The sequence below is a fragment of the Megalops cyprinoides genome, chromosome 12 (genome assembly GCF_013368585.1).
Source record: "Megalops cyprinoides isolate fMegCyp1 chromosome 12, fMegCyp1.pri, whole genome shotgun sequence".
Lineage (NCBI taxonomy): Eukaryota > Metazoa > Chordata > Actinopteri > Elopiformes > Megalopidae > Megalops > Megalops cyprinoides.
Window position 1 is genome coordinate 13107298 of NC_050594.1, and position 55173 is coordinate 13162470.

General features: G+C 43.0%; 2 protein-coding genes across 2 annotated transcripts in view; one reads left to right on the plus strand and one right to left on the minus strand.

Moving 5' to 3' along the window:
* Positions 1-19890: 19890 nt before the first annotated feature.
* LOC118787194 (protein L-Myc-1b-like) lies at positions 19891-25704 on the minus strand. Its single transcript, XM_036542659.1, has 3 exons — positions 25669-25704; positions 24454-25082; positions 19891-21378 (listed from the first exon to the last, which is right to left on the minus strand). The coding sequence occupies exons 2-3, from the start codon at positions 25046-25048 to the stop codon at positions 20768-20770; spliced, it is 1206 nt and encodes a 401-aa protein (XP_036398552.1). The 5' UTR covers positions 25049-25082; positions 25669-25704; the 3' UTR covers positions 19891-20767.
* Positions 25705-43752: 18048 nt separating this feature from the next.
* Positions 43753-55173, plus strand: part of LOC118786731 (sodium-dependent lysophosphatidylcholine symporter 1-B-like) — an 18976-nt gene continuing 7555 nt past the window's right edge. Inside the window, exons 1-5 of the mRNA XM_036542020.1 lie at positions 43753-43984; positions 46999-47124; positions 48203-48327; positions 54163-54286; positions 54738-54816. Coding sequence (XP_036397913.1) covers positions 43892-43984; positions 46999-47124; positions 48203-48327; positions 54163-54286; positions 54738-54816 — 547 coding nt within the window. The 5' untranslated portion in view covers positions 43753-43891. The remainder of the gene's footprint in view (positions 43985-46998; positions 47125-48202; positions 48328-54162; positions 54287-54737; positions 54817-55173) is intronic.

Genomic DNA, 55173 nt, shown 5'->3' on the forward strand with positions numbered 1-55173 from the left:
GGTGACAGTTTTTGTAAGTTCAGGTGTGTTCAACAAAGACTTGAGGGGAATCCATCGTACCAGAAGGTATTCTTTCCCTCGTGGTGAGATTGTGTGAGTCTCACAATCACTTTTTTCTGGGGGACCACAGTGCTAGCATGTCCGTGGCAAGGGTCTGTCGGGGGTAGCATGTCCAATATTAGACACACACATGTACGTGTCGACACAGAGCCGTGGCAAGCATAACTGGGTAAGATGATATCATGATGAGTGTGATTGGTTACGATGATATCATAGTGAATGTGACTGGTTAAGATGTGACCTAACAGGAAATTGTTAGGTCCTGTGTGACTGGAAAATTGAAAATTGTCCAGAGCCTCAAGTACTCAATGTCTCCAAACATTAATTAAAAAAATACATCCTCATAACTAACAGGATGATACTGACAGCCTACAGGCACACTGCTATAACACCTGAGAGAGCCTCTTACTTGAGGTACACCCTATGTGACAAACATTTATTGTGTCACCCATTGTGGTAGTTCTAGTCCAGCAGTTCCTAACCTGGAGTCTGAGATGACACTGCAGGGAATTTGTGGTGGTAATCCCAGAAAATCAAATGAGTCAATGAAGGGTTCAGATTACCAGTTCACATGTCAAAACCTGAGTGGTTGACTCAAATTTTCAGTATCCCACATGTTGTTTTAGATTAATTATTTAACACACTACCATCAGCAGAGATACCAGTAAGTTATATAATCAAGTTATGTTAAAAACTAAGCCACCATTTTCTGCTGCCTGCTGTTTTACACCACCAGACAAATAGCATAGGCTCACACAGGGCAAGGTCTATTTTTAATGTAGCAAAAGACGATGAATGCAGCAGAAAAATTGTGGGGCAAAAAAAGGGGTCCACAGATTCCTAAAGCTTCTGGTCTCCCATTCCGCAACATTTTCCTGTGACAGCAACAGAAATACGGCAACAGTTTAATCCCTGCAAAGCAAGCAAAGCAGTGTCATTAGTCAATGTCACCAACTGCTTCTACACACAATGAGGGAAGCAGACAGAAATCAGTGATGCTGACCTTTAACACCCCCTCCTCCCCCCAAATCTGGTCATTCAACAGTGACTGGCAGGGCAGGGTCGGGGGGGGGGGGGGGGTTGCGGGCGTTCAGGGGCAGAGTATATATATATAATCTGAGTCATTCCTGTTATGTAACTGAAGCCTGAGAAAACAGCAGAGTGAGACTGACAGAGGGAGGAAGAAAGGGGGAGAGAGAGAGGATGAGAAAGGGGAGGAAAGAAAACTGAAAAGAAGAGAGAAAAGGACCAAGACAGGAAAACCATTTCACATTTTCCTATTCATTTTTAATTGATTTGGTCTATTCCTTCCTCCTTAGATGTGTGTCCCTTATACTTATTGTTACTGCAAAAATTAAATCACCATCGCCATTACTGCTACATCATGTATGGTATTTCACATTTTACACCCCTGCTTTGGCATTACTGTACATTGTGATGACATAAAGACCCAGACAGCCTGAGAGTCAGGGTGACCCACTTTGGAGAGCACTGTAGCTAAAGTCACAGAGAGGTCACAAAGGAAGGACGGGTGAGGAAGAAAATGAGGCAGAGAGAGGGGAGGGAGAGGAAGAAGGAGTGAGGGAAGACAGGCAGTGGAATATAGAATTTGTAAGTGGGGGGGGGGGGGGGGGGGGGGCAACCATGATAGAAACATTTGCTCTGTAAGGCTGGGAAGTATTTGTATGGGGTACACATCTTAAGGAAACCACATGATATACTTCAAAATGTCCTATCAGTGAGGAGGACAAGCTGAGCAAAATTAATAAAACATCCACTATTAATGAATTTCAGATCAAACAGAGGAAATGACCTCATGTATTACTGATGCGAAAACGCAAACCTATACATGTGATATGCAAAAAACTTTTCTTCAACGTCAAACGTAATCTACCTGCAATGCAGCTTGCATTGCTCTTTAAGTGATGGATTTAATATGCAGTTATGATGCTTTATTTTTACTGAACTTTTTCTCTTAATTTCAGCCATTGCTGATCACAATATACTGTGAATAAAATGAATGAGTCACTCAAAGACCAACTTAGACTGAATCTATCCCTCAGTCCTTTGCAATGCAATTATACCGTACAATTTATGACCACCCTCCACATGCTCCCCCAGCCCAACTTGGGCCTGGATTCAAGTATTATTTGTCCTTCACTTTGATTAATAAATAAAATGCACACCTTTTTCATTAATTTTCATCATCCCTGAACTCATTAAAATGTATAAAGAAAAAGTAACCCTCTCATTTAAACGTGAGTCAGAGTTAAAAGCACATAGTGCTTGAAAGCAGGTCTGGATGACAGATCTCCAATTTACTGCTCTTCCATTCTGAATCAAAGGCACAGTGTGTGCGGTTCATATTACAGTTCTAAACATTTCATAACCTCAGTGACAACAGCAAATCTATTGTGTGTGTATTTGTGTGTGTGTGTGTGTGTGTGTGTGTGTGTAAGCACACTTGTGTCGGGGCAAAAGAAAGTTACAAGTTAAATACCAGAAGCGGTTAAGTTGTGTGTGCGTGCGTGCGTGCGTGCGTGCGTGCGTGCGTGCGTGCATGTGTGTGTATGTGTGTGTGTGTGTGGTTGGAGGGTGGATAGCAAAAGTGTGACAGGGTAATGAGGCCAATCCATTGTGAACGAACACTCAAAACAGGTGCTCCCTTGTTCTGAAATTGCACAATCAGCACTGACATGTCATTCAGGTGTTCCGAAATTACATGTTTGATCTGGAGCGCATGCCACTGAAATGCTTTCACACCAGAGTGAACACAGCACTCGATGAATTTTCACACAGTGCTTGATGTCTAAATCTATGAATGTAACATAGGCCTACAACTACAAAGGCTACCAAAAAGGGAAATCAGACAATTACAAATGAAATGTACTGACACAGCACAAGATTATGCTTATGGGCAAAAAGATTTAAGATGGCTTTGGGAAGCAGCTGTGGCAATAGAAGGTATTCACATGTAGAATACCATGACAGATAACTTTGGTTATGGTTACATTAAGCCTGTTTGTGTAATAACAACCGCATAATTTTGGACATCTCACCCCTGAAAATAAGTCAACTCAACAACTCAACAAATAAGAAATTTAATATTCAAAACTGAATTGAAGGAATAGAACATGATCACCTGAATGGAATGAAAAGAACATGCTCTCTCCCTGAACATACCTGTTTCCCATAGCTGCAACTCATAACAGTCCAGAGTTCAGAATATCATGGACACCCTTCACACCCCCCTCCCCGCACTCAGAGACAGCATCAGTGCGGAAGCTCTGTCACATCCAGGTAACAATGTACCAGAGAATAAAGGCCTTGTTCCAATCCTTTACCTTCAATGCAGTGAAAGTGTAATTTAAAAAAATGTTTGAATTGTGCTCTCAAGTGTCACTGATCTGTTACTGTGGAAACACACTTTGTTTGTGGGAAATCAATGATTAAATAAATACATGCTCTCTGGAACACAGTATAGTGGCCTTGGCAGACAGTTCCTACTGTGTCCTGAATCGGGTCACATTTGGGTCTATTAGTACTACTGAGTATGTGTGTCTGTGTATGTGTAAGGGGAGGAGGGGGGTGGTATGTGTGCCAATTCAAGTAATCATCCAATTAGCCTGGCTTAGCTGTGAATAGCATGGTTTGAAATGCCTGCTTTTCTATCCAGACACTGGTCGATTGAGTGATGTCTATTTGAATATTTATCTTCATTTTTACAACTGTTTTCTCCTTTGTGCTGTAAAAGCACAGACATGAGTGAGGTCAGTTTAATTCAGTTCAATTAAATTCACGTCAAGGTAATTCAATTATATGAATTGCAAAAGGAATTACAGCAATATTTATATGTACTGATGCACAGTAACGTTTTCAACAAAAACACAAAACCGATTTACTAAACATGAAATCCATAGGCAAACATAAAGTCATAGTACAGAGGGAAGAGACACATGACATGAGAAGGTAAAAGCAATGAAAGCAGACAAAAGTATTGTGTCAGATGAATACGGACTTCTTTCTCCAGCTGTAGTGTTAGCTCTCTGTGACTCCCTCAGACAGCTCTCTGTGACTCCTCCAGAGCACAACAGTGCCCATACCTCCTGCTCCCCATTCCCTTCCTATCCCATACCTTTCCCCCTCATGGTAAAAGCTGTCCAGTTAACCACCACTGTCCAAGTCCCTGACCACTCTGAGCTCCTCTCTCTTCATCTCATACATGGACACAATTGCAGTAGAAAAGACCTGCCACTCATGTCACGGTGAAAGTAGAGATTCATTGAAATATAAGAAGTGCACACACCCACAACCCTCTGATCCTAGAGGTTATTCCCGCTTCTCAAACACAGTCCTGAGGGACATACATGCAAGTATAATGAAAAACACACACAAAACAAGCACACACATACACCATTACACACACTACTGCTGCTAATCCACAGACAGGGCCTTTTTCTCTGTCTGGTGGTTGCTCTCACCTATCCCTTCTTAATCAGGGGTCTGATTTTTCTTAAATGGTGCCCAGGAGGTCCTTTTCTGTTTTGACAAATCAACACCTGACCCACCTGAGGAAATCATTCACAGCGTGCTTTGTTGCATCTGACAAGCAGTTAGGGGATCAAAGGTTGGGGGTTACGGGAGGTGTCCCTGAAGGTGAACGGTGAAGGCAATCCCTACATCACCATGCTGATTTCCTCTCACCTACTGGCTGCTGAGGGGAGAGGTGAGGGCAGGCGTGTGGGCATGTCTGAGGTAAACAGAGCGCACCTGTTCTGCCACACCTTACCCCTGCTGGAGTCCATTCCTTCCCCAAATACACAAAAAAAACAGGTAAAAACAAAGTGAAAATCAGCATCCCAGCTGTCCTGGCTGGACACATTCCACATGTCATTTTAAAAGGGAAGTGTGAGTCAGAGGCCACTTCTGTATGTCCCAGTGCTCCCACTCCGCACCTGTCTGTCAGAGTGATCACGTTTCTCCTCCCTCTCACACGCACCCCCTGCAGCCACTCACCGCTCATGCCCGTGTCACCTCACCTGGTCCATTAACACCTCCGGGTGCTTACCTTTTCACCTACAGGTGCTGTTGAAACACTCACCCCAGATGGTCATCAAAGCCAAAATGGATCTCTGAAAAAAAAAACAATAAAAATCTCATGGGATTCAATACTGAGGCTCAACAAAGGGGGTGATATAAGGAACAGAGTAGATGAAAGCCATGTCTGGAGTGAAGATGGAAGCTCAGACAAAGAGCAAAAGTTCATTCTGGATTTGACAGACAGGGGCTCCCTGCTGTGCTAAATTCTAACACCAAATCCCTCTAGCTCTCTCATTCCCAGGGGAAATACAGAGGTGTAATGGCTGCTCTGAGATCAACTCATATATGGCCTTCATAGAGGAAACTAACACATACTCAACTGCCTGTGGCTAAACAGCATGGGGCAGAAGGAGATGGAGGGGTGGGGGTCAAAGGGCACACAACACCAGGGCAGGAACAACACAAACTCCTCAGCAACACACACACACACACATACACACACCATCACATGCCAACATAGACACACATAGACACAAATTCCTCAGCAAAACCTCCATCATATCTGGAAAGTCCTTCACTCAGGAGAGTATTTGATACACTCTCCACACACAGGTGGTAAATGAAGGTTTCCAAGTTTGCAGCCCAGTTACAGGAATATACCATCAAGACTGTGGCTATTACTGCATGGTTACTGCTTCAGTACTGTATGTTCATCTCTGTAAAACCAGCACATCTGGCTGACAGGGGGGCCAGACACCTCATTACCCAGCATGCCATAGACTTGGGCCCCAGGTGATGGCACCAGCCTTCCAGCTAGACATGAATGAGGGGAATGATTGGGAGGAGATGGAGGAATGGGAGGAAGGGGAGAGGGGGATGAAAGCAAAGGAAGAGAAAGTGGGGCAGGAAGAGGAGCCATATGACACAAACGATGGAGGTCTGAGGTATGTTGGGGTGACAGGAAAGCATGGCTCAGCTGATCCATAGACGGGGCCAACGCTGATGGACAGGATGAAAGGTGCAGAAGGAGCAGAATCAGGACAGAGGGATCTTTCAGATGGCAGGTGAGAGGGACAGGGGTGGACAGGGGAGGACAGGGGCAAGGGTCAGGGGGAAGGTGGCAAGGAGCAGGTTGGGTCATGACGTATCTGATCTCCACCGCCTGTTCAATGTACCCATGGAGTCCAGCCGGGGGGAAGAGCCTGCCAGACCATGCCTAGGGGAACAGTTATGGAGACAGGGAAGGAGAAGAGACAGCAAAAAAGAAAGAGTGAGAGTGCAAGCAAGAAACAGAGAGAGAGAGAGAGAAAAAGAGAGAGAGAGGGAGTTACCTTACAAGAAAGGAGATAGCAGAGGAGGAAAAGACTTAGACAATGAAAAGACAATGAAAGAAGAACTGCTGAGTGGTTTGTTAGCTGGTTAGACTGTTTGGGGGGGAGGCAGTTATGGCAGCATTTCCAGACAGCCTGCCACCCACACTTCAGCCCCATCACCTACAGGAGCATCGATTTATCGCTGTTGATTACATCACATACACACATGTGTAGAGCAGTGTTGTTCTGTTTTTCTCTGGGTCTGGAGGGGAGCCATTGGGTTGTTTCAAACCAGAAAAGCAGGTCTGGGGAGGTGAGAACATCTATCTGTCACCCAACACCACAGGCAACTCACAAGATACTGCAACCGTCAACTGCCAAATCACCCCGCCTCAAGGGAAAGCAGTTGAAACAGCCTTAGCCCCTTGCTCTCATCAACGTACACTCACAATCAATGCCCGTGACCACTATGGCATAACTCACTAACCGGTGTTAAATGATCAAGTGAATGTGAATGTTTAGATGGATGAGTATTCTAGGCTCAGAATCAATCTAAACTGTTATTTATGCTTTCTTAGCCTGTGATGGCTGCACAGAAATGGAGATGGAGGAGAAGCACAGTGGCCTGGTATCCTGCCCTCTGCCCTATCGGCTGTGTGGTGCACACACCACATAATTGAATTACTCCTTTCAGGCTTACAGTACAGCTGTGAGAAAGTTGGGAAAAATAAAATCAGCAAAAAACACTAACATCTCATTAAACACTGATGTTTGGCAAAATTTTTGAGATGTAAGTTAAGTTCAGGAGTGATTACACATATCCACAGCATCCTTATCTCATCCTGTAAGGGTTTTGTTTCCCGGCACAAATTAATTATAAATCTTTTCACACTGATTGACGTTGCTTCCTAATTTAATTTTCTTTGTTTTCTTTCCGTTGCATATAATATGCCGCGGCATGTGAGACACTACAGACTGGCTGCAGGTTCTTGTGTATCCTGATGGAATTGCCATGCAACAGTAGTTGACAGGTGACAGATAACAGGCACTTTTGTGGTCAAAATGTGTTTTCAATTTCCACATACCCCCTGGCCATAAGCCAAGCGGTTACTGTTGGGAATTTACCAGTTTCATTCCACAAAGACCCAGGCAAGGACAATGTAACAGATAAAGCAGGTATACGCCATTCCACACACTACTATTTCAGAGTGCCATGGAATTCCAGCTCTCAGTGCAAGCAATAGCTCTCAGTGCAAGCAACAAGGGAGCAATTCCTCAAACCCCTGCACTTAGAAACATCAGTCACGATTAGGGAATAATGAAAGCAGTGATGTTAACTCAGCAGGAGGCATGAAAGAAACCTTTGGTTCAAACCCTGGTATAACTGTGTTATACTGAGCCTCAACCATCTCAGACAGAAAGGGTTGAAGTGAATCGCCGCTATTGAGTACAAACCAATCACACAGTGCCAAAAAGTTCACGGCAACATGTGTGAGAGAGGTCGGAGGCACTGACGGGATTGAGAACTCAGGAATGACAGAATGCAGAAGCACAGACCAAGACTCCAATGGCCCATCCACAAATCTCACACATGTGCAGCAAGTGGAATTACCTACTGCACAAGATGGAAAGGGGTTTGCTTAATTCTCTTTTTTATTACTGCAGCACATATCTGTATGCCTGTGTTTGTGTCTTAGCTTGTGTCAGTGTTTGCACGCATCTCTGGAACTGTCCTGTTGATCGGAATTTCTTGCTGCCCAAAGCTAACTGCAAAAAGGGGTAATTCTATGAACCATGGAACAATGCCACACACATACACATACACTCTCAATAGCACACACGCCCACCCTCCCACATGTGTGTGCACATTTGTGTATGCATGTATCTGTATGTGTACGAATATATGGGTCCATGTGTGTGTATATGTGTGCATATATATGTGTACTTGTACGTGAGTGTATGCGTGTGCATGTATGTGCGTGTGTACATATGTGTGTGCATATGTGCTTGTGTGTGTATATATTTATATATATATATATATATATATATATACACACACGCTCGCTGTTTTCCATCAACCAGTGCATCTCACAAAGGCCGTCTGCCTCATCTATTAATATCTTCTCTGTCCACACCCCCACATCTGCAGGGAACGGTAGGAAACCAGGACATTCAGCCCCCCATTCCAGCTCCTGAAAAAAACCTGTACCATTTACACACCACTCTCTCCCCAGGGGGACTGGTTTTTAAAGACCCCCAGACACACTTCTCCCCAATTCCCCGGGTATCCTCATATTGTGTAAGTGACCTCACCCCCCCCCCCCAAATTCCCTGGTCAATTAGATGAGAGAAAAGACCCTAATCCTGAAAGAGGCATTAAGATGGAGTGTGACAGTTTTTTTACTGTCCTTTTTAGCAAGGGACCTTTATAAACTGTTCTTTAATGTCACAATAACACAACCTGAGCGGGAATGATTTACATCAGGGTGGGGTGGGGATGGGGATGTGAAGGGGGGGGGGGTTCCGTCTCTTTTGCGGTCTCTCTCTCTCTCTCTCTCTCTCTCTCTCTCTGCAGTAAACTTAAAGCTGGTATCTGGTAATGCCAGGCAATTGTGAGATTTGTGACCTGGACACATCAGGGATACGGGCAGAGACCAGGATTATTAACTACTTCTACAAATTTTAACAAACATACTCACACATCTACAGTTTTGTTTGCATTTTTCTGTTATTCATTGTTATTGTGTCATTCAAGGCATGCACAGCAGAAGCACAGACGTACAAAGGCCTGAACCTTCAACCTTTGGGTCAGGAGTCATACCCAGATACCTAACAGCCTAACAGCTAGAGGTGTCCCCAAAGATAGACCAGCGCATGTTGAGGACTGTCACTTTGCCCCACCCCCCCAATGCTCCGTAACCCCCGCTGTGGGATTATCACCCCTGGCATGTAGCGGATGCATGTGAAAATATAGATCTGCGGTCCCTGCTTCTGAAAGCCTGGCCTCTTCCACATGTTTAGTGACCATCTCAGAATTTCAGTCTTCCAAGAAAGGAAGAAAGCTCAGCTACTTCTGGCTTCAAACCATCCCCACCTGCTAACTGTGCGGCCCCTGTCTGCCAACAGTACCCCGCATACCTGCCTGGAGTGCCACACCCACCTGTGCACCTTATCATTCCCCTGCTGCGCCCAGCTCCACACTGAGCCCCACCATCACACCAGTTGCACCAGAACAGCGGCTGTGGAGCCCAGCATGCAATTCAATCCCATAGTGACACACTACACAATAAATCAATTGGCTCTCAATCTGTCAGCCAGGTGCCTGAAAATAAAACAGAAGAAAACCATTGATCAAATCAAACCTAAAGAATAGAGAGTCTCTCTCTCTCTCTCTGTCAGTTCTCAGTCTGACTGTCTAACTCCCCTCCCCTGTGAGAGTGAAATCGATGTGTTTGACATCTGGTTCAATTACACTGTTTCACTGTTTCTCCAAGGTCTTGTTACAGCCCCCCCCCCCCCCCCCCCCCAAGACAACACTGGGGCAAACAGAGCAGTGCGGGTAAATCCTCCTTTTCTCACAATGGTAAATGAGGACAAATCAAAACCCAGCGGCAGAATGTAAGGACAGCTCCACACCTTGGCGGAATGTTCACAGGGAACGCTGTTAATGGGATTCCATGGAGGCTCTCCCCCTCCCTGGTCTTCCCCGGTCAATGGAAGCCTCCCACCTCTCTTCTCCTGAACACTGCCCTGCCCCTCCTCTCCTGACATCCCCACTTTGGTGGAAATGACCCTGTAATACAATTCAAATTAATCATTTATGAAGTCCCCCTTGCATCTCTTTGAGGCTTTTCAAACCCCCCCCCCCCACCTCACCCCCACCCCCCTGCCAAAACTGATGCATCCTGAACCACCATCCCCCACTCTTCTGTACTCTTGAACTCTTACCCATAAAACCTGAAAAGGGGGAGCTGCTGGGAGCTGTGGGTAATGCATAAGCCCAAGTGACCACAGTGGTTACATCAACTTCTTCCGTCCAACTTATATGCCCCCATTAGAACATGACAATGCATTAATGTGTTGTGTGCAATGATGTTCAGATGTGTTACAGAAACAGTGTTAATATTCAGAGTAAATGATGGACCTCTCTTCCCCTAATAAGCAAGCAACGACTGTCTCCTGCCCCACACTTGGCTTCAGCATTTCTTCCCAGTGAAAAAACACAAGTACAAAAGAGAAAGCGCTAATGTGCCATTATCACAAACATGATTTGATTTTAGTTCTCATTAAAACAAAGCAAATGACAGGGATAGGGCACACACACACACACACACACACACACACAAACACACACACATATCTAGACATCGCCTCTTGTACATCTAATTTTTACTGGAGTTACTGTTTGACTGTGGGATTTGTGCTAACTAAAATGTTTCCCTTTCAGTATGCAACAGGGAATGTTGCTTATTTCTTGCTTATTGTAGGTTACTATTTGTGGTCTGGGTTGCAATTTCTCATGCTCTGTGAGCTGCCAATATTTTACAACTCTGCCTCTACAGACAGGTGTGATGCCTGGTGTTCAGGCCACACCTGTGTGAGAATCAGTCTTAACTTCTCAGGTAAGACAGCACCTGAGACATGCAGTGTTGTGGTGTGCTGGTGTGTGAAGATGTCCAGGAAGTGGACTTTCCCATCAGGTATGACTGCTTCATGTTCAAAGGATCAGCAGTAAAGATTTTCCTGTCAGTTTGTAATTCTCACTTTTATTTCACCACACATACAGAGGGCATGAAAAAGAACCCAACACCTCTGAACGTGTAATCAGTCATCTCCCTGACAGGGGGCACAACAAGCCCCTTCAGCCTTCACCCCTTTTTCTCTGGACAACCTTCCCAAGCCCTGGGGCCAGCCTCTGAGGTCCTGAGAAACGCCCTTTCCCCCAAAACTCCATACCCCCACCCACACACACTCACAGGCACACACACACACAAACACAGACACACATGCAAATACACACACACACACACACACACACAAAACGCACTTACTTTTATACACACACACATACCACACTCACTCTTACACACACACAGTTAAGATGCAGATCCACTGCTTCTTAAGGCCACTACAGTACACAACACTAAAGTGATCCTGAGTTCCAATACAGACATACAGCGAGCTATCAATAGTTACCCAGTGATGCCGATGTGGAAAATGGTTGCCGTGCATCACCCAGATGAGTGCAACATACTGGTGGTGGTTAAGATGAGCCGAATTGCAATAATTCATGCATTCAACACACTCATCCTCCCTCTTTTTCTGTTTTTCTGTCTCACACACATATACACACACACACAAGCACATGTGCACACACATGCATACACACACACACACACACACACACACACACACACACACATGCACACGTGCATACACACACACACACGCGCGCACATGCACACAAATTAACACAAACACACATACACACACACACACACTTCAGCACCCAACGCCATTGCTCCAGAATGGAGTTAAAGGAGGCAAGGCAAGGGGCCTAACGTGACTCCAGGGAGTGAGCCACAGCGACCAGGCGCTGGAATTCGATTAGCGTAACCTAGTTAACTGCAGCAGATGACAGGCGCTGTGCAGCCAGCGCGGTGTGAAAAGCCTCGGTGGAATCAGGCATTCTCAAGGACAACCTACAGCCCAGACAAGGATATACACGCCATGCGCAGCGGGGGAGTTAGCCTACATATCTCACCATACCGGAGCAACTGCGAAAGAAACACTCACAGATTAGCAGACAAAGTCTGTTCTTTACATTTTCATGAATGATAAAAGCAGTGATAAGTTCATTAATAAAAGGAGGACTGATGTGGTGGGAAAGGGCATCCTTCTTTTGAAGCATACAGGAGATTTCTCAGGACATCCCAAATTACCTCCACCAAGTCAATTATGCTGCGTGAGAAAAACACGTTTCCCCCATTTTAACACTGTGAGTGTGTGGATAATAAATAATATACAAGGTCAACAGTTTGTTTGAAGGAGGAGACTTTCATGGAACCATTTAATTTCTAGAGTCTAGACACTTTGATCAGGATTTGGTCTTAATTTTTTATTCAAATAAATGCATGTCTTATTTAAAAATTCCTCACAAAGTTTGAAGATCCATTTGATCAATTTAGAGATCATCAACAGATGTTTTTAATGAAAAAAATTTTGCATTTACTTGTTGGTTAAATTTCAGGACAAATGCTGATTGAATCTGTTTTTCCCCCAATGAACATTTCCACTCCACATCCCTCTCCCTCCACCCCCAGGGTTCCCAGGCTTTGTCCCAGAGAAGGCTGGAGCACCAAAGGCCCCCGACCCCCCAGGGATGGCCCTGCACACAGGCCCTGGACAATGCACCAAGGAGGGGGCTTTGATCCCTTCCCCCCCACCCGGACCAAGGGTCAGCATCGGCGGGGGGAGGTAAATTCACACAGGAGGGAGTGATCCTCTCTGTGTGTCCTACACACACACACACACACACACACACACACATACATGCACACACAGTATCTGCTCCCAAATGCAAAAGCATGCACAATACTCATGCAACGAAAAGTGTGCATATGTTCAAAACATATGAGCACAGTACACACAGAGCAAGAGGATATTGGAGGAAATTGGTTACAAGTTAAATATCACACCAGCACAAGCAATTATTTCTTTCACTTTCACACAGATGGTCATTAAAGCGAGGAATTGCTTTCAAGTACTTGTCATAGAAGTCGCGACCCTTGGAGAGTTCAACATCAGGCTTGACACAGTAATAAATACACTCAAGACTACAGGCAAACATAAAATAACATGCTGGTCTGAATAGCTTATTTTCATCATTTAATGTTGTTATGTTCTCATGTTCTCAAGTTCAGGCCTGACCTGTGAACATGGAGACTGTGTGTCTTTTCACAGTTCAGCATCATTAAACTGCTGGTTGATATCAGCTCAAAACACAACATATACATCCAAACATCAGGCAGAAATGTATTTCAGAATTACTCCCCAGGGCTGCACAAATGAAGGACCAGGAAAGAAGAAAACTCACGTTAAATTCAGTGCCAAAGTGAATTTCCAAAATCAGATAAATATGTAAGAGGAGCTTTTTACTGAAGCTCCAAACAAAGACTTGGGAGAATTTTCAGACGATCCCAATGCAATACACCAAACCCAGATAAACCAGTCCCTTCCACAGCTATAAAAATCCCATTTACTACTTCCTTTCCATGCGAGCTGTTCAGAGCATTCCTCTTCCACCCCACCTCCTCCTTTCTTTCCCCTGTTTACGATGTCCAAACATGGGGCCAGTAACCCCAGTCCCTGGCCAGGTGCGATCCCTTTGCTGATCTCAAAGGCGAATAAAAATACCGCTATACCCACATCAAACACAACCTTCACACTTTGATTGTATGGATATTCATGTCTGAATGACTTATTAATGCTGGAGTCCACGTTTCAGCCCCTGAATGATTCACACACCATCAATGTGATGCATAGTGGGGCAGTGGAAGTGGTTTGAGGAATCGGGCAGTAACCTCAGGGGTGCAGGTTTGAATCCTACATGAGACAAAGTGTTGAATGGATTCTTGATTAATAAATCCCACCAACAGTGAAGTTATTCCCGATCTCCAAATAAGACTTCAAAACAAATAATGTTGGTGCACATTTTTAAGCCAACTGCTTTGAATAAAAATGCTGTAGAGCTCTTTACAATATAATTGTTAAAGGGTGCTTTACAGTGAGCCTTTTGAAGAGGGGAAAAAACATGAACATTTAAGACTAAATGAGCGACAGTGTAACATAGTAGTTAAGGAGCAGGACTCGTAACTGAAAGGTTGACCGTTCAATTCCCTGCTGGGGCACTACTGCTGTACACTTGGGCAAGGTACTTAACCCACAATTGCCTCAGTAAATATCAAGCTGTACAAATGGAAAACATTGTAAAAAAGCTGTAACCAATGTAAGATGCTCTAGGTAAGAGCATCTGCTAAATGCCAACAATAATAATAATAAATGAAAAGGACTGAAATGCATTCCCTACAAAAGATGTTAATGCATATATCCTGGAATTAAATAAGTTCATACATTTCTCCTGTTTCAATCTAAAGTCTTAAACCTGCTCACCTTGCTTTACAAAACCAGCCAAATGCCAGTGACAGGAAAACAAGCTCATCCTGTTCCTAAGCTCATACTGAAAATACAATGAACCTTTCCTGTAAGAACCTGGAACACAAGGTCACTGTTTGAATTATGCAACATCAATGTTCTCACTTCAGCCGACATAAGGGCAGACACTCACTCTCTTATGTGATGGTTAAGGGACTCTTAAGGGACTTTCAACCACAGATTTGGACAATTATATCCATTGTTATTATTAACAGCAGAAACTGAAGCAGCAGTAGTAGTGGTGGTGGAAGTAGTGGTACTAGGAGTAGTTGACTCTAGCTGTGTCATGCTTTCGCTGTTTGCTATGACTTGTTGATAATGAAACCAATAACCAATGAGTTGGATTGAAAAGACACTGACAGGTTTCCCAGTAACTCAGTCAGTCCTCCTCTGTAATGTAGGCTGAGCTCTATGGCCCAAGTTAAAAACCAGCTGTGTCATTTCCTGGTGACCAACTTGGCTTTATTCTGCCAGGGACAGAGGTGGGAAGACTGGCTTCAATGCTTTCTCGGGCACCCTGAAATTTGCCACACACCTGTGAATTGCTGGGATGACATCAGTGAAGGGCACCTATTCTCCAGTTCACTGTGGTGCACCGTGGGACATGTAGTGTGGAAAAATAGCTGTTGGCTAGGATTGCACCTATTCCTGCAGAGTAGAAAAGGCATTTAAAAAGGCATTGAATTCACATATGGCATGAGGAATTGCATGGCAGCATCCACTGCAGGGACCTCAGGTCATGGGGAGGGCCCCTAAACCAAGGTTTCTCTCTTCTTGGAAGGAACCTGCTTAGGTTTAGCAACAGCCCCCCAATCTTCCCTGGATTCAGCCAACTGCATCCATAGCTGACAAGCTGAAAGTGGGGAATAGTCAAGTAGCAAGCTCACTTAAACTGGGCTACTTAAACTGTACTACTTTGAACAGGTAACATGGTATGAATTGAGCTGTGTATGATTTCATGCATAAAAATGCATCCATTTCAATTATGACTGGATCTATGTATCTTATTTGCGCTCAGTGATAGAGTGCCAACAGAAAAATGATAGTTGTTAAAATATTGAATTGTAAACATATGAGTGTAGTTGCAGACATTGCAAACATAAACTGGTTGGTAGCATTCACTTTTCAATGTTATAACTTACCTTATGCTGCATTGTATTTATGCAGGTTTATACAATACAGGCAATCAAAGGCAACATTTACCTTCAATATTGACTCACGATTAAATGCAAGCCTTGCATTTATTCCATAAAAAACACATTTCAGCGGTTACCAAAAAGAATGAAATGAGAATGCACTTCTATTGAAAAACAGCAACATGAGAAATTCCTCGTCAAAGTCAAGGACAATTGTTGGTTGACTCCAGAGTGAATCCTGTGGAGACTAACAATTCTAGTTAGTCTTGCCATGACCTTGAAAGATAAATAAAACATATCCTGAAATCAGCCATACATCACAAAATATTGAACTAAAAAGTGCTGCCTGCATAGCAGTTGTTTGGCTTGGTAGTCCTAAAATCAGCACCTTTCAATCCATCAACTTCCTGCTGTAATCATATTTCATACTTTCATCATGATACTGCACATGGGGTAAGCTGGAGGGGCAAGGTCTCATAGAATGAAATGAAAAAACATTAATGTAACTATATTAGCAACGGCAATGACGAAAAGCTGGCTTTGGTTCAAGAGGTACAATTACCCTGTTGCATCGATGAGGTTGTGCTGACCTGTTTCTTTATTTTGAGTCACAAGCTCCATTGGCCTTTTAAAGGTCTGTTTCCAGACATCCACATTCTCCAATACAGCCTGCTTACCTGGATTGAATCTGCTCTGATAATATCACCTTGGAGATCATCTTTTTATCATTTGGGTAAGGTGTATACAAATACAGCATGCCATGCTAACAGACCCATGCTACTTGGCTCAGCGTTTCACGCATATGTAACTAGCATATCTGTGAATGGAGCGTTACGAACGAGAAGCTGTTACCATAGGAACATGGAGCCTTTGGATTGAATTTACGCATCACATTACATTTATTAATTTCACAGACACTCCTATCCCGAGTGACAATTTAGTGAACATTCAGTGCAGAAGAGAACATTCGGGTTATTAGAAATGCACTCGCTTTAACGCTCAGAAAATGTGAAAAAAGGAAGGAAGGGAAATCTTAAGTCATAAAGGCCTGACACAAAAGTTGTGTCAGAAAGACACAGGCATTGTGTGTGGCTGACACAACTGTAAATGCGGTGACTGGGAAACCAGGCCAGTGTGGAAGGTAAGCAGCATGTTTGCACCACTCATCTTTTCAATAAACCATTTCCAAAGAAATAAATCAGTTGCAGACGCTACCCCCTGCACAAAAAAAAGGAATCTTTTCAATGCAATTGTGACATGCGAGTTGCTCTTGAAAAAATTCAGCAATGAAATTAAGTCAATTTCAGATGTATTTCCTCCTTTCTGTAATCTGAGCCCGCGTGTTGATGAGAATAATCTGCATTGTGACATTTAGAAACCACAGGGAAGGCTTTACACCTCCTTAAAAGCAGGGGTATGAATAGCTCCATTCTGGTTGCCATAGAAACTGAAGGATCAGAGCCTTGGAAATGGAAGATGCTTGTTGCCATGGAATAGAGGCCACGACGTGTCACTGTGGAAACGGTGGAGCTGGTATGAAATGCTTGCCACCAAGAGTTCCCACACTCACTCACTCGCACAGGTGCTCTCATAATGGAACATTTTTCATCCTGTTAATAACATGCTCCTGTCCCTTGGAAGTGGGCCAGTACTACGGCAGTCTAAATATAACTCACCGCTGTGAGTTTGCTATATTGGCCACACATTTATGTTTCTCATACTTTCTCATTATGAATTGTATTTTCTCCCATTGTGCCTCCACGGCAATGCACTCTCCCCTGTCTCTGATTTCAGAAGTGAGAGGCTGAGAGTAATTGCATCATTAACAGCAACATTTCTCAGGAATTATTTTTAAAAACAAGATTTAATCCCACGACACGTCTCTCAGGGCAGAGCTTAACTGCAGCAAAGAAGCACTTTGATCAGTTTAATAAGGCTTTCCCTGTTTTAACAAGAGATAATTAACTAAACCTCCCATCTTCAAACATGCTGCCAGCTGCCCTGGATGATTAAATAATAATAATAATAATAATAATAATAATAATAATAATAATAATAATAATGTCCCTCTGGTTCAGTGAAGGGTAATAAAGTATACAGGGTAGACTGTTCGTAAGTTCTTAATATATTTTTGTGCCCCTTACAAGGCACAGAAGAGTCACAACAAAAAAGAAAATGAATAAAAAGATCTTGATGTCTTTTTTAAAATGCAGTTTATTCAGATGTCCCCGGTTATAGTTCATGGGCTAATAATGAGGTAATCAACACAAAGAGCTGAAGAGGAGACTGCATCCAAACTGCACTTTTTGCATACTGGAGAATGCAGTCACATGACAAACCACATCCTGGCCATCAGCTGAACCTAAAGCTTTTTTTCTCAGTAGGAGGGCAGAGGTGATGATTTGTGCTAGGCCACACAGAACAAGGAAACCCCCCCCAACCTCCCCCCTCCCAATGAGCACGCTACTGGTGGCTGAGAAAACTAGGGCAGATTGGGATGGGGATGTGTGGGATGCCATTGAGTGGCCAGCCTAAAAAGAGAATGACCTTTGACCCTTAAGCTAAACCTGATGAGTGAATGAGGCAGGGAGCTGAAGTGGAAAAGTCCCTCTGCACATGACCTTTTCCAGGGCTGACCGGTTCTTCAGTTTCCTGAATCCTTTCTATAGCTTTGTAGTGCTGTTTTAGGGCCTGTGGGCAGGTTTCAAACACTGTTCCCCTTCAACAGGCCAGGGATATTGAAAAAAAAAATTAACCAATGACATCAAAATATTTCTGAGTTTTATTCCTGAGGCCACTCTCTGGGCAAAAGTATATTAAGTGTGTGGTTATTGCCATTGGCTAGTAGGCAAACATATGAGCTTTACTACAGCACAGATGTGCAAGACTATCAGCAAAACATCACTTGCAGCATTGCAGGGACAGCCACTTTGAGCAAATGGGATTATTGCAATCGGGTGAACAACAAGCCTCCAGGGACAGTGCCTCTCTCGCAGGCATCCAAAGCCAAAGAATTGCTAAGTCATCACCACCACTGTCAGCATCATCGACCACTGAGGTGCCGTGCCCCCCTGACAGAGGAATGCAGAGTATTTCCTCTGTAATGCAGTGGCAGCACAACAACAGCTCTCAACAACCCCCCCCCTTCACCTCCACCACAGAATATGATCTACATATGATCACTGAATACACTGAATATGATATACAAGGAAAATATTACAGAAATTCGTGTTTGTTTTTAAGACAATTGTATATTCATCAGTGATGACAAACAAAACTAGAATACAAGCAATGAAAACAGCATTACAAAGTGACAAGTGTGATTAAAGTACAGTACTGTTGTTTTATTTTTTATTTTTTTCCTTTTTTTTAACAAAAAATAGAAACTCTGAGATGAAGAGGCTGAAATCATGTCAAGAGAAACCACACAGTCATTCATTAATTCAGATTCTGGCTCTTAAACCCAAAGTATTACTATTTACAGTAGAATTTTGTACATCAGGACTATTCACAATAATGTATAAACAAAAAAAAACACCGTCTACCAACTGCAAAGCTGTACTAGGTGCAGTGATGAATTAACTTCCAATTTCCCAAATTAAAAAATGAACTAAAAAAATACCATAGGAGACACACATAAAGAGTACTGTTTAACCATGGCATAAACTATAGCATGAAAATCGGTTACATCACCACATTGTATCTTAACCATATTATAAGGGTTATAGCCATATAAATTACAAGTGGTGGGGCAATGGGAATTAGGAGGGGGTCAATGATCTGGAATTTGGTAAGAATCATCAGTGGAAGTCAGAGACACACTTCCTTAAATCACCACAATACAGGGTGGCAGCAACCTGTGAAAAAGACATAGGGGGAGCAGAGACCTAACCTTTGACCTGATAACCATCCGGAACCTGAATACTGAACCTGCCAATTGGTAAGCATCACCTGTCTGCAGCAGATTACTCGCTCAGTTGCATCTAATACTGCAGCATTACTTTATGCACTTCATAGTACACCAGTTAAATTATAACAAAGAAATTGGGTTGCATTAAATAATTTGGATCCCAACCGAAATATTCAACAGAATTGTGTAATTCCTTACAACAGAAAGTGCGCGAAGCTTGCAGCATCACAGAGGCAATCAAGTAGAAATGAATTAGCTGCTAATGGGTGATCATCGTTATTTAAATTTGAAGGACTGCATGTCATGCAGAAAGAAGTTCAGGACACTTGCTGAATAAAGGGAAGTTCTCTGCCTCGCCTATGTGTAGGTCACCAGCAGGAGTGCCATTTGAAAACTTTGGGTTAGCTAACAAACTGGCTAATGAGCCATTTTAGAAAAAGGAATCACCCGTTTGTGAATGTACCCCTGGTGCTAATACCATTCCCTTCTGGAACATGAGGTTTTACTTAGATGGTCTTGAATTACATTTCAGTGAAATTAAATGCTATCAATAAGGTAACAACAGCCATGGTGGGGTTTACAGTATGGTAGAACCCTTACCATACTTGCAATTACTTTCACGACTCCCTTTTTACAGAAGATTAAAAGAAAAGAACTGATAGAAATAGAAATGAGCAATGTACTGTGGAGGCATTTCATGTTCATGTTTTGCATGTTTTGGTGTACGTGCATTCACATGACCTTTTTAACCAATGTTTACACTGCAATGTCTATGCCAGGGACACAGAAAAAGTAACATGTTAAATAAAATGATCTATTTTTGGCATTACCATCTTACATGGACCACCGGGTTTGGGATGTTTCCAGAAGAACACTGAGACACCGTCTAATATATTCTCCCCTCAGATTACAGCCTAGCGATCATTTTGAACCTTATGTAAAAGAAAACAGGAAAGAATGACACCTGCACCCCCCACAGAAAGTTCTCCATGCCCCCATCCATGTTGGGTTTGAAGGCAGACTGAGATATACCCCTGTTTTAGAGAAGTTCATAGTTTGCTTTGTGCACAGCAGTTTTTAAGTTCTTGTTTTGATTACTTTTCAGAGTGCCTCAGTTCTGCCAGCCTTTTCAGCAACTGCTGCTGCCGGGCCTTGAGCTGCCTCCTCTCCTGGGCTTTGTGCCTGTCGCTGGTGTGCAGCTGTTCCAGGTACTCTGCGGCCTGGGTCAGGATCACCACCTTGGGCGTTTTGGTGCTGTTGGCCAGGCCCGGGATCTGGTCCCGCAGCGCCAGGAAGCGGGAGCGCAGGTCGTTGCGCCTCTTCCGCTCCAGGAAGTTGTGGGTCTTGCGCTTGTCCGTGTCCTCGCTGTCGGAACTATGAGGGCTGTCCGTCTGAGATGGGGGGGCAGGGGCAGGGGTCGGGGCAGAGGCGGGGGGCTTCTTCTCCGCATGCGAAGGGGCGGGGCCCGGGTGGTGGCAGCATGGCTCCCGCTTGGCTTTCTTGCCAGGCGGCTCGTCTTCGGGGTCGCTGTCGGGCGACGGGGCGGCGTAGTTGTGCTGCTGCTGGTGGATGGAGATGTGGAAGCGCTTCATGCAGGGGTCGTGGGGGTCGGCGCGAACCGTGATGGTCACCGGCTTGCGCCCGCTCATCAGCCGGCTTTTGTTCTGCTTGTTCTCCACCGTCACCACATCGATCTCCTCGTCGTCTGCAGACAAAGCACAACCCCTCGCATTGTTAGCGTCACCCTGCACCGCGTCAAGATGGCAGCACACTTACACAGAGCAACACTACGGCACCTCGGTGCCCAATGCTTCCAATCCATCAGTCACTCTGGATTAGGTATAGCAGCATTTACAACAGATTCTCACACAGCAATTCACAGAGAGAATTGTCCAAAAACAATAATTAAAAAACAGTACTGCAATGTGGGGGCAAAAAGTAAAAAATAATCAAATCAACTTTTATCTGCTCAATTTTTCAGAAGGTAATTGAAAAATCAGAAAACCCAGGGGCAGCTGGAAAAAAACTGGGAATACCATGGAGAACGCAGTTGTGAGGCTCCCGGATAACAGAGAAAACACTGGAACAGGAAACAAACAGTAGAATACAAACCCAAAAGCTAGCAACGACAGACGAAAAACAGGAGCCATGCAAAATTCTTACTCCCACACACTTTCAGGAAGCCAAACAAACACACATGTACACATATACACGCATGAAACATGCACGCGGGATCACTCAAGCAGCAGACAAAAAGCAAATCATCACATTGATGTATTCTGACTGCAATAAAACTGAGCCTTCAGTGCAGAGGGAACACAGTGTACATGCCACTCTAACATGTACTCGGAACATGAGGGCACCGAGTTCCGGAAGCTGCTGCTCAGTCAAAGGAGAGAGGACGGGGATGCTTGACGTGTCCTTCTGTACCTTTCTGTACAGGAGAGTGTTTGACAGGCATGGCCGTTAGCTAAGGCCCTTCTAAAGGTATGGATGTGTTTGTGTGTGACTGTATCAAAAGCTTCATTGTTATTATTACAAAGTTGGCTTGGATTACACGAAAGGAGCTTAACAGAGATAGCCTCCAAGTTTCTACTGCGTGCATATCAAACGCACTCCAAAGGCCTACATGACAGAGAACAACAGACTTCAGATGAAAGTTGAATGCCTTTCAGTAAATGCATATTTGCTTCTGGAATGTATGAGCAGACACCGGACAAGAGACCTAGGTTTCTAGACTAGACCTGGCAATTCCAGGACCCCTGTTGTTGACATCAATGACGTGGTGCTTTGTGGTTTGGGGGACGAGCCCCTTGGCCGAAATGGGTGGAGGTAGATTTGACCAGGTCATTAACATTCTGCCGTCCCCCAGGAAACACGCCGCGGAATGCAGCCTTTTGTTAGTCAGAGCTGATTGGGTTAGGCTGAATTTGAAATGAGGTGAACAACCGGAGGGTGGAGTTTGCATCTCTTTGTCAGGGCTGAATAGCTTTCCCCCATCCACTGATGCAACACTTTCATGGGCTATAAATCAAACAAGATCCACTTGGGGGTTGGGTCGCTAGGGAAACCCTTGCGCTGCATTTTTAACTGGTTTTTTTGTAATAGCATAAACCTAATCACCCGAGGTGACCGGCATTATGCACCCATTATGCATCCAGTTGCGGGTCCTTCACTGCTGTGTTAACATCTCTTGCAATCCATCTTTTGCTGATCTGTTATGGACAACTGGCAGACAATGGTAGTATTCTTATGAACCGCTCACTCTCAATACTGGAACTCCAAAACATTTATAGTAGCTTCCTAGTTTTGTTTTGTTTGTCAAATACTTTATTCAATAGTGTAATAAATATCATCGTACATAAAAAGGGTGCACTTGTTGCTTACTGGAATTTTATTTGTATTTAGACTGAAGAGTAAGAGAACTAAAACCTTCAGCCAAGTGGGTGGTTGGTGACTCTGGTCTGTAGGACATCAAGAGACAACGTGTCAGATATATGACAAAGATGAGATGTAAACGCTGAGTATTGGCAGAGATTACGGATGTTCGGGAATCGTATTGAACACACCCTCAGATATGGACCAACGAAAAATCGACCCTGAACAGTAAATACTAAATCTGAGCCTTGCAGACAATATATCGTCATAGTGGGCGTGGCCAGGAACCACATTTTACATATCTAGACGCTATAAGCAAGAAGAAAAAAAACACACGTGGTGTCCATATTTCGCATAGCCTTGGGGCTAATGCAACAGCACTTAACGCATACGGAGGTATAACGATAGTATAACGGTATAACGGAGGTGCTGTTATGTTATGACTTGTAATGACCGAGGTCAGATCCACGCTGCATCACTGCAGTCCCACGGGATACACGCCATTTCAGCATGACTAGCCCCCCGCTGTGATTGGCCCGGCTAACAACATCAAAGCCTACAACCCTGCTCTTAGTGACTGGATGGAATCCGCCCACCAGTAAAATAAATAAATAGTCGTGCGAATGTCAGCAGTGCTATTTAAATTCCGGCAGTGCAACAAGCTCCTCACATGTTAAAACAATCTGAATCAAATAAAAAAGACAATGAATGACACGGGGCATCCAAGTACGTTATATGGCGTGAAAATGTACAGACCGTAACGTTTTAATGTGCTGGGCAGCAGACCCAACGCATCTACAGTCAAAAAACATGTAACACGGGAAACAGTTCTATGACCGTGTCAATATCGTACATAGTAAACAGAATTACATTGCCAAATGTACAAAGGGGAATATATCATGTTGCATACATTATCAGACCATTCAATCTCTGCATCTTCTCACTGAATGTATTCAATGCTTTACTAAGACATTATTTTAAATGACGCGCCACCGTCAGTGCCATTCATGTGGTGCGTCTCTGCACAAAATTAACATCCGCAGAACAGGCACCAAGGGAAGTTGTCTCCAGTTAATTACCATCTAAACTGTGACGAGCAGATGCTAACAATTGGAAATCATATTCAAACAAATGTGCAGTTCAGCATACATTAACCCACACTGAGAACGTCGGGTAGTGATTCCCTTTTGCAAACTGCACTTCAGGGCATGAGAGACCGCGTTCTTTCGGATGCCCGTAAAGTATGCCCGATACCATCAGTCTAACGCACGCTAAGTGTTTACACAGCAGCTTTCCTCAGAAGCGTATCCGGTACCACACAACGCAGAAGTTTCTGAGCACTACTGAATGAGGTGCCGCCGAAACACGCCCAAACCCATGTGCTGTGTGTGCGACGTCTTACCAGAGGAATCTGTGCGGGACTCTGACCCCGACGACGCCTGCTTCTTACAGCCGCTGGCGAAGGGGTAGGTGAAGACAGCTGCTGGATCCACGCAATCTGTCGTCAAGTTGCCGACAACCTGCAAATCCTGTGTAGCGCATTGTGATCTGCTGACAGTAGTTATACCCGTTTGGACGCCAAGGTGCGTCTTCGTTTGCCCCGAGCCGGATAGACGCTCACTAACAACTTTGTCCAGGCGCTGGCTCGCGGAAAAGCCGCTCCACATGCAGTCCTGGTTGATAATGGAGCTTAGGTTCCCGAATATCTCCTTGGTGTCAAATTTGTATTGTGCCTCCTGCTCCTCGTCCTGTCCTAAGAACTGGGACACCCACTCAAGCTTGTCTCCCGGCGAGGGACACATCGTGGCACCATCCAGGGTCCGAATGGGTGACATGGGCGGGGTGGGCACCAGTTCGAATTTTTTCCAGATGTCCTCGCTCGGTGCCGTTGATTTGTAGAAATCCTCCTCGGAGTCGTGGTCATCGTAGAAATAGTGCTGATAACGATCATATTCCATCTCCCAGCTCTCATACCGCGTTGAACTGAGCCCCGGCATTTGCGTCTAGACTTTGAATCGAACACGAACCGATCTAAAAAGTGGGGCAAGACACGTGGAATAAGCAAAGAGAGTAGGCTACTATCACAATCCATGTATTCGTGCAAACATCATGTCCTGAAACACAATGGCGATGATCGTATATAAAATTAGGAAAAGACCCTGAGGCAACTTACTATCCACTCTGCCCAAAGTTGTCAGTAGGTGATGTCGAAACTAGCTGACTGCACCAAGATTACATTTCAGAAACTGTTGTTTGAATCAAGTTAATCTTGAAATGTAAGCCGTAATATATATGGTTAGCTCTAAATTTATCATTCAAGTTGCTCTTGGTAAGTAATTTTGTACATCATCGATGGCACTATTTTGTTGGAAGTCGCAGAGTAAACCTCGGGTCGTCGTAATAGCGGTGCACTAATCTAGACCGGAGAGCGGTAAACTTAAGGTTTCACGCACCGTAGCCCTATTACATAAGACCACATTGTAATGCACAGCGTCAGCTTCGTCTGAATGTAAACCGCACCGCAGGTTACAATGCCGTTCCCCCTTAAGCTAACAGCTCTGAAAGAAAAGCCTTTTCAAACAATTATCACACACTTACTGTAATCAAAAATACTCACCGGTTTATGTCAGTAAAAATGCATTGCATTGCACACACACACAGGAAATAGAAGGTAACCAAAAAATAAATAAATAAAAAGCGTTTTGTGGCGGTGGTCGAAAGACCATAAACAATTTCACATCCAAAAGAAAGGAGAAATTTCTGTTTCTATCAGCCCAGATAATCAGAGCATCGCATCCCACAGGTAAAACTTCGAAATGTTTGATTCCACCGCCCTCGGAGAAGATTCTTGACCGCTGCCAATTTACGCGATACTCTTGCTCAGTAAGGTAATTATCCTTAGACTAAACACGTAACCCTTGGCTGTGCTGCTTTCGGGTGGTTGACGCGGGTTTGTGGCTCATACGGCAGCTCCGAAAAGCTGTGAGCATTTAAAAGGACTGCAGCGCTATAATAGCCGGGTAAGTGGAAATAGTATAGCTCATTAGCATGATAGGCGGGTCGTTGAGTGTCGACCACACCCATTACTTAAAGCTACAGGGTCTTTGTCAGTAAGGCAGTGAGTCACTGAAGCGTACTGAACAAAACTCAGCTGCTACGGCAGATGCAATTTCCGATAAATATTTTATGAATTGAGCAATATGTGAATAGCTTAAATTTGGAAAACATTAGTCATTCCTTTAAGACTCATTTATCAGGTCCTGTAAATGCAAAGATTAACTCTTAGACTGGACAGCTGAGGGCTTTTTCCCAACAGCCTTTGTGTGTTACTGACACAGTAGCACATTGGTTATAGGATATGCTATAGGTGTGCTCATAGAGGAGCTATACACCAAAACCTCACAGATGGGGGTGCTGTGTAAATGGATAACATTGTAAAGAGCTGTAACCTATGTAAGTCGCTTTGGATAAAAGCTTCTGCCAAATGAATAAATGTAAATAAATGGGTGGGGGGGGGGGCTTAATATTATGCAGTTTTTGTGCCACATCTAATCCTCCCAATCAATAATTCATATTTAAGATCCCAAACGTCAGCCCGTCAATAATCAAGCCAAGCCTCTGATTCCTGCCCTCTCTGACCCCTCCCAGCTGCCTGTCACTCATCTGCATATGTAGAGGTGGCTATTGGTCTTCCTTCACAGTGGGTCTCCCCTGCAGAATGAGGCACAGAGATTCGTCTGTTTGTTTGCCTCGCACACATCCCTGCACGTACTGTACATGCATAAGTCTGTGCTCCATATTATGCCACATAGCTGTAATATAAATTTGTGCATGACTGCCATGGCAACACCGCTTTGTTTCGTCATGCCAAAAGACACCATTCAAGCTTGTGTGCACGCAGGAGAATTAGAGAGAGAGCGGGGGGGAGAGAGAAAAAGTGTGAGGGCCCTAAAAGAGACTGAGATTCATTCAGTGAGCAGTGGTGCAACGAAATCTGATCCAGGGCGCAGTATTGAGGTCGTCTGAGTGGCATCAACTGGGGGTGATTAGTGTATGACTGTCTCAGTGAAATCACGCAGCAGTGACCTATGACCCATGAGCACTCCCACTCAGGACATCAGCATCAAGCTATGCTTCCTGTGTGTGTGTGTGTTTGTGTGTGAGAGATGTGAAATGAATATTAGATGCAACAGCAGATTTTATATAATGAGTGAGCAGAGGATCTTTTTTATTATCAAAAATTCACTCACATTTTTTAACAAAACTGTTCATTTGACCTTAACAACTTCCCCTGTTGGGTTTACAAATTTCTTGCTCAGACAGAAGAACCGACTTGTGAGCATCAGTGTATGGGCACAGTGAGTTGTAAAGTGTGCTGTCTTGCCTGTCCAATTCAGGGTACTTCAGCTGACAGTGTTTCAGATTCAGGAACTTGACACTCTGCCATCCCTTAGGCTGAGAATGTAGAATTGGGTGACAATTTCACCCTTTGCATTTGAAAAAGGGGTAATATTGGGAGACATTTTAGTTCCCTCAGCACCATTTAGATCAATCAGAATGATATGTGAGCCACAGGGAGAAGCAGGGGACAAAAAAAAACTATTTACACATCAATTGTGGCCCTCCCTCTACCCTGAGGCTGTGTGCTGTTTGTATTGGAGATTCCTTTGAATGACAAACTATAACACAAAGACAAAATTAAATAAAGAAAAAATTAAATCTAGACAAACACAAGGTTCCACTTCTAACTCCTGTCTTTCACATACTGAATATTAGAGGTGTGTAAAAAAATAGAACCAGCCCATACAAGTCATTTCAAAATGTATGGGTCATGATGTTTAAAATCTCTAGTGGCATTTCTTTCACAATGAAGTGGTGGTGGAGAGGAGAGAATTAAATGGCATTTTAATTTAAGTTGAGGAGAAAGAGTGTGCTTTCCAATCAGGGAGTGTTTTCTGGACTGTGTAATGAGGACCTGAGCATAAGAAGTAACAAATGGTTAGTTAACCCTCATTGTCATTTTATTCCCTGTCACACTCCAACCAAATCTACCAAACATTACCCTCCATCTAGCCACCACCTGAACAGCCTTTGCTCCACCTGTATGGACTTTGGTGTGTTAAGTATTAGGTCATGTGTGTTCTACACTAGCGGATAATTTTCACAGTACCATTCCTTCCTTACGAAAAGTAAATACATTGTCAATAACACCAAAACATTCCTCAACGTGTCACCATGGTTAGAGGCTTGAAGCTTTTTGTGCTTTCCTGTGTAACCCAGGGTTTTCCCATTCAGGCCCTCCAGCTCCTCTTTCTTGTCAGCTGTTTGCATGGACATCCTTTTCTCAACAAACAGACACGGAGTCAAACTTGTTGAAGCTGAATGCCGAACTACAGCACTCTTCTGTGTTCAACTTCTCTTTGCCTCTACACATCACCGGTGCCCGACTTCTCCCTTGCCTCTCTGTTTGACTCAGGGATACCTGAGTGTTCAAGAGTCTACATAGATAATGTTAGCAACATGGATCCTGTAACTTCTGACCACCCCCATTACCCCATTAAACTGACCAGTGAGTTATCAACAACCCCCCAATCTGCACATCATGCCAGTCTGATGCACCAGGGGCTTTAAAGACAATGGACAAAGTGAAGGCTCAGGGGGAGAGTAATGTCAAGCCAAGGTCAAACCCCCCCCCCCCCCCACTGCCCAGCCCCACTGTTTAGTAACCGTCAGATCGATCAATGAGGATCTAGGATTACACCCCCCACCCTCCACTTGCGTGTCGCATTTTCCTTAATTGAAAGCCTCAGACAAGCCACAGTGCACCCCCTACACACACATGAACATACATTCATGCACACAAGACACACACTCCTAGATGATGGCATTAGTGTAGGACTCTGCTTTCATGAACAGGCTTGGGGAATTCCTCACAATCAGTCAACTGTGTCAGTTGAGGCACTGTGACTTCTCCACACTGAAACAGGTCTATACAGCATCACCATACCTGCTCATGGTTACGGTCCAGACAAATGTCACACCCCATCTCTCCCTGAGCAGCACGTGCTCAGTTTTGTCCAGGTGTATAGCACAGGAGTCTGCCTCTGTGGCAATGTGTTAAAGTTCTGGAGATATGTGTGGTTGATTAAGACTTTATATGTATCTATGTGAGATTTCAACTACAGAGAACTTCCTTAAATAGACAGGGAGGTCAGTCAGAGTTTAACCTACAGTGTTAATCCTCCTTATACACTATAGTTTTACATTTAGTCACATCAGATGCTCTTATTCAGAGTGACTGAAAAAGCATGGGTACATATATTTATACAATAAGGCCACATGAACAGCAGTGCACACAGAAAGAGTATCAGACCACATCTGTGTCATACTGCTTCAACAACTGATGCCAACAACTATGTTTAACAATTGTCAAGTGTCGAAGTAGTAGTATACAAAAAAGGCATAATTTAAGTGTTATAACTAAGTAGGGAACGTAAGATCCAGTTTGAAGAGGTTATTCTACAGCAAAGGATGACCAGAAACTCTACTGTCGTGGAACTCCAGGAACTGTTAGAAACAGTTAGCCTTGCTCTCACCCAGTGCTGTTGAAACACAATGCCTGCTGGCCCAAATGCTGTGCCTTTGTAGTCTCCAGTATAACGGAATTAGCCATTTCATTCATCAAGCCTTTGGACACACTGTGGGGAATGCTTGGTCTGGCCCCTCCCAGTCACACCCCTCTTCTTGCCCATCATTGGCTGGAGTTTGAACACACCCCAGCCAATTATGGCCAGTGCATCCTCACTGGTAGCCATTTGTAAATGAGGAGCACTCACACACAGGCCCTCCCCCGCTCTCTTTTGTGTATGGAGTGGGGTTTGACCTGCTGTTGACATTGCCATTGGTCACTGCATTCACTTGAGATTCACGCTGTGGACAACTGTTCCCCTCTACAGAGCATTCACAGGCTTACAGGAGAGCAAACTTATGGCTTATAGGAGAGTAACTTTGTCTAAGGGTAGTTCAGAACACGATTTTCAGTTGTCCTAAAGAGAATGAGCTGGCTCTCTAGCCTACATGCACACACTGAACATCCACCCAGGACACCCACTCTCACCATAATGACCAATGCTTAAGTGTTTGTAGTTAAGTAACTATTTGCTAGATTATGTTTAACATCCATCTTATTACACTGAGGGGGCAAACTCCTTCATGGTTCTCAAGGCTGTGTTTCATTCATTTCAGATATCAAAATGTCTTTCTGATGAAAAAGTAAAACCTGCGTTTAACTGTGAATCAAAGTTTCGGATAAAGAAAAACAAATGTAACCTTTTACACCCACTATGGTGAACCAAACTAGCAAAACATTCTTTATGCCAAACCCAATACACAGAGGGTGTAATTTTAATCTTTCACACCAAGCTAGATAAACATCCATTTATACACTATCCCAATGCAAAATTTAGCTGCTATGCCTTCATTCCCCAGCCTTATGTGTTACATTTCCTCTGTTTCCGTATGAACTCAACGGTCGTCATATGGCACCAAGATGGCAGGGGACCATTTCCCTTCTGTACTTTTACCCTAAAGACATGCAGAATCTTTAAGTCAGGCATCCTGTCTCCACTTGTGAATGATGGGATAGAACCAATACAGGGCGAACATGCGAGCCAGTCGAACAGTTAGCTGACTGGAATGATAAATAGAGAAATTGTTCTCAGATACATATTGTAAGCTATGAACAATGTTGCGAACTAGCTGATCTTGGCTTGAAACAATTAGATTTTAAATGGCTGTGATGGGAAATGGTTAGCGAAAGCTAATTGTGCGTTGTGTGAGTGTAAGCAAACAAAATAAATAAGTCCAATGGTGGCACTTTCCAGGCTTCACAGTGCAGGATTTCCTCCCACTAGAACCCCAACAGTGGGTTGTTACATTTAGTTTATTTTATTTTTTATTAAAAACAATGACACAAAGGTGACAGTCCAATTGCCAGCTTCAGGGGACTGACAAGGAACATATAACTTCAAAATGCAGGCTAGCGAGTCCCAAATAAAACAAACAGCGTAATACAAAATGAGCCAGCGCTAAGGTTGTTGTAGGCCCAATCAAACACTATCAAAATAAATTGTGCAAATTAAATTGTTTCAAAAAATTGCTTGCGATGTAAGTGGTAGGATTTTCTACAGTGGCGCAAGACCTGTTGCGCTCACAGTCACTCACATTCTGCCTACAAAGAGGCTTTCAATGCAGTGACACCCTGTGGTTAGATCTGGGTATTACACTAGAAATCATGCTAAGAGATACAGCGTGTTGTTACTCCATCTCTAGATCTCTTGACAGGTAAGAGATATGGGAGAACTGTGGGTCCAAGCTGCTACTGTTGACAGGGAGGATGTCCAAAAGCCCCTATCCTGTCACCTATAGATACATGAAAGCTCACCTGTGGGCCATCTGACATCTTCAGAATCACCTCTGCAGTCATACACAAGCACACATACTTGGACACACACACAGTCACACAATCACATGATGTGTTTACCATGTGGACTGAACAGCATTACCTAACAGCATTGTGATCATTTGACTCAATTCATAAAACCAATACAGAAGCCAGTTCTTGGCCCTCCTTAAGTGCTGCCAAACACTGCATTTCAGCCTGGCTGTATTATCACTTTGAATCTTTTGACCAAATATGGCAGGTGAAAAAGGATGGAGAGAGAGAGAGAGAGAGAGAGAGAGAGAGAGACAGAATGAGACATTAAAATCTTAGATTTTGATGGAAGAAAAGGTTTTAGGGAGCAATCAGGTCATGTTTAATCCACAAAGAGGAAGACTTCTCATCATTACTTCCTCTTAAACCATGCTAGGCTTGGAGAGAGTGTTTGGTGTGAGTGTGTGTGTGTGCATGTGTGAGAGAGAGACAGAGAAAGAGACAGAGTCTGTGTCTCTGTGTTTTTTCCAGCCATTACTAATGCAAAGAAATCCACCAGTGTCCTCAGAGTCGCTGCATTAGCAGCATTTTGTGGTTTCAGTATATGGTGTCTGTCTTATGGGCCACCCCCCAATCTGCTGTTGTCATAGATATTCATTACCACCAAAGAAAATCAAAGCCTTTGGCCCGTAAAATTCCAATAGGAGCCCCCTCCTTTGCCGCCTCTTGTTGCTCCCGCAGAGAAAAACTGTGGCTCTGCTATTGTTATTGTGTTGTGACTGCAACAATGCTTAACACACACAAAAACCATTGCTGCTCTGAGGGTCAACCCATGCTTAACTTCAAGTGGCTCCAACTGTCCCCTGTTGTCAGGAGGGCATATGTCTGTGAATGTTTTAAGAGCGGGGGTGGTAGGAGGTGGCACTTTTAGAGTGAAGTCAAGCAGCACACATTAGCACCCTCTTAGGGGGGGTGGGTGGGAGGTGAAGGAATTCAAGTCTTTTGGGGAACATTTTAGGCTGAAGGTTCCATCTCAGATGCTCCTCCCCCTGCCATGCCCCACCCCCCGCCCCATCCCCAAAGATACAATCTGAAACAGATTGACATGTCTCCTGTGGAGATTCATTAAAATGGAAAAGAGAGTGGTAGAGTCAGTTAAGTTCCTTTTTCATCCCTGGGATGGATCATTTGTGCTGCAGATTTGAGACAATGGTCACAGCCAAAGTAAAACAATGTAGACTGTAAAACAGCAAGTGTTTCTTAGCAAATTGAGTATACTCTGCATCCATCAAGAATACATTCAACATTCATTCTATCGCTTGCCTGTGTGTCTCTGTGCCTCTGGCTTTTACCACACAAAGGGGAATTTTCAATCACACTGCAAGATGCTGAAACAGCTGGGAGGGGGGAGGGTAAGAGTGAAGACAGAGACAGACAGACAGAAGATGGAGGGACAGGGAGAGTGAGAAAGTGAGGCATTATGTGATGTGTTCAATTCTTCAATTTCTCAATTCTAATAATCTGCATTTCTGTATCTGTATGCACTCATTTTTTTCCTTGTTACAACTGTCAGAAGTTGAATCGTTTTCTCTGTCTGTAGTATATTCTTCAACATTATGTAACATAAAACACTGAAAATATAAGAAAAAAAACAATCAATAATAACAGTCCTGAGGGGCTGTCCATATCATGGCTTTTCTGAGCTTCAGGGATGGCAATTAGCATGATTGATCAACACCCCCACCCCCAATCGTTTGTCACTCTATCAGACAGACAGGGAGTGTTCAATCACAAAGGGGTCGACCCCACGGGTGTTCAATCACTCCCCTGAGGACAGAGGGAGGAGACGCCTTCTGTTCTGGAGGAAATTGCAGTTTGATTTTTTTGGGGGGTGAGCTCATGAATGACGCTCCACATGGCGCTGACAGTGCACTTTCTGGGGAGGCAAGATTCTTGGAAGGGCTGGACTCAGCCTACTGTCCAATTCGTTCTGTGATGTGGTCGGTGCTGTTCGGCTGCACTCACAATGCTTAAAAGGTGGTCACTGTACAGAAGGTGGGTATGGATGAGCTGGGTCCCCCTCAAAATCAGCTGCTGGAAAATGTGGTGGGTGACTGTGTGTGTATGTATGTGCGCAGGTGTGTGTGTGTATGAGAGAGAGAGAGACTGGTAGAGACTATATAAAAAGTGGAAAATTCTTGACCAGTTAAATCAATCACCTGATATGAATCTATCTGACCATGTATATTACGCACTGAAGCCAAAATTTAAGACCAAAAAAAAAAAAACTCCAATACAAGTAGAGACCAAATCTGGCTACAGTACAGGCCAGGCAGAGCATCATCAGGAAAGATACCCAGTGTCTGGTGATGTCTATGGGTGGCAGCCTTCATATGCAATCAGGTACAAAACATGACCACTTTATTGTATGTAATGTAAATATGTCCTAATACTCTTCCAATGTCCTAAAATGGGGATGACGACGACAATGTTTATCTAAGCAAGAGTCTTATCATGTTAAAAAATCAGAAAGACCTCACCTGGAGCCTCGGGGTAATGCGCAGGAGTACTAATGGTGATTACAGGGTGTATGTCAGCAGTAATTCAATCGTGTGCTATCACAGTAGAGGTGCTCCGAGGGGTAATGTGAACCCCATAAATTGTCGGTTTGACTTACATTTTTTTTTCCCGGTGCGTGATTAAGTAGACTGACAGATGTGTGCATATGCGTGATCCGGGTCCGGGAGTGCAGCTTTGAAGAAAAGTGGTACTCCCCTAGATCCCATTGAACGATATGTCGACAGCGGGCTCCGTTATAGTGCATCTGTTATCTGGAACACACTCTATTGCCTTATTGTATTCATGTCTCGATACTACTGCATCACGATGCTACATTACTATATCACAGTTTTTAGAGTTTCGCATGTCGCAGGTTAACGTAAGCGCCGTCATCGTTCACCACTTCAAGAGTGCCTAACTGGTTTCGAAAGAGTGATGAATAAGAAACTGCTTTTATTGGACGATATAACGCCTGTTTATGTGCAGATGCATTGCAACACAATACCGCTACGTTTACTTAAAGAAATATAATGAAATCACGAATCAAAACAACGAATATGCCAAATTAAAGCCTGGGCTTTATGTATATAAGACTTCATAATGCAGTCTACATTTTGCCACGCTAGCTGTATCATAATGATCCACTAATGTTAAGGTTAGCTTGCTAGCCAACCAAGTTTACTTTCTGCAGTTAGCTAGCTCCAAACCGTAGCAACTTCCAAGCCACCTCAGCTCTTGGGTGGGTGAGGGTTTTTGAATTCCATTTGTAACCGTATTGGCTTCAGACTGATATATAGAATTCTAGTCAGCATACAGCGATGTTGCTCCATGAGCAACCTCAGTGCACCCCCCACTGGACAAAAAATGCACTACAGGACACTTTGAGAAGAAGCATTGCTGTGACCGCGTGTGTAGCACTTGACAGCAATTTACAGTAAGAAAAGAAATGCAAAGGAGTTTGAATAGAAGATGTTAGAAAACAGAAAACTAAAAGGCAATGTCGGGATCAACTGTCAAAATCTCTGGAGTTCCCTTTTAAGTAAATAGACCATATACTATATTCTCCGAGGCCTGTCTGTGTTTGATATCCACAAAGATGAACGGAAGTGCACAAACTAAAAACATGCCCAAGCAAATATTTTAGATGGAAAATTTCAGCACCTTCCTCTGATAGCATCCTCCCTGTTGGTTAGAACTAAGTATAGATCTCATGATTAAAAAGAGGTGGAAATTCATTAGCAGCTGTAAACCCCTGTGCTTTACCTGTGGGGCCCCAGAGCTTTTACTAACAGTTCCTACATTTGTTCTTATTAACCTCTTTGTAGGTACTCACAACATGTCCTGGAAATTTTAAATGCTGTATTTGTCTGATCGACGGTCATTTTTTATGGGTTTATTTGTCCAAACAGCTTTGCCTAAGAGAACTACTTTTTTCACCAGATGGGCAATATTTTCTAAACACTGTGCGTGGAATTAGACATCTATATTTTTAAAAGATGAAAAACTACAGATTCCCATGAGCCTTTGCACAGTCATGTTGCATGCTTCTGTGTTCTTGGGGGTGGGAATGAACTATTGGTGTCGAACCCTCAGCTAACTGTGATGTCTTTTGTGTGTCCATATCTTCCCATCCTCTGAATGCAAATGGGGCTACAGTGTGGTATAGTGATTTGAGAACATAGACCTGCAATGGCAGGTACATAAACCTGAGCCAGACATATACCAGACAAGCAAAAAAGTGAAATAAAAAGAAACAAGTGTCTATCTGTGTTCACCCATCTCTTGCTTTCCCCTATTCTCTGTCCAGAAAATGAACTAAATAGTATAGATGAGTTCTGGGAGGCATCCTATAAATTAAAGGATCAATTTAAACAAGACTTTAGTTTACATCACACATACAGGTACTGGAGTATGTAATTAGTTGACTAACTGATTGATTTCTGTATGAAGAAAGTATGGTGCAGCGACATGTTTTTCTAATACAAATAAAATTTGTGATTTTCTAGTCTATATTGATATCCTTATCACAAGGTTCCAGTAGATGGCGACGCAACTTCACAACATTGGTACTCGTAAACCCACGCTGTGGATAATGACTTTGGCAAAATATTATAGACTTCAGTCTAGTATTATTTAATTGGTTGGCAGCTGTAATATAACTCATTTCATTAAAACATATATATTATATTACAATACAATTTTATAAGTAATACATCTACAACCTTGTTGTTAGGTACGCCACAGGAAGGATACTAAATTGTGTTTTTTCTCCTAACTGACTAAAAATAAAAAGTACTTTAAGAATCACCTCTTCTTATAGATTTGACTTCAATTAAATGGCATAATTCTGATTAATTGTATTCTATGATCATGTGTATCAACGGAACTGCTGTTAAGGTATTCTCTTAGAGAACCTTAGGAAAAAAGAACATACGATAAAATTGGCAGAGATGGTACTGTGGCTCAATGGTGTCATCTTAGAAACATGCATATGTAGTTTAAGCACTGAGCAAATTAAGCTCAGTGTGTCTGAACAGCCCAGTTTGCATGGACAACAGATTACAATTGGTATCTCAGTTTTAACTTGTTTGTCTTGTTGGCTGTTTGGCAGGAAGTGAACACTGTTAACTTTTAAAAAAGAATTGAAATGCAACACGATAATCTGAATTAATACACTTTCTGCATATTATTTTCTCTCATGAGAGCTCTTGTGACATCAGCATCACCACCTGAGCTAAAGATTTTAAAATGTTAAAGACTAGTAGCACTTCATATCAGTTGTGCATATAAACTAACATCAAAATGGATTTTACAGAGGGTTACAGAGGGTTATGCTGGTTTTTATATATGATTTTTTACTTTGAATTACATTATTGTTATTTAGAAGATGCTCTTATCTAGAGCAACTTCCATAAATTACAGTGTTTACATGTTATCCATTTATACAGCTGGATATTTACTGAGGCAATTCAGGGTTAAGTACCTTACCCACGGGTACAGCAGCAGTGATCCTGCTGAATTGAACCACCTACCTTCCAGTTATGAGGCTTGCTCCTTACCACTATGCTGCACTGATGCCTAGTATTAAAACCTTTTTACCAAATCCTTTTTTAGTATGGTTAATCATAACAGGTAAAAATATGAATCTTTAAAAACTGACAATACAGAATAACCTGGATTGTCTTTGACCACATCCTTCAGGTGAAGATTCTTGATTCATAGCTAACTCTTGAGTTGCCATTTGATGCCAGTCATTTGAAGGCTTCGTTCAGCCACAATCCCTACAGTGAAACAAACTGTCAGTTTTCAAACCCTGGATGGTATTCCAGTTAGCACAACCACAAACTCAAGGTCAGAGCAGGTGCCCAAGGCCTGCTACAGACACTTAAACAATCCAAGTTTGGTTTATTTGTTTCCATTCTCTTTCTTTCAAGAACAGAATAGGGGCTGTTACTGATCTCCTTCTCTCTTTGTCTCTCTCTTTCTCTCTCTCTCTCTCTCTCTCTCGCTCTCTTGCTCTCTGTCTCTCACACACACACACACAAACAAACAAACTAGTCAGGAGGTTCTTAAACAAGTGGAGCCACGAGGGTATCTATTACAATGACTGAAACAGGACGGTTTTACATTTGTAAGATCTGAGCATACTGAGGTCTCATCGTAACATCATTACAATCATAACAACCCTGCAAAAGGACCAGGAGGGAGGGCTCCTGAAGGTGGAAGTTATATCACAGAGGTAAACTTGAAAATCCCAACTCAAAGTTTATACTTGACTCAGATCATGTTGCACATGCCCCATGTATGTAATTGCATAGTTGTTACAATTCAAAACACTGTCATGGGAGACCATAAATAGGTCACTTGTTGTCCTCTGTCCAGAGCTTGTGAGTATCTTTGTAGTAACACATACACTTGGGAGGGTTGTTTATACATAAAACAGACATTTCTGACAACTATCTCTGAAACACTCCAGTGACCAGTGCCACACACACATTGATGTGTGTGCATCATGAGGGGCATTTTCAGAAGATGGAAGCCATAGCTATATATATAAATTTGTAGTACAGTCTCTGAGGCTAAGATAAGAAAAATATGAACTAATATAAATATAAATTAATTAATATAAATTAAGTAATGGACATGCAATCACCACTGGAAAACTGATGCTCTTTTTTGAATTACATATATGTGTTCAGAACGTTTAGGTAAGCATTAGCATTAGCTACCACTCTGTGGTGATGTTCCGAATGGGTTGAATTTCAGGGCACAGGGGCTGGGAAGCGTCCTAAGGAGCTGATGTGGCTGTAACGTGTGATTCCGTTTGACACACTCACAACCTGCTCAAATCAAAAATTGAAAAGAAATTCACACACAGGCATCAACTTCACCATTTATATTTGTCTAAGAAACAAATTTAGACCAAAGTATTTAGAAAAAAAAGTCTTTGAATGCATGTTTCCCATTATCTTGATCAGGTGTGTCCAAACTTTTGACTGGTACTGTATGAGTTAAGCAATGCAGTGGTCAGGTGGCAGTTTTCCATGCAGTCAGCTGATTTCACAGAAAAAGATCTAGAGGGGCGTTGGAGGGTAGCCAAGCCCTCCAATCACCAGAGGCCCTTTTTTGACTGTACTGCTTGGAGCAAACACCCAGATTACGGACTTGTGATGTCCTGTCACAAAGACGGAGTGATGTCTTAGCCAGTGGGATTCCCACTTTGCTAATCCCCCCTATGAATGGAATGTTGAGTTCCTTCCTGTTGAAAAGCAATTAAATAAAAAATTAGTCAGGTATACCTGCATATGAAACATCATGTCAGCATGTGGTGGCCTGCCATTGCAGACATAAAACTTACTGAGGATGGTGATGGTGATGCTCTTATCCAGAACAGCTTACATATCTTACAATTTTTTTTACCTGTTAATACAGCCAGCTATGTTCTCAAATAATTCATTTTAACTACCTTGCCCAAGTGTACAAAAGTAGTGCCACCTGGGAACCTTTGAGTTATGAGCCCTGCTCCTTATAGGCACACCATACCGGGACTGATGATCACACCGGTGAGAGATATTAACCAGACCGCTATATTAAGTACTGGCTATTTAGATAAACAGGCCATGACACCGTTGAATACAAGAGGAGAGATGCAGAATTGTTTGCAGATAAGGAAATGCACAGTCATGCACAGAGGGTTTTATGTTTTAAAATCTTGCACTGTAGTGTCTGAAACCATAACAACTCATTTAAAAGGAAGCAATTAGGATATGCCCATTTTCTGTATTTTTTCCCTGGATGATTTTTTTCAATCATCCTATCAGAGCTTTTCATAATGATAAAGATGGCATGGTCTTATTCAATTTTCAGTTTTCACCTATGAATGGGGAATAGAATGGTCACAGCAGAACAGAACAGTACAGACTGTGAGACCTCACTAAGCTGGCTGGCAGCAGGACCCCCTCCTCATTGGCCTGAGTCACTTTGTTCCATATTGTTGAAATTGAATTTACCTGTGTTTTACCTACACCGTCCTTGTTCTCATTAAATACACCTCCCTCGTGTGGAACAGCATGTGACATAAAGCACAATTTCGACCTTAAAGTGCTTCTGTTTTCCCATCATGCTTTCTGTTTCAGCAATCTCATCTCCCATCACCCAGCTTTTCAACATGAGAAGTGTGTGCATACAATCTGTAATCCACCGGAACTTCCTTTCTCCTCAGGAAATTCCTGTCTTTCTGTCTGTCTCTCCCTCTGCTATGCATGACTGCCTGTCTGTTTCTGATTATTTATCATAATGTCACAGAAATTGAAAAGCTAGGACATTAGCATAGGGGTATCTGGGTTGACCTATGCTGGTGTCCAGTGGCTTTACACCTCCAGAAGTGGAGAGAGATGCCAGGGTCAGAAATAGATGGTAAATTAAATCCTACTATGTAACCCTGTGACATGCTAGAGACTATTCCTCAGATATAAATGAGATAATCTGGCTCACCACACTCAACACAGGAAGACCAAATAGAGGGTGTGAAGACACACACTTTGATATAGCTCCTCTGAGTATCTTCGTTGGGTAAAGCCCTGTGAGGGTTCACTGAGAAGTCATTTTTAAAGTAGCATGATCTAAACTGTAAAGAGATAGCTTTGGCCTTTGAAAGGCAATGCTAAATCAATTTATCATGCAGTCCTAATGATCACATCAATGCAACTCCTTATCTGTGGGCTTCTCTCAGTCACTAAATTGATGTACTTGCTTAATTCACTATGAGAGCACTGATAATGTGCAAATAAATACATCATATTCAAATAATATTTATCTACTGTATATGCCTGAACACGTATGTGATACATATCTCCTGACTGGCTTCATTAACCAGTTTATTAGTGAATAATCAAGTAGTAAATAAAATATATGAATACCAAACCTGATAGTGTATAATTATTACTGTTTGTATTTTAGCTTCCCAAAAGGAAGTGGGCCAAGATGGCACATTGCATGCCTCCAGGAAAGCATGAATAGCTCAGAGCTGGGTTCTGAAGACATTTTGATCTCAGTTGGGTCTATTTTTTTTACTTTGTCCTTATCTTATTCATTACAGCCACTGCCACCTGTATCTTGCTGTAGGACACCTTCACTGTTACCTCCCATATCCCTGCTCATTGCCCGGCGCTACACACTGTTTGGCAACAAGTGGCATCTGCTCATAAATTAGAGTAACGGAGACGGGGACGTACGTCACCACTGAGTGCAGCTCTCAATCTAATCGGAGCGTTAATGCAGCTGGGAAACCATGGCATGGTGCTGCAGCCCTTTAAAGGTCATACCTCTGAGAGGTACTAAAGAACATCTTTATCACCGTGCGAAACACTACCCAGGCAGAACAAAAACTGAGAGGCACATACAATGGGCACAGTGTTTTTTTTTTTTTCAAATGAATTTTAAAAATGCAGCACTTGTATTTCAGGGTCACGTTTATGTGTAAATGTAACATCCAGTGTGACAGGGTTTTTTGTTTCATCGCTGGTGGGAATCGTTAACTTCTCCCAGCAGGGTACGAGTGTGGGCCCACTTCTGAATTTATTCCGGGTGAAATGCCAGCTGGCACACGGCTACTGTGCCACTAAACTTGACTCACTCCAGTCTGTCAGGTCTGGCACAGGGATGGGAAAATGTTTCTGTCTTTGACCCACAGCAATGGTCGCAAATGCAAAAAAAAATCTAGCATCGGTACATTTGTGCTGTAGAGCGTTGCGTATGTGTGTTTGTGTTGTTTAGGGGGGTAGGACATCTGGTGTCAGGCCAACATTCAGTTGCCCTGGAGGAAACTGAGTGTCTGGCAAATGGGTGTATCGATGGTGGGAAATGACAGGAAATGGGAGGAAGAGCTAGCCAACAATCACACACACACACACACACACACACACACACAGTTACACTGTGCATTTAGCACTATTAGTAGAAGGCAGACCTTAGGATTGTACTCTTGAGGCAGGAGGACAGGAAAGCGGCACCAAAGTGACTCACAGAGCCTGACCCCCACCTAGGCCAGTCCAAGTCCAAGACACACAGCTATGACTGAATTCCCGTATTTTTGACACATGCAGCATTATAAGGTGATGCATATCCTCTGCATGCTTTCCCAATCATATCATGTGAAACCCTCGACGCCCCACAAAGTAAATGTACCCATTATCCATCAGAGGTTAGGTTTAAGCTTAAGTTACTGTTGAACCACAGGGCCTGTGCAGTTCTGTTGTGACTTGGCACAGCACACTCACATAACATTGAAATCAAAACGTGTGCTTCCGACAGGTAATGCTGGATTTCCGCACAGCATGCTGAAGTGTAAACAAGACTATGAGTGGCAATCCGGCAAAGGTGAAAATAAACAATTTCATCACTTTGAAGGATAAACCGTGACACAAACCTGAAAACAGCCCATCAGAGATGAAAGCACACAGGTCCATTAAATTATGAAGCAGTTCATCCTTCTTTGATTAACTGTTAAATTTGCCAGCTCACTGCATTGTATATGGCTAACATCATAAAATAGGTAGCATACTACTGTGGTCCTGAGTACCCCTGCCTCTATTCTGTGAATGAGGATGTCCCCATTGTCTATATGTATTGACATAAACACAGGGACTACTTTATTTTACAGATAATATGGAATTATGGAATTGGTTGGCAAACTCCTTTTGACACACCATTATCCTGATTGAAACTCTCACATGTGACATTTGATTGTTATCCTCTTGGTCTCTGATGTAACTGCCCTGCTTTCCTGTTTAGCATATGTGTAGTATTGTGATGTGTTTTGGGTTCTTTGATCTAGCGACTGATGTATAGTAGTATACCTGGCTTCCCTTGTCTAGTCAGTTTGCACAGGTTAATTTAGGGTAAGGCTTGAATAGTGTTGTGTTTACACTCACTTGTCTGGGAGTGTTGTTAGCTTGGCCTGACACTGTTGCTCATTCAACTTGAATGGATACCCTTATGTTCTGTTGAGCTGAAAGTCGCTCTGGATAAAAGCGTCTGCTAAATGAATGTAATGTAATGTAACACGTGAGTTTGGCCTCACATTGCCTGATAGGATTTTTTTCTGCTGCCCTGGAGATGTGCGGTATAGTGACTGTATGGAAGTTCAGCTCCAGGCATACAAATACTCTACTCAAGACTTCCACATTCATGTGTGATATAACTTCACCTTCTGTCAGAGTCTCAGCTGCTGAAGGCAGATTGAGGCTAGCGTGATGTTTGCGTTTACACCTACCGGTCTCTTTCCCATGAGCTTCACTTTCTACATGCAGGAGTACAGTTGCTGCTCAGATTAACCTGAGAACTGGTCTGACAGCAGCTGATGTTGGGACTGAGCCCATTATGTTTTGCACACAAATATAAAGCACCTGACAACACACTGTTCTGGCTATGCATGTAAACTCAAGGTTATGCAGGCGTGGCTGCTATACAGCCCTGTGTCAAAGTGCTGACTGTAATAACAGAGGTAGATCATCATTATTCATAAAGCCATCAACTATATAATTTTATCTGTCTATCCATCTGTCAATCAGCCTAGATCAATGCAGTGACATATTCAACAGCAGAAATGGGTAATATGTAAAAATAAAAAATAAAAAAGTGTAAACTATGCAAATCGCCATGGATAACGCTGGCTACTGGAGATTACGAACAAAAATAATTTAATATAATATTGTAGGGCTACAGCAGATATTTGGGGGGAAAGAGTGCGCGTAAATGATCAGCTGCAAGAGATTCGAGTGGCATCCATTAGTTCAGTGTCAGATACAGGTTTTTGGTATCTTGCATTTTATGCAATGATATTATAGCCTACGCCAATTTTCTACTTCTCAAACAGAGACGCAAATCTTCGTGGTTTGGAACCACTACTTCCCCATTTCCACATTTGAGCTGTACAAACGTCCTTTTTCATGTACGGAAAAACATATTAAGGCACATTAAAAATAAACATAACATAGGCCATTCTCTGTTGATAATATTAAAATACGAGACAATAACTGGTTTTAAACGTGATACACAAAAAACTAAAATGCTTTTGTTATCTTTGTGCTGGGCGGGAGAGCGGTGGTGCGAGGAAACACAAGGCTTATTCTAATCCGAAGGGGGTGGGGGCGTCACTATAAGTGTATGTGCACAGTTAATGAGAGATCAGAATCGATTCAAATCGAGTTTACCGCGTACGAAGCTCTGACACAGCGCCGGCTCAGTGTTAGACAGTGAAACATCGAGTAACGGATACGTCTGTCTATTTCATTGAATACTTAGACGTTAGAAATTTTACGTTAGGAATTTTATTTTAAAGCAAGTTATGGCAAGAGGAGAAGGCGCAGAACAATATTCCGCTACAAGTTTACTACAAAATAAACCGACCGGCCAAGATGGGATAAAAATATCTGTAAAGGTAAGGTAACTGGGTTATCTGTCATTCATTGTGATCGAACATTCACATGTGTGGCTCACAATGAATTTCACACTGAATTACCAAGGTACTTACAATTTATATAAAAACGGCATATAACGGTTATGGCAGCAGCCATGTGGCTAGCAGTGTGTATCGGTAGATATCATGTTAAAATTTCAATTAGGATGCTTGTATGGAGGTAGTAAATGAAACGTACATTTCTGTTAGCCGGCAACATCAGGAACAGTTGGCCGGGTGGTAGCGTAAAGCAGCACGCTAATATTAACCTTGTTATAGGTAGCCTAATTAATGATTCTGAAACGCGTTAGACTGTCTGTTCATTATAAATAGATCCGAGTTTATTGATAGGGTGGGGATTCTAATGTTCTTCGTTAAGAGAGTCTGTATTTAAAATCAGAACACCGTGGCAGCTGTTCGCGTGGTTTCGTGTCAGTTGCTTATGACAAGTTAGTTACAGACTGGTAGATTTTCTCTTTATTTATATTAATTTTGTTTTCATTCGAGAAATGAATGAATGAAATCCCTTAAAGACGTCTGGGAGATACGTGGCGCTTTACGATTCGCATTGAATTCTTTACCGGCTAGCGTCGTTGTAGTCCTTAAATGCTCAATTTCCATTCACATGTGCACGTGTGAGTCTGGATCCCCGGCGTGCAAATGTCTTAATGGTACGTGAACGTGGCAGCGGCCGCAGCAATCGGATCATTTTGAATAGTCCTAACTCTAAAATGTCATTTCTGTGTAGTCTGAGACGGCGTTGGTTTAAAAGGTTGATCTAATTTTATGCTACAATAAACAATACGCTGTGCACTTCCTTTTCCCAGGCTACATCATTTAATAACCCCTCCCCCATCTGTAGTCTAATCGAAAGCTCCAGACACCAAAATGCAAATTTAAATGTGTAATGTAATTAATGAATGTAACGTAAATTAAATATATAGCCCTTAACACTGACATCTGAAGCCGGTGTCCTGGACACTGGTTGTCATTGGTGGTGGTTATCAACCAACACATATGAAGTGGCAAGTTAAGAGTCTCCTAAACGTGTGAGCCAGCAGATGTTTGTAGATTTGAAACGCTGGTTTTTTTCCCCCATTAGGTTATGATGTGCATGATTGCGCTGGTTTTCTGACTTGGTTCCTTACAGAGTGATACTGCCTCACCCATAGTTTCATTAAGCAAATCGCTCATCTCCATGTCTGGACAGGGTGCCTCTTCAGTACTCTTTGAGAGTTTGTGTCTCTGTCTCTCACACACACACCACACACACACATATGTAACATATGTATTATATAAAACAAATGGAAGCAATGGTTGCTCTTGGTGGGACAAGACACATCCTGGTGATGAAAGCTATATGTCTAAATATTGGTAGGTTCACTGGAATAAAAAAAGTAGCACACACCCTTGATATAGTACCAGATCTGTCATCAACGTGTCACAAATTTCAGGCTTTGCAAGTTAATGTCACCGTGGGCTTGAAAGAATTTGGATTTAAGTGTCATTATAAAGAGTCAGGGAGTGTCTAGTTGTGTAGCCATTTTTAGAGTTGCACGGCAGAGTTGGGGGGCATGAGGACAGCGTAAGCAACAGAAAAGAGCAGGGGCTGTTGAAGAGTCCCATGGTGATTGAGGAAGTTACAAACAGTGGTCATCATGTTCAAAAAGTAAGCAATAAAGCAGCACAAAATGGCTTAAAATTTGGTTTGTAGTAAGCCCAGTGCATTGGCTCCAGTTCAGTCTGTGCTTATTTCTGGTCAGTGAGGTGGAAGATCACACCACCCAAAAGCTAAATGGCAAAACATGCTCAGCAGTATATCCCCCATGTTATTATAACTGTTTAAAAAGTGTTGCCTGTTTGCGAAATGAAAGCCACACTAGCTTGCTAATTGCCATTAAGTCATTCTTACATTTGTAGGGTCTGAAAACAGCATTTTGCCTCTTGTAATCTGTTACTAAGAAAAGAGAGACAAGCCTTAGAATCCTTTTCGTGTGTGGAGTCTGGCGGAACAGGTGCCTGTTGGCATGCCAGGAGTGGATTGGCTGGAGGATGAAGGGGGGCGTGTCAACTCCTGACTCTGGTGACTGCTGACTTCAGACCAGGAATGGAATGTTAAACTGACCCAACATCCTATTGTGAGAGCCAATCGGTGTTTCTCTGGTGGGTGGAGTCTGCATGGCTGTGATGTAGTGAGGAATGTAACAGTAACTTCTTTGATTGTCCTCCAGTAACCGCTAACCACTCCACATTTTAGAGAGTGGGCCAGCTAAGGATATTGTAGAGGGGATTTGGTGGTAATTAGCAATTACGTTGAGGTTTGTGATGGTGTCGGGGGCTGTGTGTAGTTTCACAATGAAGCTTCTAGTCGCAGTGGCTGATTGGGCAAGACTAATATTTGAAATCGAGGGCAGAGAAAATAATCTGGGATCTCAGACTATTGTAGAGCATGATAGCCTAGCAGAAGTGTAATTGCCTATCGGATGATTCCACAGCTAAGCTGGGCTACAGAGACTGTGTTTCCCAGTAACACAAGATTGAAATATTTCCCTCATGCAGGAATGGCTGTATTCATCTTGTGCAAAATGTCATGGTCAGATAGAACAGTCTTGTTTGCATGTCATTGACTGTTAATGAACAAACATTGCCCTGCTGTTTGCCAGATCTGCACATGATCATTATCATGAACAGCATTTGTTTTGCTGTAACGTCTCCAAAACAGAGAAAAGCACTAGGATCTTCGTGTGAGTGAACACATAACTCTGGCAAGTCACCTCAGTTATTGACAGCCTAGTGCGATAGACAGCAAGAGGGTGTAGACAGTAGCTTAAAAGTTTCTCTAAACCTGTTCTGGGGTCAGCTGTGCTGGGCCAGTATTTGACTAGTGGATCAGTTTTTGAGGAGTACTCATAGTGTGCTCCATAGCATTGAGACCTGGGGCCTCATGATAACATTGGCTCCTGTTCATTTTTGCCTGTTTGTTTCTCTGTTTGCAGCATGACAGAAAGAGTCGGCTGTCCGTATGCAGCAAGCTTTGCTACGCCATCGGAGGAGCGCCCTACCAGATCACTGGAAGTGCCCTGGGCTTCTTCCTGCAGATATACCTGCTGGATGTGGCACAGGTGAGTGACAGGTTGGGGCAAGGCTACACGAAACTCCAGGCCCCTGGGTACTGACATTCATGCGTGTGTTTGATGTATTTCATCCAGGCTTCGGGCCCCAAGCTTATATGCGATGTGGACATTTACGTGTACATGCGATTGATTCAACTTGAACGGTTCCTTAGTGCTGAAAGTTGCTATGGATCAGTGTGTCAGCTAAATGAATGTAACGTAATGTAATGTAGCCATGTAGCCATGTGGCCATGGCTCTTATCTGGTGCAGCTTCCAAAAGTCATCACCGGGGAGCACAGCGCTGTATCCTTGTTGTTCCAGCCCCAGGATCACAGGATGCCTATGGCTTATTAACAATGGGGGCACTGTGGTGGAACAAAAGGAATTTATGGAGCAAGCGCTGTAGGTGTCCGCTCGCTGCGTCCGCCTGGCTGTGCCTGCAGGAGGCTGAGAGAGATGATTACGGGGTGAGGCTGCTGCTGAAAACGGTCTAATAGACTTTGACGTTTATCAGGTTGTCTGGTGTAAGAGAGTGTGCAGCGCTGAAACCTCCCACTGATTGTATTGTTACTTGTTTAACAGTCCATTAGACTGCACTGCTGGACAGCGATTAGCCCGACATTCTCACAGCTGAAACTGTGTTACAGGGCGATGACACAGTGACCTAAAAGATTGTCTGTAATATCAGACAATGGCAATTTGTTCCTCCTGGTTTTTTGCTAGCTCTGGGCTTTTTCTGTGGTTGTGTCCTAGATCTGTTTTTTACTTCCCTCTGTGTTTGTGTTCTAGGCCTGGGTTAAGCTGCATGCTTGTGTTGTAGCTCTTTGTTAACTGCTGTGGTTGTGATGTAGCTCAAGCTTTAACCTTAATGCTTGTTATCTACCTCTGGATCAATGGTTGTGTTCTAGTTCTGGGTTAAGCTCTACATTTGGTTTCCAGCTCTGGGTTAAGCTCTATGGTTGTGTTCTATGTCAGGGTTAAGCTCTATGGTTGTGTTCCAGCTCTGGGTAGTTCACTTTAGATATGGTTCTCAGCGATGCAGAGCAACATGACCGACCTTTTTTTTGTGCCTCTCCCTGCTGACAGTTGGACCCCTTCTATGCCTCCATCATCCTGTTCGTGGGCCGCGCCTGGGATGCCGTGACCGACCCAACTGTGGGGTTTCTGGTGAGCCGGAGTCCATGGACCCGCTATGGCAGGATGATGCCCTGGTAGGTGCCTGTACTTCAAAGACTGGCGTCTTTCTGAATCGGGCGAAATGAATCATGAGGGGCTGAAAACAAGCAGCCAGGAAATGTGTGAGAAGAAGTAGGGAGCACGGCCTTCGCCAGCTGGCTTTTCCAGGGGTATTTTAGGCTCTTATTTATAGGCGTCTTCATAAGTTCCCATTCATTCTGAAACATGGGGGTGCACTTCATCATATCCAGTCAGCTCAGCGGTGTTTTTTTTTTTGTTGCATCAGCATCAAGTGGGGACATTACGTCCCTGGCAAGCCGAATGGGATGCAAGACAGGCTGGGAAATCAGGCTGGTGGTCTCCCAGCTCCTCTGCATCAGAGGCTAGACCTGTGTACAACACCACCACGATGGCATTTACTGGACAGCAACAGGACCTGCTAAGACACCAGAGATGCTTTTGAGTGGCATGTGTTAAAAATCTACCCTAGTTTTTCATGTTTTTGCAGAGCAGTTTGTTTTTTTGACACCAGGTCAGACAGTGTGTTCAGTTATTTTTTGTAATGGAGTAAGCGTTGCATCTTCCTTGTTTTCATTCAATGTGACGTTGTGCCATTTTCCTCAGGAAAAAAAAAACTGTGGGATTGTCACTGACATACAAAGGCAAGCAGTATTCTATAGGGGAGAGCAGCAAAAAGGAGGACTATGTCATTTCATACCCTGCTTCTCACATTAAGCTGACATCTATTATACTGTGCTGTTACCAGGGTTCCCACAGTCCTTGTAATACTTACTTAAAATCATTGAAAATATTTTCAGACTTAAATGTCATGCAAAGTGTGGAATATCTCACTGCCTTTCAAAGGCAAATTGGCCTAAATACGCCCATTGTTGATGCTATGCTGCCAGTATACTAAGTGTTTCTGCAAATATGCATCCAACCAGAAACTATTTTGTGTATTGGAAGTATTTTGAGTGTTGTGTCTCATAGCAGCAATTAATTAATAACCCCATAAAGTCTTACATTTTAAATTAAACTGCCTTAAAACTTTCATGGAAAATGTAAATGTAATTTGATTTGGAACCCCGGCCTTTTTACGGGAAGGTCAATTTTTTGCAATGTTTCCACTTCATAACTCATACATGTAGGCACATAAGGGTCTTTGTATGGTCTATGGTGAGGTGTTTATTGGAGCATGGCCTCACAGCCTTTATACGGTCACTCACGGAAGCAGAATGTGAATGGCAGTAGAGCCAGGAGGAAATGAAAATGTCTGGTTTTCAGAGGCTGGCCAAGCTCTCATTGGTGTGAAGTGGAAGAGGTCCAACAGTAAGGAAAGACTGACTTCCTAGCGGGACGTCAGACAAAGGGATGCAGTAGCCTCTTAGTTCTGGGCCAATAAACTGGGTTTAGGGCCGTGACCCTGATCCTGTGACCCCAAAACTGAAAGGATCAGGGCAAGATAGAGGGTGGGGGGTTGCAGCATTATTGAGCATTCTCCCAACAAAAACAACCCTGTAAATTGTCATAAATTGTCGTAGTATGTTGTAAATTGCTGTGCTTTTCAAATTTGTGCTTTTTAAATTGTTTCTTGTTGCAGCCTTTACCCTGACGCTCATTGCGCCGTTTGAAGTTGTCGAAGTCCGCCGTTTGAAAGTGTATCGTATTAGTTGCCCTATAGGCTGTAATTGTACAAATCTAATAGTACTGTGTCCTCAAACAGACCTTGCTCTCAGCTGAGAACTGTCTCATTGTGGAACTGTACACATCCTGTCCCCGTACTGTCGCTATACTTACTGTATGCACTTTTGTAAGTCACTTTGGATAAAAGCGTCTGCTAAATAAATAAATGTAAATGTAAATGTAACCCTCACAGAGACGTGCAGAATATGGATTTGAATTTGTACTTGTTTGAATATTTTGAGCGTAGTTCACATAGTTCCCGAATTTCAATGTGTACATTTTGTCATTTAGTAGGTGCCTAGATCAGTTCCTTCATATCCACTGAGCAAGAGCACTGAGATCAAAGCCTTTCTTTCCTCTTCATCTTTGCAGTGCCTCAGTTTAAAATAGCAATAACGCATATGCTTTTTATGCTAATCAGACTTCATCTTGACCCCCCCAAACTCCAACCCTTCCCTCTCCTCAGGCTGCAGTAAAAATCTAGTGGTGGTAGAATGGTTGTCAATTTAAGCAGGAAAGAAAAAAATTGCAGTGGCACCTGGAGCCTTTTCAGTGGCATGAGCTTAGTGGTAAACGCGTTGTGGCCATACAGGCTTGTGATGGTACTCTGTGACAGCACTTAGACCCATGTGGTGATGTTTCCCAAAACTGTGTTATATCTCAAGGGCAGCACTAAATATTCAGTGTCTGTGCAGCTACATGTGTAACATTATTGAGGATATTTTTTGTAAGTCGCAGAGGATATGACTGCATATCAAATGAATGCATGTGAATGCAATGCTCTTTCATAGATAGGTGCAGAGCAGCGGGGAGAGGAAACTCCCAGGGAAAAAAAAAGCTTTGAGAGGGTGCAGAGGGAAGTCAAGGGCTTAAATGAAGGGTTCGCCAGCTGTGAGATTCTAAGAATAAAAAAGGAAAGGGCAGGGGAGAGCGGACATCACGTTTGCTCTCTGAGGAAACACCAGCTGAGAGAAACCATGTCTGCATTAATCAGCAGCCACAATTAGACCGTACTCGTAGCAAATGTGTAGAGGGTGAAACCTTTACTCATTCTGAAACAAAAAATGCATAAATCAGCAAAACCTTTACATAAAAATATGTGGGAAAACAAAACATTTTAAGCAATATCAAAATGTATGTTCTTAAAAATATGTGAACTGTGACTGTGTGTTAAATTGTCTCGCAGGGATATATCATACACATACCACTTTTTGAAGCCTGTGTTCACATTTTAATATTTGTGAATTTTTCATGAGGTTGTAAGAGGATATGAATGAGGGGGGAAGTGTAGATATGGGGAAGGTGGGAGTGGTTTGAATCGTGAGCAGCTTGAATTTCAATTGGTCCAGCCCACAACACACCACCAATTCTGTCCAATGAGGGCTGTGAGAGGCAGCTGTGGTCTCCTAGGCTGGCGGTTTGAAAGAGCGCGTGGGGAATCCACTAGAGGTTACTGCCGGTCAAGTGGAGGGCAAGGACTTTGTTGCTTCTGAGACAGAATGAATCAGTCATATCTGAGTTCCAGTAAAGCCACCAACATCCTGACCCCCACCCTTCTCTGAAGGCCGCACAGGCCTGTGGTCAGAATAATTTTCTTAACTTTAGATCCCCGAAAGGTTTACATTCATTGATCTGACACACAGTAGCAGCCCTGAAGTTTGTTAATATTATTTTCAGTGAACATTGTGTTAAACATTGTGCTAAAATATAAAATATTTGCATCATATGTATATGTACTAGTTAACGTGTATCCAGATAATCATGTCAGCAAGAGCAATGTTTTGAGTTCACAACAGCTGTATTATACTGTAGCAGGCGAGCATGCCATCTTTGCACCAAATTTCAAAGACACATACACTCAACATGCATTATCTGATCAGTTTGACCTAATTTCATTGCAGCTACAAACCAAGCACTTATGGTTAGGCTCTGTCTTACGTGGTACTGCCCCTAAATGGGCCCACCATAATCTTTCTGTTAAAAACGCTAAACCCTTATTTTCACTCTTGCAATATAATGGTCTCTGTGGGATTCCCTCCAGTGACCTCAGCCACCTGTCCGCCCGTCCTTTTTTGGCTTTGTCTGTGTCTCAGAAAATACATTTAGCTGTACTGGGCAGACTCAAAGCCTGAGGGGGTTGCCCAAAGGTGTTTCATCAAAGTTTAAAAATGTATGCAAACATACATTTTCATGTTGAATTTATATTTATTAAGCAGAAGCACAAGATTGTACTTGAGAAGCTGCTTAATGCTTACAATATGGAATATTATGTATATTTGCTTGCATTTTTAAACTGATAAAATGCCTTTTGAGAAACTGCCAGTTTCAAGGCTGCTTTAACATTAATGATTTCTACACATGAAATCATTAATGTTAGAGTTCTTAAAATATAAATTGTTATAATTCATATTAGAGGCAAAGTACCAGGTCACTTATTTTAAAGGCCATATAAGGTAACATTAAAATGCCAGCACTGAGTTTTAATTTGAAAGTCATGTGGCTAAGCTATCATTTTTTCATTGGCCCCAGTGATCATATGATAGGTGGACTCATGACCCTCTGGCACCACTGTACGGACCACCCTCAAACGCCGCGAACTCCAGACATTGGAACGCATTATCCCCATCACACCACAAAGACTTCAGGGTGACGGGATTAATCTCAAAGCCCCGCTTTACAAACAGCGTGTGGAGGAGAAAGGGTTCATTTCTTCTGAAGCTGTGCACTTGCAGTCAGACATCGTCAGCAACTTCGCTCTTGAAATAACTCAGATGGCGGATCGTGACAGATGGTACAGATAAACCAGAGAAAGCAGCTCTTCCTTCTCTGTTTGTCATGCTTGTGAAAGCACATGTGAAACACTTGTCTTGGTTTTTTTTTGCTCCGGACTGCAAACAAGCACGCCACATGATGTCATTCATTGGTGACTGCTAGCAATAGGTTTATAGAGCTGAGATGTTTCCATGATAGTGTTTTATTCTTTCCTCCAGTTCACTCATGTTAAACCCTTTCCTGAGTACCTTACCTAAGAGGGCTTTTCCCAGATAGACTTACTGCATTGTTCAACCATAATTAAACTGTGTGTACATTACACACTTTAACACACTGTCACAAAATTGTTTACCCTACCCGCTTTTACCAGCCGTCACAGTACTTTGTGTACACACTATCATCTCCGATTGAGGTGTTCTCTCTGTGTCACAAACGAGCACACCAAATGATGTCACTTCTGTTGACTGTTTGCAATAGGGTTTATAGAGTTTTCCATCGTAGGGGTTTTTCCCCTCTATTGATGTCATGTTAAACCCTTTCATGTGTATCTTGCCAAAGAGGGCTTTTACATTACATTACGTTACATTACATTTATTTAGCAGAAGCTCTTATCCAGAGCGACTTCCAGCACAAAAGAAAAGGAGTGTATTAAAGTTGAATGAGCAACAGTGTCAGACCAGGCTACCAACTCTCCCAGACCATAAGTTAGCTTGTACAATCTAATTAGACAAGTGAAGGCCGGTATACAGCCAAACATCACATTCACTAGGTCACAGAATCCAAAACACATCATGACACTACACCTAAGGTAAACAGCAGTAACAAGTAGTACAAGTAGTACAAGTAGCAGGTGATTGAGGTGAAACCGAGATACAGTCTAAAGAGGTGGATCTTCAGTCTACATCAGAAGATGGCCAGTGACCAGATTCTCTGCATTGTTCAACCATAATTAAACTGTGTGTACATTAGACATTTTCACACATTGTCACACAACTGTTTACCCTACCCGCTTTTGCCAAACGTCACAGTACTTTGTGTACACACTGTCATATCCGCTCTCTGTGCCTGGTTATGTTTCTTCCTGTGTGCTTGCATCCCGAGTCGTACAGATGTACTTTATTTGTCACCTAAGTAACAGCACAAGGTCAAAAGTAAAACTGAGTGAAATTGTGAAACATTCTCTGAAACATATAATTAGTTAAACAATAACAACAATGATAAAAAAATACCAGTAAAGTCAATGTAACTTCACTTTTACATTATGTACTTATGATAAGTGTGGCTAATTCTCCCTGCTGAATAAGTGTGATGCTCTCAGAGTCAGCCGGGGCGCAGGGCCGTGCCTGCAGGTTGCCAGAGGAGCTGTGTGCCTTGTTTATAAAACCCTCCATGCCCGTCTGTCTTCTCATCTGCAGGATCATCTTGTCCACCCCGCTGGCGGTTCTGTGCTACATCCTGGTCTGGTGCGTGCCTCCGTTCCAGCAGGGCAAGGTGGCCTGGTACCTGCTCTTCTACTGTCTCTTCCAGTCTCTGCAGACGGTGAGTCTCCCCCCTGGAGAAGCTGAGCTTTCGAAGTGTAATTCAGCAGTAACTTTATCAACGTGTTGTTCACATTTACTCTAGTAGAGGACCCTCGCTGTAGACCCCCTTTCATCTTCACCTGAAATTCATTCCCTGAATGAATCACTGTTTTGGCTGAACTGTTAACATCCCCATAAAAATATATAATTGGCTTAACCTGGTACAGGACAACCATGTGAACATACTTTAAGGGTCGTATGGAGAGTTGTAAAAATACTTGTGTCTGCCTTGAAATAAAATATTCATTAACTAATTCAGTGGGGTGTGAATGTTGAGGTTTTGTGCGTTTCATTTGGATGTGTACTACGTTATAAAGTGAGGAACAGGAAAAATTCCTTAGTTTCATGCTGTAGTGTTTCTGTGGTCCATCTCAGTTCACCGATATCTTTTGTTTTTATCTCGATGGCAGTGCTTCCATGTGCCCTACTCTGCCCTCACCATGTTCATCAGCTCCGAGCAGGAAGAGCGGGACTCAGCCACTGCCTACAGTAAGTAACCTGGCGCCCCCATCTTAAACCAGACACACTTCCTGCTGCTCCAGACCCACTTACTGCTGCTCACTAACGAGCGCTAATTTAAAAAAATCAATGGCACCAAAATGTACAACACTGAAACGAGGGGGCACTGAGGGGTTGTGGTTTCAATAGAAGGGTAATAGGTTTTGGAAAAGGTTATGGCTTTGTGCAAATAATTGCAATTAGATTCCTGCAGCTAAATGAAGGAATGCAGGTGTTTTTACATTACATTACTGTCATTAAGCAGATGCTCTTATCCAGAGTGACTTACAGAGGTTGTGATTTTTACGTTATCCATTTATAAACCTGGATACATACTGAGGCAATACT

Bases quoted from the DNA above. Each gene is read 5' to 3' on its own strand.
- LOC118787194 (XM_036542659.1), bottom strand. From the start codon at position 25,048: ATGCCGGGGCTCAGTTCAACGCGGTATGAGAGCTGGGAGATGGAATAT. The intron at 21,379-24,453 runs GTAAGACGTCGC...CTTTGTCTGCAG, and splicing joins GTCCCGCACAGATTCCTCTG to ACGACGAGGAGATCGATGTG.